This window comes from Zeus faber (genome assembly GCF_960531495.2).
Source record: "Zeus faber genome assembly, chromosome: 4".
In the NCBI taxonomy this organism is placed as follows: Eukaryota; Metazoa; Chordata; class Actinopteri; order Zeiformes; family Zeidae; genus Zeus; species Zeus faber.
The window spans coordinates 25206124-25266475 of record NC_137191.1 but is presented as its reverse complement, the minus strand read 5'-3'; the positions used below and the strand labels follow the sequence as shown (position 1 = coordinate 25266475).

The 60352-nt window shown below is 44.5% G+C and overlaps 3 protein-coding genes across 3 annotated transcripts; all 3 read left to right on the top strand.

Annotated features, from left to right (window-relative positions):
- Positions 1–6719: 6719 nt before the first annotated feature.
- On the top strand, positions 6720–13833 carry LOC307229303 (serine hydrolase-like protein). The gene is made up of 12 exons (XM_079999274.1): positions 6720–6903; positions 7165–7308; positions 7425–7538; positions 8104–8145; positions 8253–8272; positions 8364–8438; positions 8678–8781; positions 8886–8965; positions 9065–9099; positions 10629–10705; positions 12699–12786; positions 13407–13833. Exons 1-12 carry the CDS (start codon positions 6852–6854, stop codon positions 13551–13553), a joined length of 978 nt encoding a protein of 325 aa, XP_079855400.1. The 5' UTR covers positions 6720–6851; the 3' UTR covers positions 13554–13833.
- A 2215-nt stretch (positions 13834–16048) lies between these two features.
- On the top strand, positions 16049–24825 carry LOC307229304 (serine hydrolase-like protein). The gene is made up of 12 exons (XM_079999275.1): positions 16049–16299; positions 18929–19099; positions 20001–20114; positions 20329–20370; positions 20643–20662; positions 20845–20919; positions 21757–21866; positions 21942–22021; positions 22113–22147; positions 22252–22328; positions 22675–22762; positions 24326–24825. Exons 2-12 carry the CDS (start codon positions 18943–18945, stop codon positions 24437–24439), a joined length of 912 nt encoding a protein of 303 aa, XP_079855401.1. The 5' UTR covers positions 16049–16299; positions 18929–18942; the 3' UTR covers positions 24440–24825.
- Positions 24826–30198: 5373 nt separating this feature from the next.
- On the top strand, positions 30199–41132 carry septin3 (septin 3). The gene is made up of 10 exons (XM_079998599.1): positions 30199–30284; positions 32790–33158; positions 33396–33524; positions 35350–35431; positions 35543–35680; positions 36368–36485; positions 36915–37010; positions 37101–37197; positions 38710–38761; positions 40677–41132. Exons 2-10 carry the CDS (start codon positions 32792–32794, stop codon positions 40801–40803), a joined length of 1206 nt encoding a protein of 401 aa, XP_079854725.1. The 5' UTR covers positions 30199–30284; positions 32790–32791; the 3' UTR covers positions 40804–41132.
- The last annotated feature ends 19220 nt before the right edge of the window (positions 41133–60352 follow it).

The window sequence follows — 60352 nt, the reverse complement described above, 5'->3', positions numbered from 1 at the left end:
GCTCGTTCCACCAACGTGGAACTACAAATGAGAATAGCCTGGATTGCCGTGGCTGTATGGCCGGCAGAGCCAGGCGACGCTCATTTGACGAGCGCAGCATCCGGGGGGCAACATGTGCTCTTACAAGAGCATTTAAGTAGGCGGGAGCATTCCCAGCAATCACTCTGTAGGCCAGCATCAGAGACTTGAACTTGATGCGGGCGGCTACAGGTAACCAGTGGAGCTCGATGAGCAGCGGGGTGACATGTGCCCTCTTTGGCTGGTTGAACACCAGTCGCGCCGCCGCGACTGGTGTTCTGTTCTACTGTTTTTGTTGTTCAAGTTCAAGTTCAATTGTTCAATATAGAATTGATTGTAATATAGTTAATGGTTTTAATTCTGTTTCTCTGTGTTTCTTGTGCTGCGGCTGGTGGTCGCCTCCAGTCACAGGTGTGGTTGGGATGCTGGGAGTTCACTCACTTTTGGTAGTGATATGGTTTGGGATGGCACCTTTTATAAGTGTAGTGTTTTATTTGAAGTGTCTTTCCCCAGGTTTGACAAAACAGTTTATGTCCCACGTTGAAAGGAGTTGTCCAAAATGTTGTGCCATCAAGACTCGCCTGACATGCCTTGAGGGTGTAATTTCTTTAACAAAGAAAAATCCATTTTCTTCTTTGACCACCTGGGAGGGAAACCCCAAAGTGAGATCAAGCACAGGTAGCGAGCGGGAAAACCCTCCAAAGATCAGATACTTTAAAATCACTGTATGGTGGCAAAAAGCCTTTTGTTGTACTACAACAACGTTTTTATGGTCGAAGGCAACAGGAGGGCGAATCACTAGTGCGGCTTTCACACGTGCACTATCTGATTATCCGGACATAGTTAACCCTTTCACCCACCTAGCAAAAAAAACACATGTTTAATGTTGCAAATGCGGTCTCCCCGTTACAGAAGTGCAGGATTGATTATTTACAAGTAAAGTATTTACACAAAAGCATTCCGTTTTGACTTAATTAAGTCCAATAGCAACATCAGGGAGACGTGTTTCTCCACTGTCCCGACGCACGTTGTTGTTGGTTTTTTTTTGTTTGTTTCTAAACAGGTCGGGACAGTCCCTTAACTCAGTTGTGTTTTGAAAAGGGTTACGTACAAGTAGGCAACAACCGAAAATAAACAACAACAAAAAAAAAAACTCCGCTTCAATTCTCTGAGTGAGGTTCACAATTTTCATTTTCTATTCAAGTAAGAAATTAAGGAAACAAATGAATCAAAATCTTTATGAGATTATATTATATATTGCTATATTATAATCACTCGATTTGCATATAGAGCGGCAGGAAAGTGCGGATTCTCTCCTTTACGGTGATCCTAATGCAGTACCAACATCAGACATGGTCCTGAGGGACCAGCTTGTGGAACACCGTGAGGGATGGACTGCTGCGGCGCCATTTGAAGGAGGTGGTGAGAGCTTCCGCCCCCCACCATGTCATTGATAGGCATTCAAGAGGAGGCTATCCGATGGGGAGAAGATCTGTGAGGATTTTCACTCATCCCAGTGCAATGCTACTCGGGTTAACATAGTATTCATGGCGCATTTTGACCCGGATCAGCATAAACTCAAAAATTGTAAATGGCTAAACCTCACTGCTGCCAATAGGTTGTCCATCCATACTCAAGATATGTTGAGGTGGGCACAGTGAGGGGAGGGCTTGGCAAACTTTGAGTGCTTACGCAGAGATCTGTCCTTGCAGGTCCAAAAGGATAAACTCACCAACGTTTTTTTTTGGAACCAAAAAACAGTGCTCATCATATTTTTGCAGACTTATTGATGTCTACAGCACTAGTCACACTCGAAGATGGACTGGCCTTTATCTCAGTTACTAATGTGAACCGCAAGTTAGCCTATATCCAACCACAAGCTACATTAGGGTTGTTGCCTTGAATTAATGTAGTGGAGATCAATAATCCTACAATATTATTTTGTGAGGAAACTGATGCTCAAGGTTTAGAAAAGTAATGTGCTCCCAGCCCTCATCTGGAGGTTCTCAGGGTTAGATTTAAAATCAGTTGACTTATATAACTTGAACCAGCAGGGGCAATTGGAAGCGAAACATTTGCTTATAATATACAGAGATGTATTTTCTGAAGGCGAGAATTACCTTTGTTATACAACACTCATTGAACATCATATTCCACATTTAAATGATGTTCCAACCAAGCAACAATACTGTCGCACCCCACCGTCTCAATTTCTGATAGTCAAAGTGCATATCAAACAGCTACTACAGGCACAGGTTATACAAGAGAGTTGCAGCCCCTATGCTGCACACCTGGTCCTGGTTCAGAAAAAGGACGGCTCCCTGCGGATGTGCGTAGACTTTAGGCAACTCAATGCAAAAACACGAAAGGATGCCTAGCCACTGCCCAGGATTAAGGCGTCACTAGACACTCTTACAGGGGGTAAATGGTTTTCTACCTTAGAACTGCCAAGTGGATATGTAACCATATATCTAAATCTATGTTAACACATAAACATATACAGTATGCACACACATAATGAAGAACACAACCTCATATAGCCCCAGTCACATATCTTTATTTCAGCACGCAGTGTTAATTCTCACACACACGTGTAGGTGCTTGCGTTCAGCCTTGGACTCCTGCCGGTGGCTTTCATTGCTTTCATTTTCGCTGCGCTGCAACTGCAGAGCGGGAACAACACCCTATTGTCTGCACAAAAATGCGACGTCAAACTGACTATATAAGATTTCTGCCGCCCTCAAATAAACTGTTGGTCTCAGGGAGCTGCTCTTGAGCACATCTCTGATCACACCCTTGTACAAGCTAAAACCAACATCTGTCTGCCTCTTTATTTAAAACCACTGACTGACAAACTGCAGATTAAAGCGACACTTTAATTTCTGTAACAGATACAATCAGGTTCCTGTAGCTGGCAGACAAACATAAAATGGCATCATTTGGCATGTTTAAATTCAAATAAATGGCCTTTGGCCTCTGCATTGATGCCAGTACATTTCAAAGGCTAATGGAAAGGATTTTTGGAGATCAAAGTTTTCACTCGTTGCTTCTGTACTTGCATGATATAATCATTTCTTCAATATCTGTTTAACAGCATTTGCAGAGACTGGAGCTGGTGTTGCAGCATCTGCCGAAAGATAACTTGAAGGCCAAGATGAACAAGTACTGCTTCTTCCAAAAGCAAGTCCAGTACCTGGGCCATGTGGCGTCTGCAAATGGGGTGGCTACTGACCCAGATAAGATGCTGCACTGGCCCAGTTGAAATGGCCAGAGAATGTGAAGAAACTGAAATCGTTCCTTGGCTGTGTCAGCTATTATAGGCGGCTTCTTCCTGGGTTTTGCCAAATTGCCTCCCTGTTAAACTCAGTGCTGCAAATCTGACTTATAAAGACAAGAAAGCCAAAACTTCAATCGAACTCCGCTGGACAGGGGTATGTGGCACAGCTTTCCTGAGACTCAAAAAAAATCTCACCACAGCCCCAGTATTGGCCTATTCACATTTTAACAGACATTTTATTTTGGACGTAGAAGTAAGCCAGTCATGATGGGTTGAGAGCAGCCCTTGTACAAGACTAGGAGGGTATAATGTGCCTCTTTGCTCGCTAAAGCCTACAGAAAACTGAAAGGAACATGTAGAAGTACAGTTCTATGAAGGTGGAATTCTAAACCCTTAAGTGGGCTGTTGCAGAAAAGTTCAGAGAGTACTTGTTGGGCAAAAATGCACAGTGTAAACTGGCAACAATCTCCTCGGTCATCTCCAAACAGCCAAATTTGGAGCAGTTGAACAAAGGTGGGCATCGGAATTGGCAAATTTTGACCTAGAAATGAGAACCATATTAGGCTGAGCAAATGCAGATGCAGATTTGTCTCGGCAAAATGGGAGCCTGGAGCAGATGGTAGCTCTTGCTTTGACATCTATCCTCTCAGAGGAACTTAGGTGTACGGTACAAAACAAACCAACACTCAGTACTGACCTCTGAAACCTATCCCAGGCCATAACAGTGTCTCCTTGGGAAGCTGGAATAAATCCTGCTGTTTTGCAGGTGGAGGACCTGCTGATATGGGAGGTATTTATTATTAATTTTTTGGCGGGACAGACAACAGCGACCACATCAAGAGGAGAGGAAGAAAATATCTCCCATGGTCCTGAGGTTATTGACTTAAGAGCATAGATTTATCCAAAAAGAAGTTATTCTTTATCGACATGTGGAGTCACCGGAAGGGGGACCAGCTTAGAATTTGCTTTTTGCTACCACAAAGGCTGCAAAGGAATGTGCTCCACAGCCTCCACGACAACCATGGCTATCAAGATTGATGGTACCACCATTTCTAGTGCGGTGGATGGTGGTGGCCTCCAGTCATGGGTGTGGTCTGGGTACTGGGACTTCACTCACTTTTATTGGTTATGGTTTTGGGTGGTGTTTTTATTTTGAAGTGTGCTTTGGTTTGGTGTATTTCTCACGGGTAGAATACTCCCAGTGGATGGTTGGCTTTCCGGCCGTGGTACGACTGTCTGTCCCCTCCTCCTTTCTTTCTCTTTTTATAATGTTTAGTAAATGTTTTATTAAGTAGCTAGTTATTGAAGATAGTGCACACTGACTGTTGTGGCCTATTTATTGAAGCCCCTGTGTCTAAATGTATCTATGCTACAGTTGTAGATGAACTCTGCAGTATAATGGCGATAAAGTTGGATTGACTTGAATGCCATCAGCATTGTCACTAAGCTGAAGCCTCACAACTTATCCAATGGTTTCATATGAAATTAAGAATGTTACGAATGAAAAGTTATACTGCTTAATGTTTTTTCAAGAGAAAAACTTCTAGAGGAAAAAAATCTATAAAAAAAAAAAAATCCCAATTTGCAGTTTGAAATATGTTGAGGATGATGAATCATACAATTGGAAAAATAATAAACGACCATGTGTCACCCCTGATCAGGGACATGTGATTTTTTTATTTGTTTTTTTTGTGTCAAATTTTAAAATATTCCCTGGAGCTATATTATAATGACTTTCGCCCGATATAATGACTTAGCATAGTATACTAACGCAGTCAGGGTGACTGAATGGGAGGTAAATCCCGCTCTTGTCGCGGCTTTGATTGGACAACGACGTGTCTCCGATATCGGCTCATCCAATCAAATCTGGAGGCTGAACCAGCTGACTTTGCTGTTTGCAGTAGCCGGAAGACATTTTCGCAGCGTGAGCGCCAAAACCATATGTCAATATTTAATGTTAACTTTGGTTTCTAAGCACCATTACACTCATTCTTCTACGCGCTGCTACTTGCTGTTGTTTCATCGATCAACAGCCAAATTTGGAGCAGTTGAACAAAGGTGGGCCTCGGAATTGGCAAATTTTGACCTAGAAATGAGATACATGTTAGGCTAAGCAAATGCAGATGCTTTGTCTCTGCAAAATGGGAGCCTGGAGCAGATGGTAGCTCTTACTTGGACATCTATCCTCTCAGAGGAACTTAGGTGTACGGTACAAAACCAACACTCAGTACTGACCTCTCAAATCTGTATCCCAGGCTATAACAGTGTCTCCTTGGGAAGCTGGAATAAATCCTGCTGTTTTGCAGGTGGAGGACCTGCTGATATGGTGGATATTTATTATTATATTTTGGGGGGGACGGACAGCAACAACCACATAAGGAGGAGAGGAAGAAAATATCTCCCATGGTCCTGAGGTTATTGACTTAAGAGCATAGATTTATCCAAAAAGAAGTTATTCTTTATCGACATGTGGAGTCACCGGAAGGGGGACCAGCTTAGAATTTGCTTTTTGCTACCACAAAGGCTGCAAAGGAATGTGCTCCACAGCCTCCACGACAACCATGGCTATCAAGATTGATGGTACCACCATTTCTAGTGCGGTGGATGGTGGTGGCCTCCAGTCATGGGTGTGGTCTGGGTACTGGGACTTCACTCACTTTTATTGGTTATGGTTTGGGGTGGTGTTTTTATTTTGAAGTGTGCTTTGGTTTGGTGTATTTCTCACGGGTAGAATACTCCCAGTGGATGGTTGGCTTTCCGGCCGTGGTACGACTGTCTGTCCCCTCCTCCTTTCTTTCTCTTTTTATAATGTTTAGTAAATGTTTTATTAAGTAGCTAGTTATTGAAGATAGTGCACACTGACTGTTGTGGCCTATGTATTGAAGCCCCTGTGTCTAAATGTATCTATGCTACAGTTGTAGATGAACTCTGCAGTATAATGGCGATAAAGTTGGATTGACTTGAATGCCATCAGCATTGTCACTAAGCTGAAGCCTCACAACTTATCCAATGGTTTCATATGAAATTAAGAATGTTACGAATGAAAAGTTATACTGCTTAATGTTTTTTCAAGAGAAAAACTCATAAAAAAAATATCCCAATTTGGAGCTTGAAATATGTTGAGGATGATGAATCATACAATTGGAAAAATAATAAACGCCCATGTGTCACCCCTGATCAGGGACATGTGATTTTTTTGTTGTTTTTTTTTTGTGTCAAATTTTCAAATATTCCCTGGAGCTATATTATAATGACTTTAGCCCGATATAATGACAGCATAGTTTAATAACGCAGTCAGGGTGACTGAATGGGAGGTAAATCCCGCTCTCTTCACGGCTTTGATTGGACAACGACGTGTCTCCGATATCGGCTCATCCAATCAAATCTGGAGGCTGACTTTGCTGTTCGCAGTACCCGGAAGACATTTTGGCAGCGTGACCGCTAATGTCTAATTCAATACTTATTGTTAACTTTGGTTTCTAAGCACCATTGCACTCGTTCTTCTACGCGCGGCTGTTGTTTTATCATCGATCCCGTTTGGTTATTTTCAACAATAATGCAAACTGCGAGTAGCATCAGGCACTTTGTGGCATCAACTAAACAAGCAGGTATTATTGTGTGTGTGAGAGAGATATCTACATACATATATATGTGTGTGTGTGTGTGTATGAGAATATTATTTATAACATCAATGTTATTGTTTCTATTTTCATTTTAGATCATATTCTTCACTTGCTTTCCATATTGAACATGTAAACATGTGTTTCCCATGCCTATAAAGCCCCTTTGAATTTAAATGAATTGCATTCTTGAGTGAATTGTTGAACCAGTAAGTCCAGCAGTTTTAGGATGCCCTGCTGTCTGTCCAGTTTCAGAGCTCATTGTGCCAGTGCCATGGGGACAGATGAAAGGAAAGGTCTGGGGTCCTGACCATGGGCACCCTGTGCTGTGCCTGCACGGCTGGTCTGACAACTGCGGCACATTTAACACCCTCATCCCACTGCTACCTAAAGGTACTATAATGGCAACCGGTTTAAAAGAGAAAAAATATATTAAAACCCGGCGACACTGATTCTTAATCCCATTGAACGTTCACATTCTCTGTTACTTTGCTTTTTTTTTTTTACAGAATGTAAATATGTTGCAATGGACATGGTGGGTCATGGTCTGTCGTCTCATCGGCCTCCCGGAGTCTTCTACACTTTTCCTGCTTATGTGGCCGACATGCGGCGGGTCGTTGATGGTGTGTGGATTCCAGAGGAACCAGGGGGAACATCATCATCCCTAGTTTAGCTGTAATGTCACTGTGGCATTATACTATATATCAGACCTCCAAGACTCTAATGAGCACAGTGTTTCTGTGCTAATACTTCTTGGGACAGAGGTGCCAACTACTCACCTTACAGTGCATTTTCTTCTTAATGGTATTTTAACATTTTTAAACATATGGTTTCCAGTACTCTTTTTACCTCTGGTTGCAGCTTAAGGGTTGCAATTGTCAAATAAGCAGATAGATGAAATTGCAGTTGTCTCAGCAGCTCACATCAAAACATTAGGCAAAACAATAATAATGCAATACAGTTAAACAAAATTGATTAAAAATAAAATATATGAAAGAATTGGAAAATATGGAAAGAAGCTAATAGTTAACTGTGCACAATTAGATATGGCAGTATACACTCAATCTTGTGATGAACAACAGATATAACTAAAGAAGAAAAAAATGAAACACCAAAAGAAAATTTGTACAAGCAAATGTGTTGTGAGAATTTTATTCTCTATGATGATTTGTTAAATTTCTCTCATAGCTCTCCAGTGGAAAAAATTCTCTATTATTGGCCACAGTATGGGTGAGTAAAACAACCTCTAATGTTCTGACAAAATACAATAATTGGACACGTTTGATATAAAATAATTTGACATTTGAACATGACATTTAAAACTTTTTTATTTACAGGAGGCAACATTGCTGGAACGGTATTTAACATCAATATTCCCAGGTTCTACCTCTTCTGCATTGATACTGAACAGAAATTTCACTAATGGTGTCCTAATGGGTTTATTACAGTTCAGTGCACTGTATCCTGAAATGGTGGACGCAGTAGTTCTGCTCGACTCCTACGGGTTCTTACCTACAGATTTGGTACTAGAATATTACTCACAATGTATATTACTGTATATTAATCCCTGGTGGTTAAGGGAAAGTCTTGGATGTCTTGTTTGTGTTCTTAACATCATTTATCTTCATTGGTAAATGCACAAACAACATCAATGGTAAATGGTCAGTCACACTATTTTCTCTGATTCTTCTGTGCCTTATTTGTCATAATTATATGGTGTCTGGAGTGAGTTGTTTCCTTTACCCTTGTCTTTTACTTCTAGAAGGAAATACCGAACGTGGTCAGACAGGGGATAGAAGAAATGCTCCAGTATGAAAAGAAAGAGAGGAAGGAGAGAGTTTACACTTATGAGACGGCACTTGAGAGGTAAAAAAAAAAAAAAAAGATCCCAATCGACATTCTTTGATTCACATCTGTTTGTATGGCAGAGAATCCACTCTGTGAAAAAAAATCTTGTTGGTTTCTTTCAGGTTGTTGGTGGCGAACCCTGCTCTCTCTGAACAATCGGCGCATAATCTTTTAGAGCGAGGACTTGTTCAAGTTGACGGAGGTATGACGCTTTTCATGTCTACTTGTGTCCATCAGAGCTAAATCAAGTAATCTGAGTCCAATAATCTGCACTGGAACCTAAACATATTTCCTCTTGCAGGAGTTAGGTTCTCTCGGGATTTTCGAATCAACCTAGTGAGTCCACCTCTCCGCCCCGTCTTTTTTGTTTTGCCGTGTGTGTTTTTATGTGAATTTTATATCTGGGTAAATGACAAATAAGGATTTTTAAAGAACAAATGAGGTACATCAGGGTGCTTACCTTGTCCTTGAAGTGCTTTAATTTCGTCCTCAGAAATGTAAGTACTGAAATGCCTCGAAAATTGGTGAAGTAATCGAATCAAACTTTGAATCCCATCGAACTTTGTGGTGAAGTGCTTTAAAAGTCATTGGAAAAACACGATCATTGAAAACCTGTGCTATTCCAGGTTGTTATTCAAATCGTAAAGTTATAAAACATTTCCAGGATCGCTTAAATGTACATTTTACCCAGCATTATTTGAAATAGAGGTATGCATGTATGCATGCATGTACTGTATGTCTGTCCACCGCCGAAAGCGCCTACAATGGGCATGTGAGCATCAGAACTGGACAATGGAAGAAGGTGGCCTGGTCTGATAAATCACGTGTTCTTCATATCATGTGGAATGCTGGGGTTAGGGCCTTATCTGATCAAACATCTGTGGGATGTGCTGGACAACAAGCCCGATCCATGGGGGCCCCACCTCACAACATACAGGACTTAAAGGATCTGCTGCTAACGTCTTGGTGCCAGATACCACAGGTCACCTTCAGAGGTCTTGTGGAGTCCATGCCTTGATGGGTCAGAGCTGCTTTGGCAGAATGAGGGGGAGCTACACAATATTAGTGGTTTTAATGTTGTGGCTGATCTGTGTGTATACCTACTCACTCACTGAGCACTTTATTAGAAACACTATACTAACACTGGGTAACTGCCGCTCTCTGAATGTTTTTAGTTTTTTCACACCATTCTGAGTAAAATTAAGTGTAGTGGTGTGAGGCGAGGCAGGCAGAGGCAGAAACTGCGCGGTTTGGTGTGTATTTTATTGGTGAGTTCAAACAAACTGGCATGTGGGCCAAATGGGAAAATTAAAGCCTCGCTAGCAAACAAGGGAAGAGTCCACAGTGGTTAGTCGATACATTCATATCGACTGCGGGGTACAATTGGTGTGGCGTCTCCGCCACGCAGCAGTCTCCCTACTGCTGGGAAAAGCAGACAAAATTACTTCCTGGTCTGGGATCAGACGAATCAGCGGAGATCCTCCCTTAATTTGCCCGATCCCCAGCAGCTGAGCGGCCCTGGGATGAGGGCCTGCACCGCCCCTCTGCAGCGGCGACTTGACCACAACCTCTTGGTCTGCCACATATAGAGACTGTTGTGTGTCAAAATCCCAGGTGATCAGCAGTTACAGAAATACTAAACCAGCCCTTTTGGCACCAACAATCATGCCACGGTCAAATACACTGAGATATACATTTTTACCCCATTCTGAACATTAACTGAATCTACTGACCCGTATCTGCATGATTTTTTGCATTGGACTGTTGCCACACGATTGGCTGATTTAGATAATCACATGAATAAGTAGGTGTTCCTCATAAAGGTGTGTGCATATTATACTTATTTATTTTCTTAATGTTTTCAGAAAGGCATAGTACGCAGCAGTTTGGAACTGCTCCTGGAGCTGCAGTCCATGATCCAGGCTCACATTCTAGTTGTCCTGTAAGACATTTTTTTACGTAAATGACAACTATACAGATACCACATCTGTTTAAAATAAATAAATATATATATATATATATATATATATATATATATATATATACATATATATACACACACACACACACACACACACTACTCACAAAAAGTTAGGGATATTTGGCTTTCGGGTGAAATTTATGGAAAGTGTTAAAAGTTGACGCTACAGTGATATTATATCATGAAAGTAGGGCATTTAAGTAGAAGCATACAATGGTGATTTCCTCATCTCAAACAATTTATTGAAGCAAAAGCCAACAACAGTGGTGGGTTTACCACAACAAGAAATTTCAATGTCTCAATAACTTGTCATGTGGCCTTGAGCATCAATTACAGCTTGACAACGACGTCTAATGCTGTTCACAAGTCGACTTATTGTCTGCTGAGGCATGGCCCCCCACTCTTCTTGAAGGGCGGCCCTCACGTCATTGAGGTTCTGGGATACAGAGTTACGAGCCTCTACACGGCGACGCAGCTGATTCCATAGGTTTTCTATGGGATTCAGGTCTGGAGAAAGTGCAGGCCACTCCATTTGAGGTGCCCCAGTCTCCAGCAGCCGTTCCCTAATGATGCGACCTCGATGAGCTGGAGCATTGTCGTCCATGAAGATGAGATGAGGCCTGTGTTGTTCATCCAGGGGCACAATGACTGGATTAATGATGTTATTCAGGTAGTATGGGCTTGTCACTGTACCATTCACAAAGTGTAGGGCAGTTCTGTATTGACTAGACACACCTGCCCACACTGTAACACCACCACCACCACCACCAAAGGCTCGTCTGGTGACAACAGAGGCTGATGCATGGCTCTCTCCTTGACATGTCCAACATCGTAGCGGCCATAATTTCTGCTCAACGTGAATCTACTTTCAGCACTGAGAACAGCACTGAGGCCACTGGTCCCTCTTCCAGCGTAAATGCTCCCTGGCCCGTGCAAGACGATGATGCCTGTGCCTGGTGGTGTGGTCAGGTACCCTTGCAGGTTGTCTAGCACGCAGACCACGCTGATGTAAACGGTTTTGAATGGTCTGACGTGACACTTGGGTGCCTCTCACCTCCCTTAAATGTGCCTGGAGTTGAGTGGCATCATCATCCGGTTCCACAGGGCAGTGTTCACAATGCAGCGCTTATCAGTGTGGGATGTGGCCAAAGGACGTCCACTTCTATGCCTTTCTGTGACTCTTCCAGTCTCTCTGTATCTCAGTTGCAATCTGCTGATGACACCCTGTGACACTCTAAGCTCATTGGCCACTTCCCTCTGAGAACATCCTGTTTGAAGCCTCGCAACGGCGAGGTACTGTTGATCAGTTGTTAGGTGTCGTCTTGGTCTCGTGATGTCAAAATGTGAACAGCATGATGAAGAGGACTGTTGAAATACCATTTCTTATTGAACCAGGAAATATATTGGTCGATTCATGGATCAAACACCTGTTGTGAATTTTGCTGTTGAGCTCCTTGTTAGAGAACAGCAAGTTGTGCAAAAAGTACTGAAACCTTGAACAGTTTGACATGTGCATTCAAAAGTTTAGAGAAGGTCAAATTAAGTTCACCTGTAAAGGTTATAGTGCATTTTAGGTTCATCCTGAAATTTCACCCGAAAGCCGAATATCCCTAACTTTTTGTGAGGTGTGTGTGTGTGTGTGTGTGTGTATATATATGTGTATGTGTATATATATATATATATATATATGTATATATATATATATATATATATATATGTGTGTATATATATATATATGTGTATATATATATATATATATATGTGTGTGTATATATATATATATATATATATATATGTGTGTGTGTATATATATGTGTGTATATATGTATATATATATATATATATATATATATATATATATATACTTGTGTGTTTCTTATCGATCGATTACCATTCCAAGCTATAACCTTTCAAACGGAGGGCATTGCAAGTCTGGCCTTTTTTATGTTCACAGAGCTGAGGATGGATTTGTAAAACGCTTCATGGAACCAGATCAACAGAAGTTCGTATCAACTATCCTCCAGGGCTATCGGGATCTCAATGTAAGCTCTCTGTGCGTGTGTATGTTGTTTGACAGGCTATTATGTGTATCCACTAAGCCTTTATTTAGTTCACGAAATGTCCCTATATTGTCAGTTTCAAATTCATGTAAGACCATCCAGGCAACTGCACGCGTCTCAGCCGAACACCACGTAGACAGCTTTTTAGTGTTTTAAAGGAAAGTTTTTAACCTCTTTAAAGAAGAGTTGTCCAAAAATGTTTTTTTTTGTGGGGTTAAACATTACAGAACCAACGCAGAGAAATGGCAACTGTTATACCTTTTAGTAGGGGAAGCAAAGATGGTGATCTACATTACGAGAAGAAACAAATTGAGAGGAAAGGAAAGTATTTTTGTAAAAGTATTTATGGCGCTAGTCAGGGTGAGTCTGATTTTAACTTTCACAAACTGATGAAGAGTCTGGATGTTTTTATCAAACTGTGGTGTTTTAATGACGTCATCTGTTTGCTGGTGGGGGACGACTTGCACTTAGTCACTTTTTAACGTTTAGGGCTCTTTTATTGAAAAAATTGTTGTTTTTTTAATGTCTTCAACTGTGAACTGGAGAAAATGTTGAAATAAAGATGTTTTAAAAATCTCTCTCTCGCTCTCTCTCTCTCTCAGGCTCTAGTGGCTCAAGTAGAAGGGGATCACCACGTCCATCTGAATCATCCCGAGGCCGTCGCGCCCTTGATATGTGACTTCCTGAGGGACAAAGTTTCCTTGCGGTTGCCAGGCTCTGCCGAGAGCACGGAGACATCCAAGTTATAACCCATACGCTCATACATGCATTCCTGTGTCGACGCTGTACCGTTCTAAGTGGTGGAGGGTTTTATTCACTATACAAGCAATAGCGGCAACAAACTTGACTCGCCTGCAAAAGCAGTTGAATTCAGTTCATTTTGTAAGAGCCCTCTAAAGGCATTAACCAGCAGATCACGTAAAATTTTAGTAATCAAATAATTATCACATAAAAATTGTATGCATGTGCCATTTACAGCGTTGATATGGATAATACATACATTTTAATCAATAACAAAATCACTTTGTACCTTTGTGCCTTATTTTCATTTGTTACCCACCTTCCTTAAAAACAAACCTTTTGACTAGAAGCTTTGCACGTACTACTAATAATTCAAATTCTTTGACAATCAGCAGTGCCTCTAATGTTATTTACCAGTGCTTAATGTGATTAGAATTTGTCCTTGATTTATTCAAAAGATTTTTACAGACATTGTGTTGTACATTACATACATTGATTGGAACTTGTGCATGGGGAAGACTTATGCGTGGTAATGGCTCCCTAACCGAGAGTAGTTTCTGTCCATGGGCTGGACTGCTTTGTGGGTACAAGCTGTGGGCGAAAGGAAAGCATGTTGGGGTTGGAGGGTTGGGGTTTAGATCTTAGCACCAGGAGAATTAGTTAAAATAGTTGAAATCATAATAGTCTGAAGTCCTTGAGGGGATGATGTTACTCATTACTGTCACTCATGATATCCTAATCTGCACAGTATGGGAAAGCCAGCAGAGACCCATAGGGGGAAAGATAAAAGGTGTGATTAAAGATGTGCAGCTGGATCCCAATTACCACTGACAACAGAGATCGCAGAGCTCAGAGATGCTGTTTCATATTTAAGGACATGGTGTAAAAAGCTTGAACTATGACATATGTGGAGGTGGTTTGGGAGGGTAGGCCTGGGATTTCTTCCTGCAGGTCAGTGATCAATAAGGGACCACGTCACTAGAAGAGCTGAGTTGTAGCATTAACCCTCTGCAGGCCTTGCAGAAGAAGTGGGAACGGCTTCACCAGCCTGACCTTGGCAAAAGGTGGCACAGTGCATTACACTGCTGCCTCACAGCAAAAAGGTCCTGGGTTCGATTCCCACCTGAGGCGCTGTTGGCACCTTGCTCTGGTGGTTTATCTACCGATTGGGGGCCTTTCTGTGTGGGGTTTGCATGTTTTCCCCGTGCTGACATGGGGTTTCCTCCATGGAACATCAGTAAGGACCCCCACCAAAAACATGCAGAACATCATCTGACCCACAATGGATGTTTGGAGTTGGTTGCGTCGCTGTATGCTGCCCACTGCTCCTGGCTGCCCCCCAGAGGAAGGACAAGCTGGGATGTGTTAAATGCAGAGAACAAGTTTCACCAGCCACCATTGAAGCGTGTGTGCATGTTGGTTGCCGTCATCGTATGGGTGCATGTGTTGTGGCGTGCGTGTGTGCCATGTGATTATTAATAAAGAATCTTCTAATGAATAACTAACCATCGTAAATTTAAGGCAGTGCTACAATGTCCAGTTTTGGGTATAGAAAGTTGGTGGAAAAGTGTTTGAGACAGACTTTTCACAAAGGGATCAATGACGCTCTTTTTATGTTGCACATGACACTGGTGAGATTTCAGCCTATGATGAAGGTATAACTAGTTATGATACTACTATGCAATATGATTAGTGCATCAAATACCAAACTCTAAGAAAAGCATAGTGACAGTTTGTTTCCTAAGGGGGAGAGTGACTTTTTTTTTTTTTAACCACTCACGTATGGGACTACAAATCAAAATCTGTTTCAGAAAAATAATTAACAGAAGCCCTCCCTTTACGCACCGTGATTGGTCAGAATAACTTCCGAGTTAACCAATCAGATATGTACCTGGCAGAACCCGGAAAAGTTCGCTCAAGGTTATTTTTTAGGTGTCTCGGATCCAAGGTCCTGCTCTGAAAGAATGCCTGTCGCTCACACCAGAAGCCATGGTGGGCGTTCCTGTTCAACTCATTTTTTACATTTGTTAATAAAATATTATATAACATTAACCTAACACCCACAACTCCTGTTCCACTCTCTCTCTTGCAGTCGTAATACGAATGATTAAAAACATTTACACAGTAGCCTTAGAAAAAGCGATATATATTTATACACACATGTACTATATATAGTTTAATATGTATATTTACATTATACCTCAGATTAACTTTTCATAAAATACTCCCATGCGTTTTGACCATGTGACTTGTGCTATGACGCAATACTGTATATCGGATGGAAGTACAAGCAGTCTCAACAGAGACCAAACTTGGACTTTCACATTTTTTTTACTTCAGTGCATCATGAAATTAAGCTCACCAGGGATCCCAACTACGTCCAAAATCTTCTTCCCGCATCGTTTTTCATAAATGACATCTCTGTCAACCAACACATCTTAAAGTCCAGCACAGGGAAACCGGCTCCTGCGACAATAAGCTTCTCCTCCCTTTTGGGAACAAACGTTTGGTGGGAAAGCAAAAAGTTCGGTAGGCACCGAAGTCAAGGGTTGGTTTGTTTTTCGTTCTTTCTTTTTTAGCGGACGGACCAACGGAAACGCATTATCACGGTTTCGCGTTGAGCTCATGAGCACAAAGTTGAAAGCCATTCAACTTTCTCCCGTCGCCATGGCTCCTCGCTTGTCGTTGCCGCCTCCCATCGGAATAACTTCCGGCCGCTTTGCCGCAGCGTGTTGCTTCTGGTGTGAGCGTACGGTAAGATCGTCTTTCGCGCTGGGCGATTTTATTTTATTTTTTAAATTATATTAATTTCTTTAGTAACTACAAAATACAGGAAGTCATTGTACTTTTTGGTCTTTACTTGTTGATGTTGATTGTTGTTAAATCATTAATAACTGTTTTGTTAGACCATTATGATTATTTTGACCACGTTAATATATTATCTCTGAGGTCCCCAAAACATGTTTTTAAAGTTGTTTTTTTCTGAGGGGGGGAAAAAAACAAACAAACAAACAGCGTCGTCCACCACGTCTGAAAACGGGCTGTTACAGTGGCAGGAGCCACCCTCCCGAGGCCCCTAGTTTTGTAAGCCAATGGGGTTTGAGCATTGCTTCCGGGTTTTGTTGTATTTACTCTACTGTACTTACTACTGTGACGTTCACTGATTTCACCTAATCAGTCCATCTACATCTGTTTTTGAACACATTTGAGGCAAGAAATAAGCAATCCAGTTGCTGAATATTTTCCCCATTAGATCTACAAGGCGTCATTTAAAAGTTTCTTCCGACTTTCACCGTGGTGACTGGACTGCGGTCAAAAAAGCCTCCACTTCAAAAAGAACATTCAAACTCGCCGCCACGTTTTGCGGTAGGAGTATGTTCTAGGCATTACGGTAAGAGCGTAAAATAACTGATTTCAAAACAACGCCCGAGATTTCATATTTATTCAGTAGTCAGTCAATAATGGATGAATGAATGAATAAATGAAAATGCATTAATAACTAAAGAAAGCAAATTAATAATTATTCAATAATAAATCAAATTAATAATAGCAGAAAAATAATAACTACCGCCTGCAAATTGTATGGCTGTATTCAGATAGGAATTTACCAGCAATCACCATCAGAATGTCCTGATATTGTCTGAGTGAGATTCTGAGGTGGTCTGCTATCATTCTGAAGTGGATATTATTCAGTGGAAACAGGTGGTTTCCTTTTAATAGCATCTGAAATCAGGGAGAATGCAGCTCGCATATGACATTCTCGAGGGCTTTAATTTTGAATATCATCAGAATTTCCTCATATTGTATGAGTGACACACTGAGTTGGTCTACTATAATTCTCAGGTGGAATTGGTCTGTGGAAACAGAAAGTTTCCTGTTAATTCTAATCTTAAATCAGAGGGAACAACGCTCATCATTTTATACTTAAGAGGGCTTTAATTTTGAAAGTCAACATCAGAACCAATTCTTTCGTGGGTGATTTGATAACTAACAAGCATACAAGTTATTTTGTTGACAAACAAGCTCCTTTTTTCAAGAATGGCTGGAAACTGGACAGATTCAGAAATAAGGGAGCTCCTCTCAGTCCACGCAGAGGGTGAAATTGAAACTTTTAATGCGTATCTCTGATTCAAGTAGAGCGTGGAAAAACACTAGTTGTTTTCGCAAAGTTGTTGAACATTAAAAACATGACAAGAACATTGGCACCGGACAAAAACAGCTCCTCGCCCTCCAAGTTCCTGACAATAATAAGAGACGTCTTCCGTCCAGACTAGCCCCATCGGCTTCTGCTTCTTCTTCTTCTTCTGTTGAGTCTTGTGGCAGTTTGCATACATAAGTGTTGCATTACCACCACCTGCTGGACTGTCCCTTGTATCTATTCCGGCATTGCCAATGCATGTGTAAAAAGGTGCAAGGCGGAAATGTTCCTAAATGTAACTGCATGTGTGAATAGCGAAAATGACCAGCGGTGCCTGAAAGGTTATCCCAGTAATTTACTGGGAACTATGTGTGAAACAGGCTTGACATACTGATGTGGTCTGCTATCATTCTGAGATGGAATTGTACTTTGGGAACAGGAAGTTTCCTTTTTGTAGTAATCTGAAATCAAAGGTAACATAGCTCATATCTGACCTTTTTAGAGGGTTTTAATTTTGAAAATCAACATCAGAATATATACACATACCGCAAAACAACGTGGGGGCTAGTTTGATCGTGTTTTTGGAAGGGGAGGCTGGCTTGACTGCAGTGTGACAGGAGCAGCGTGGAGATTGGAGCACCGTGGGATACAGCGGGGCTTTGGGCTTTTTTGTTTCATTCAATTACGGAAAGTGGAAAAATAAAATAAATACATGTATGGGGTTGTTTGGAGAAACGTGGAGCGGATCACGAGTTGCAGCCCACAGTACAGTCAGCTTAACGTGGACACACACACACACACATAAAGAAACACACAGCAGAATGAATTTTTAAATACTTACATTTCCCTCGTCTGCTATTTTGTCACGGACAGTTGGTATTAATTCCTCTTTCTTTTAAAAGATTTGTGCTGGTCCCTGCAGCCAACGGAGCACTTCCCATGCATAGCTCTTAGCTTTGATGCTGGCAGGGCTGGTGGTGCTCCAGCCATGGGTGGAGTTACTCAGGTGGGGGGTGGTTCTAATTCTACTGAAGTGACGTAAATTAGGGCAGCAAAGCTGAACGTCTCGTTTAAGGACATGTTTTCTGAAATGGACAGCTCACAAAAAACTGAGTGGGTTGTCTTATTTCACAGTTTGTGTGTTCGTAGGCCCGTCAGAGACCCAACTGTATGTGCACAAGCACTGGACAGGTGAGTTTTTCATGATAGGTCCCCTTTTAAAGTGTACATTTTTCTGTACCACAGGGCTATACAGTAGGATGGACTGTGATGCCCCAGAGCTCATTGTGCCTGTGGCCTGGGGAGAGCTGAGAGGCAGGGTCTGGGGTCCTGACCAGGGCTTTCCTGTGCTATGCCTGCACGGCTGGGCTGACAACTGTGGTACATTCAACACCCTCATCCCTCTGCTACCTAAAGGTAATGTATAAGCAAATGCATGCCCCTAGCACAACCCACTGATACGGACAATTGTATCAGAAGTGTTGATTACTAAGAACCTTATTGTGTGTGTGTGTGTGTGTGTGTGTGTGTGTGTGTGTGTGTGTGTGTGTGTGTGTGTGTGTGTGTGTGTGTGTGTGTGTGTGTGTGTGTGTGTGTGTGTGTGTGTGTGTGTGTGTATTCATACACATATATGTGTGTGTGTGTGTATGTATATACACATGTTCAATGTTTCAATAGATTACGTGCCAATCATTAAGTATTCAGACCTTTTACTTATCCTGTGCTTAGGAGAAAATATTTGGCTATTTTATTTTTACTTTTAAGCTGTTTTAATGGTAGTTTGTCTGCACAGAAATGCACATATCCCCTCCCCTACCTGTTCTACTGACATCCAGTGCCCTGATATAAAACGGCATAAAGTTGTACTGTAGTCTACTGCAGATGAGTACTCATACTTTTTTTTTTACATTAAAGTAAAGAGACTGTCGGAGAATAAAACAATTAGATATTTCCTTTGAAATGTAGTGGAGTAAAAGTTTAAAGTCTCCGAAACAGAATTTACTTAAATGCAAGTACGGGTATTTGGAAAAATGTACTTAAGTACAGTACAAAAGTGCTTGTAACCAAGTACTTGTACTTTATTACTTCCCTGCACTGGGGTGAAGTGTATATTGTTGTAAATGTAATGGATCAGATCTAATCAGGTCCTTTGGCTGACTTCTCAAGTTTAGGAATGGATAGTGAAAACTTGGTCTCATATGGCTGCATCTCCAGCCACTAGACTCTACTTAGAGAGGAATAACATACAAAATGAACACGAGTGCTTGGTTAGTGCCATCCATCCTTCCTTTTTGTCTCTCCCTGGTCCTCCGATCAGAGTGCAGGTATGTGGCCGTAGACTTGGCGGGTCACGGTATGTCGTCTCATCGGCCCGCGGGAGTCTTCTACTCCTACCCCGCCTATGTTGCTGATATTCTGCGGGTCGTGGACGGTGTGTAAAGGACTCTGACGTGATCGAAATATGAATCATTTGCTGTGTGTTTTTTTTTTTTTTTTTTTTTTTTTTTTTTAATTTGTTTTGTTTTGTTTTCCTCCCCACTGTTATTTGCCACTGTCTTTAAATAACCAAGCAATCTGTTATCAATTACCATTTGGTAACTGGTTATTGTTTTTGTAAATCTGCAATCCGCAAATCTCTCCCGCAGCTCTCCAGTGGGAGCGATTCTCCATTATTGGCCACAGCATGGGTGAGCAGCAGACTAGATTTCAACCTTGAATTTTATTTGAATTCATATCCACCAATGTATCAAATGACCATGGCTTGAAAACAGGCAGTACTTGAAAACAGGCAGTTACTTTGTGAACTCTGGTGGATTAAACACCAAAATTCTTTGACAAACCATAGCACAAAAAAACAAAAAATAATCACAGTTTTTAATTTTTTTTATCATGCCTTCACTTCAACACCTCTCATCCCCTGTTTATTTGTTTTGTTGTCTTTTCTTTTTTTTTTTTGAAGGAGGTGCCATCGCTACAATGGTATGTGTTCGAATTGTGACATGTCCTCTCTTTTCATTACTATTCATCCAGAAGAGTGTGTGTGTGTGTGTGTGTGTGTGTGTGTGTGTGTGTGTGTGTGTGTGTGTGTGTGTGTGTGTGTGTGTGTGTGTGTGTGTGTGTGTGTGTGTGTGTGTGTGTGTGTGTGTGTGTGTGTTCTGCAGTTCAGCACGTTGTTTCCAGAGATGGTCGATGCCTTAGTGCTGCTGGACTCCTACGGATTCGAACCAAAAGACCTGGTATTAGAACGCTGCTTGTATTCACCTTTAGGCCTCGTCCACTTGTATATGGACATTTCTGTAAACGCATTTATTCCCCTTCTGTCCTATCTGCCTATTCTTCCCCCCCCAAAATAAATATCCATATACATGCGGACGAGGGCTTATATTTGTTTTCCGGGAAGTCCTTGAAAATGGAAAAAAGAGTGCTTAAAAATAACTTAAAAATAAAATAATAATAAATATAACAATAATAAAATAAAGTCACTGGGTGTGTTTTCAAATATGGACCAACTTAAACACTTTTGCAGAGAATTTTTTTTTTTTTTATCCAAGAATCCGTCTCATTAATGGGAGACCCAAGGGGTGGAAAAAAAAACATTGCTGTGTTTTGTTCCACCTCCGGCAGGGGTACCTCAAAATTGTTGGGGTCCCTCCTGGTAGCCTATTATAGATAAACCGTTATTTCATTTACAAGATGATAGCGCCGTTCAAGAATGTAGAATAGTGAGTGTTGTGATCCTAGTTGGAGTGCTCCCTATCTATGGTGTAGACACGTGTGGAAGTTTGGACTCAATCATAATCTAACAATTAAAAGAGAAAATAATTGTATCAAATGGGGTCCGTGGCCCAATGCATGCAATTGATCATTGTTGATATGAAAAATGTAGGGAAATGTGTATATTATTGAAGAAGATCTGGTTTTAAGGCTCCAGTTTAAAACCTTTTATCTTGAATTACTGAGTTACACATCCAGTGTAGCAGAAAAGTATTTTCATATTGTTGCATTGTACCTGAACGACATGGTTGTGGTTCTGGCTTTGTTGTGGTTTCCTTCAGCTTCCTCTTTTTCCTCAGGAACAAATCCCCGACCTGATGAGGGAGGCCACGACCGAGGTGCTCAGGTTTGAAAAGAAGAAAGAGGCGAAGAAGGAGAGGGTTTACACCTACGAGAAGGCATTAGAGCGGTAAAATAATGTGAATTCTCACCAAGGTTATGACGCTGTTGATGAGCAAACTGATGCGCGACTCGTTTCTTTCAGGTTGTTGGAAGCCAACCCGGCTCTCTCCACTCAGTCGGCACGGATCCTCCTGGAGCGAGGCCTGACTCCAGTGGAAGGAGGTGTGACGCTGCATTCCCCATGCTCCTCGTCCATAGTTTTCGGTTCTGGCTAAATGTTGTTTGTTTTGTTTGTTTGTTTTTTTTTTTGCAGGAGTTGTATTCTCACGGGACTTCCAGGTCAATTTTGTACGTAGGTCTCGTTTTTCCCTCCTCCCCTCACCACTTTACAGTGCAATACACGTGCGCTGAGTAATTATGGTTCTTGATGTTTATTCTTCATGTTTTTTCAGAAAAACAATGTGCCTGTCAGTTTGGAGCAGAGTCTGGACCTGCAGTCCCGGATACAGGCCCGTGTTCTGGTAGTCCTGTAAGACGTGCCCTTATTGTTATTTATATATTGAAATCAAAAAACAACAAATCCCAAGTTGCTACAAAATTAAAAGGTTTACCAAAAAAAAAAAAAGTATCAAAAGGCCTGTAGCACAATGCCAAACTATTGCATTGGGTCCAAAATAAACATTTACTGTACATTTGGCTCACCAACTAAAAACTTGTGCCTTAGATTTTATAAAATGAATGTTGTTTTTTTTGCGTGACGAGCCCCAAAGTTCAGTGTGTATCCATATCAAATGGAAAATTCTGTACTATGCTATACCATACATCATATTCCATTATACTAAACAAGTTAAAAAAAATGCTTTGCCTTGTTCCAGTGCAGAGGAGGGGTTCAAGAAGAAATACCCAGATTCAGATCCACAGAAGTTTCCCTTAGTTCTGGTCCAGGGCTACAGGAACCAAAACGTAAGCATGCAACCATAATGGGGGAAAAAAGGCTTTTTGCAGCATCACATACAGTGTAGGATTGTTTAAGGTAGCATAAGATTGATCAGCAGCCATTGTAATAATGTGTTAATTTTTACATGTGCACTGTTCTATGGTTCTTACTTTTTGCATTTTCAGTGTTCCGAACCAACAAAACTCAGACTACGACTGTGTAAACAGAATAAAAAATTCACCGCAGATTGTATTTGAAAATACTTGATGATTTGGTGCTACCCAGCACCTTTGTACCAGCTCGGTAGCACCAAAACAAGCGGCGGGAATATTCATAGCCGTGAACCTCATCATTGACCTACATACTGGCAACTCAGTAATATGGTGCTGACTGAGAAAAGGAATGAGATGATGATTCTGATGAACTAAAGTTAGTGCTCTCTTTTGACAATTAAGTAATAATTATCTAAACATAGAGTAGATAGATAAATACATATTTTATTCATTCGACTTGCAATGTCGCAGCAGCTCACACCAAAAACAAAAGGCAGTATTAATAACAAACAATAGAATACTAATATAAAAATGAAAAGTGCAAATATCTGAGGGAAATTGAAATAAAAGAATAAACCTGAAAATGTTGAACATTTTAAGAAATAGAGACCTGAACAATTAACTGTTGTACAATTAAATAAAGATATGTCAAGATAATGGTGAATTTTCATATCTTTCAATTAAGCGGTATATACCTGGGGAATGTGAGTGTTAAAACAGAATACCGACAATGAACCTAAAAAAACAAAAATTAACAGTAAAATAAAGAGAATGGATTAAACTTCTAGTGCACTAGAACATGGTTTTCGAGCTGCAAACTGGAATTTGGTTGTTCTCTAATGAAACATACCAATCCTGGTCATGAGATTCACGCTTCTAATCAGTATTGCAGACAGTGAGTGTCTCAGCGCCCTCTAGTGGTTGAAATCGGCACAAAGCGAGCTGGTAGACTTGATTTTTCTTTCTCTACATCAGGGGTTCCCAATCTTTTTCTCACCCAAGGACCCCTTATATGAGAGAAATAAACCGAGGATCCCCTCACATATGTCCCCCCCCCCCTTTTTTTTTTTTTTTGGACAGTGAGCCCATTTCTCACTACTATTAGTAATCAAGGGAAATGTACTATAGAGACATGCGCATGCACGGTGGCAAAGAGGTGCACATGGTGGGATTTCTTTATCCAAAACAAGAGATAATTATATACGTGTATATATATTGCATAAAAATATTACATTTCTATAAATGAAAATATGTACTCCTTCAAAGGAACCAAATAAAAAAAATGTGGAATTGTTTTTCTGTTCGTTGACATTTAAGAGTCTAAATAAGTGAGGTGTGTGTGTGTGTGTGTGTGTGTGTGTGTGTGTGTGTGTGTGTGTGTGTGTGTGTGTGTGTGTGTGTGTGTGTGTGTGTGTGTGTGTGTGTGTGTGTGTGTGTGTGTGTGTGTGTGTGTGTGTGTGTGTGTGTCCCCCCGCCCTTCTCTCTGTTTGTCAATCTGTGTTTCTCTCTCTCTCTCTCTCTCTCTCGCTCTCTCAGGGCATAGTGGTGACTGTACCGGGCGATCACCACATCCACTTGAATCGGCCCGAGACCGTCGCTCCATTCATTTCTGACTTCCTGCGGAACAAAGCCTCTGCAGAGACAACATAGTTGACGCACGCACGCACGCACGCACACACACACACACACAAGTATTAAACTAAAATTCCCTTCAAACTCGGCCGGCCGCAAAGGACCCACACATCCAAGCCAAGTTATAATGGACACATGGCCACCTCCACATGGATGCTATCTGCAACGCTTGGGTTCACATTACACTGTTCTTTGTCCTCTCGCTGTTGTGCTTATTGGTGTAGTCACACATTTTCAATCTGCGTAAGTGAAAATCGAGCACTCACCGAAATCCCTTGGGTTTTTCTGTGAACATATATGAAGGTAATGATTAAATTTCAGGTGGTCCTCTTACCGTCTGCAGAAACGCTGAAACAATGGCTACTGTGTTCTTCAAAGTATCTTTTTCCCACACCAACGCAAATCACTACTGTAACTTTTCATTGCATCATTGGTATGAGCCGGTCGGTTCATTTGATTTCAAAGGTGTTGTTTTGTGACAAATCATCAATTTCTATTGAAAATCAGTACTGTGTCCTGTTTTAATTTCATTTCGATATCTACTTCAGAACTTGATTACTGCTTGATAATTCATGGTGTGTACGTGTATTGCGTTGGCGAATTGAATGGGTTTGCGATATGAGGAAATAAATCCTTAAATTATTCCTTGCTGAGAGCTTAACAAGTAGAACTTTTGCAGTAAGTAGGCCATCGTTTCTGTAGTCACACATTGTCTTAGAGAGAGTGAGGGAGAGAGGGAAAGGGGGAAAAAAAATCTTTTCACTTTGCAGGGAGGAGGGAATCCTTTCTGCACGGCAGCTGTATTCAGTCGGGCGTTCTATGAGGGGTGCTGCTCACATAAAAATATGGCCCCTGTCTCTCAACGCCACAAACTGTGTGATGGCCCCCGTGTTAAATGGGCTGGAATTGATTTTACGCAGCCAGATGCAAGGCGGCGAACATCCAGAGACATCTGAAGGGCTTGCTCTCCCTGCTACCCTCCCCCTCTTCCTCCTAAAAAATAAATAAATAAATAAATAAATATTATAGTTATATAAGTTTCCCTCCCACTCCCTCCATCCTCACTCCCATCAGTGGGGATGTTGTCATGGCAACCCCCAACCCCTCCTCGAAAACGTCAGAACCAAGAGCTGGATGATCCCGCATGCAGCCTCTGCCTCTTGTGGCTTTCGCAGAGCACCTGTGTTTCTATTATCCCAAAGTCAGCAGCTAGCGGAGGCAGCGAAAGCTGCAGCCTTGCGATAGGTCCGTAGATAATCTAATCATCCATCTGACTGCCATTATCTAACGTCTCCGCTCCCACCAATCCAGCTGCTTCTACAGGTATGTACCAGATCAGCAGCCCTCTATTGATTGTACTACTATGTGCTATTTTTAGCATCACCGCCACTATTGTGTGTACATATGCATGGGAGATTTTCAATAGTGTATTTCAGTTCGCCCAAAAAAATTGTTGTTTGCAGAAGTCTGTAATTATTATGATTTTCTGCCTGTATATCCTGATACTTTCTGTATCAATTAAAGTATAGTATGGAGTAGTATGCCTGCAAAATCATGAATAACCTTTGAATACCAGCTGCCAGTTGATCCAATTCAGTCTTCTTTGTCTAATGCATGATTCGGTAAAGCTTAAATTATTGTAGTATTTCAACACAGCCTCCAGCAAATATACTGAGCAATCAAATTCTCTCTGCTAAAAGTCTATACCTCCTGTCCCTTCACCCCTCATCCCCTCAGAATCAGCATGTCTATGTTGTTCCTGGACTGGTTCGTCCCCCTCTACCTGCTGGTGTCTGTACTGGTGCTGGCCGGCTTTGGCGCCTGCCTCTACTTCCTCGAGCCGGGGCTGCAGGACGCCCACAAGTGGAGCAGCAAGACGGTCCGTCACCACCCGCTAGTGGCCAGCGTCAACTGCAGGGATGACGATAGCAATGCCCTGATATGACCACGAGGACAGGCCATCTGCATGGGAGCGCTGCCAGGACATTTGTGGGTTGGAGGCCAGCACCTTAAGAGGGGGAGAGAGAGAGAAAGAAAGAAGGAAAGATGGTGTTTGGCAGGAGCAGTCGGCCTGGTTCTCCCGTTCAAGCTCATCTTTGATGCCTTTCAGACTGTATTTGCTGTAGAGATCAGGGAGAAGGCGACCAAGACCAGGCGGCCTTTTTAAAGGATTTTTTTTAAAGGAACCAGAGAGAGAGCAAATGTGAGCGTCCCAGTGAGGTGCATGGTAGCCGTGTTACCCTTTAGAAAATGTGAATGGCCAGTTTGTTATGAGAAGATATGCGATTGATGTAAATTCCATGCCATCGTCACTCGTGTACCAACCTTTTCATACGTTTTTGTAACTTGACAATTTCTGGACATCCATCATGACGTTGACTCATGTAGTGCATTGAATGTGATGTATGGACACAAGTGCAATGCATTAAGAGAGATATCAGCATAGGGATTGTCAGTGCACACTGGCAATAACACATGTTCTCTGTGTTATTGTCTCGGGTTATTGTCAGGGTCTTTATAGAAGTAATATGTGCCAAATAAATGCCAAGAATGTTTAAGGTGCCGGAGTTATCCTAAATGGAGCAGGATTTCAGAATAATGCCCTGAACTGTGCACACTTTTACTTGTCGTTAATGTTTTACTGAAAAGCATGGTGAGGAAATTGTGGGTGGCGTCGCCCCTCCTTTTTTAATAGCCAAATGCTTCCTACGTTCATGTTGAAATAAAACTTTATGCTCAACTCTATTCTGTAGTCTTCCGCCTTTGATTTTTTGACAAAACGCATGAAGATGAGAACTCTAATGGATGGTTCATGAGGCAAACGGCAGACGTTATTCATAGATGGATAACATATTCACAGACGGATTCTCACAGCGACGGGATCCGATGGGGTGGGCGCGCCAAACAGAGAGGCCTTAGATGAGAGGAATGGAGGGAATGTCTTATTCTGGACCCAGCACTTCCTACTGTTTCTCTCCTGCTCTCGTGTTCTCTTTGTATTCCTTGCATGTTCCTGTCATCATCAACAACAGCTGCGAATTAGCAGGTCGGTGTTGTCTTTTGTCTTTTTGAGAAATGAATGTATCTTTTGAATAGTTAATATTGAGAATAAAATAAGGTAAACTTAGTGCAAGCTACAGCAATATGTCATTGTCTTTAATCTTTAATTTTAAAAAAGCATGTAGGGGATTTGTTAATATTGGTATCTGATTGAATTTTCATAATTTCTCCATCCTTAATCTGATCCCCAGGCTTTGCTTTAAGTCATCCTCTTCCCAACAACATGAATGTGTTTAACCAGCCCCTGCCTTTGATTCCTCAAACATGTGCGTCCCCGAAACCGAAGAAACATTTATCGCTTCCTGTGCCGCTTCCCGTTTCCCTCTCTTCTCCTGTTATCAAAAAGAAGGTCATCCAAATCCCGTCCTTTGATGATCAGCACAGAAGGACAGAAGGACACAAGGAGGGACAGTTTTACTCAAACCGTGACAGGTATATGCAGCACTGTCTTTATAAATCGTTCATTTATCTGTTTTGCTTTGGTGAGGGATATTTTTTTACCTCTTCCTCTCATGGTGTTTTAATTCCCTTATAGCTCCAGATCCCCGATTCAGGCTTGTGGAGCGTCCATCTCAGTTTCAATCAAGGCTCCCAATCAGCTTTGTTTGGAGGAGTCTTGTCAGCGTTGGCATGTAAACCATGGCAACAGATCGGCAACGCTGCCCAGGGCCAAGCCCCAAACACACGACTCTCCGACTCTCCCAGCGAAGCCCGGCCTGTGCCTCCCTGGTCCTGTTCCAAAGCCAAATTCTTCTTCTTCCCTTCACCCTCTGAAGCCAAAGTCCAGCAGCTCACTAAATGACCCAGTCCCGCAGTCAGGTTTATTATCGTTATCGCCCTCCGTTCAAGAGCAGAAGCCGAGCGCCACTCCGACTCTGACCGTCCCCATCATCAGACTGAGTCCGTCTCCAACGCTCCTGTGTCAAATCATGCCGTTGTGTACTCAAGGGGCCACGCAGACATCCCCCGTAGCCAAAGAAAGAAGAGCTAAACTGATAACGATCTCTCATGCCACCGACCCATCTGGGCCCGGCCAACGCCAGCCCCCGACAGAGCCCAAGCACGACGCTCTCGACCAAGATACTTTGGTGAACTTCACCAACTTCGAGGGCCGTAGAGCTTCGTCCAGGAAGGCATCGGTCAGAGAATCTGGGAATCAAACTCCTTGTCATCTCGAGCTCCACAGGGCAGGTGTCACATCTAAGAGTTCTCTGCCAGCGCTGTTGCAAGGCAGGCCAGGATTAAAGAAAACCAGGAATAATACAAATGAATCTCCTGTGAGAACAGAAAACTCCCCAATCCCCAAACCAAAAATGGCAGAACAACAAAGCTCCTGGTCGGAAGGGATTTGGTCTGTTAATGTTAATGGTAAGAGAGAATCGACTAAGTCTGTGAATAATGAGCCTTCTCCTCAATCAAACCTTAAATTCCAAAATAAATATGTCCCTTTTCCAGAGAATAAGCATTACTCTTCCACTAAAAGCATTCATTCTAGTCACCTCTCTGAACACATGCAGCCCAGCAACGATGCATCACTTCTCATATCACATCCTACAAACCAATCAACACTTTTCACTCCTACGGAGGCCGGGGGAAGGGGTTTTCATGTGTTCAATAAAACGTGGAAGGAACCAACCTTTAAAATAGACACTAAGCTTGAGAACTCCCAAATGGAACAGTCTACTTTTAAAAATGCCGTTTCTTCATCAAAACCCACCGAAGACGCCGGCTCATCTAGACCCTTCGATGTCTTCCAGAAACGTGGGTTTTGGTCGAGAACCCGGTCTCAAAATACACAGATGGATGCACCGCTTCTAGGGACCCTGTCCGGCTGCAATTCTCTAGATAAGGGCTCTCGAATAAAAGACCCTGACCTTAAATCTGACACACCCCAAAGTGAGTTAAATAGATCAAAGGAGCGCATTGTGGCACCTCAAACGGCATTTTTAATGCCCTCCCTGTCTGTTTCCGCCAAAAACACCTCAAAACCAAATTCTGTTGGCTCAGAATTGCAAAAGATAGCACAGAAACAATCCACTCAGTTAGACCGCTGGCAACCGCCTGCACAAAACGCAAACAACAAAGGAGTAAATCCCGGCCACCCGGATCAATCGGATTTTCCAAGACCATCTGACCGCGGGGGGCCAACATCGCTACCAGAATATTCCTCCAAAAAGTGCGGTGTAAGCTGGTCATCGTCAACACAGTGTCACCAATTCAACACAACGGGCTCTGGCACAGGCCCCAAACAGCTCTTTGAACCCACAACCGCATCCCAACTGCAGGGAACCGGCTGCCAAAGACCAAACCAGACCACAATGACGGACCCTCCACCGGGCAGGGCATACATCTGCGAGGACCCCGAGGACCCCTACTACGTCACCATGTACTGCCCAGGTGCAGTCTACGTGACCATGGGTGAGTACTGAGATGGACACACTTAAAGGGTCGGAAGGGACCACTACCAACGACATCCACCAATACAAATCTTCTACTGTTTTCTTTATTATAAATTGGTTTTTTTTTTAATCGATTCTGAAAGTGCAGGGAAACAGATATGAAGGGGGAAGGGGAAGAGGGACTGAAATGTGTGGTGGTGTTGGTGGTTGTGGGGCTTAAAGTGGGATCTGAGACATCTCCTTATCAGTGGAGTAGCAGACATGCTGGTAGGGAGATAAAGCGAGGTTCGTCGATGTGGTGTACCAAAATGACTTGGCCATCAGGCACTACACAGACAAACAAGGAACACATGCACAAAGTGAATCCAGAGGAGCCCACAAGACCAATGACAGAGAGATAACATGTGAGTAGTGGATTCATATATAAGTCGAAGTTGTTGTGTTACGTCCTTAATGCTATTTATTGAACTTACTCATTTTCAATAATATTTATTGAAAGCCCTGGATCAGCAGCATGGGAGGGCTAATAGGCCGGAGAAATCTAATGCCAAGCTTTTAACATCAGCAGTAACATTGTAAATTGAATCATATTCTAGACAGGAAGCCGGTGCAAAGATGCAGGATCCGAGCGATTTGCATTGAAATAATAGCCTTGCTGGAACATTTTGACCAAGCTGTGATCAGTAAACAGTGGTCCCGGAGATCCCAGACGATCAGAGATCTCACCGCCTACCAGTCGTCTGGGGATTTCTAAATGCAACCGAGTTGCTAGAACGGCGGCGAGAACGCCCCTTGCATTTTAGCGGACATGACGCTCCCCCCCACCCATTCTCTTCCGTTGTGAAACAAGCGGGAGATATAGCGACTCACTTTGTAACACGGAGATAGCTTTTTGAAACATTGGAAATGGACCTCAGACCTTTTGATGAATATGTTTCGCCGCAAACACCACAAACATCGACAAAGGCGTTTTCTTCGGTGACTGCGGCTGAGCCGTCCTGTAACGCCCGCGTCGCTGGAGTTGGGCTTCGCGACAATCACTTTATTTTCAATTCGCGTTATTTTCCTGACTCGACCACAGCGTGTCCCCCCCCCCCCCCCCCCCCCCAAAAAAAAAAACAGCCTGACTGCCGTTCAAAGCACAAAACGTGGCGCTTTGGGGAAGTTCTATTGCGCGTGCGCACCGCATCCCCCCCCCCCCCGCCCTCTCTCCTCTCCTGTCGCCTTGGCAACGGAGAAAAAAAAGGGGGGGGGTGTGTGTGGGGGGTGTTTACGAGGTACCCAGACCAGTCACGTGACCCGCGGCTCCCGCATCTTCCCCGACCTCCGTCCCTGCTCCCGGAGCCTCGTTAGCGGTGTGTTACTCGTAGCGGTGGGGAAAATAGCCCTTCTTCGCCTTAAATCGTTGGTAAGTCCGTGTGCTCGGTGGATGTCCGTCTCCGGCTTTGGCTCTGAGTGAGGCTGAGCATCATGCTAGCCGGCTAGCGGGGGAGGTGGGGGGGGGGGGGGGGGCTAACGCGGAGCTGCGGCTACCCCGCCGGCAAGCGTCCCCCAGCATGGATGGAGATGGACAATGGGCCCGGTGCTCTGGAGGCTGCTGCTCGGATGTCACAAGTGACGACAGAGCGACTCCTGCTCCCCACACATGCATTTACAATTTGCTACCTTGAGTGGGAATAACGAACTGGCACAGTGTCCTATTTTGGGCAGGGTGTGATACAGGGAATTGTTGATACAGGGCTTTATTGTTAATTTTTCGGTTGAGGGTATATAATTTTTCTATTTTTTGAGCTATGTTGCATATTGCCGCCCCCCCCCCCAAAAAAAAATAGTTCATATTTAGGTTTATTGTATATTGCCAAATCGTTCAGGTTTGTTGCATATAGCAAGTTTTTCCACATTTTTGTTTTGTATTTGCTTTAGGTTCATTCTATATTGCCATTTTTTTATGTTTCAATGTTATTACTTCATAATTATTTGATATTGTTTTGATGTGCGCTGTTGTAACACCACAATTTCCTTCCAGGGACAGATAAAGTATCTATCATTCTATCTGTCTCTCTGTCTACATGTATCTATCTATCTCCATGTATAAGTCTGTCTGTGTAGTCTGTCTGTAGTCTGTATCTATCTATATGTATGTATGTATGTATGTATGTATGTATGTATGTATGTATGTATCTATGTATCTATCTATCTATGTATCTATCTATCTATCTATCTATCTATCTATCTATCTATCTATCTATCTATCTATCTATCTATCTATCTATCGGTCTGTCTGTCTGTCTGTCTGTCTGTCTGTCTAGATGGGGGGTCAATAGAGAATTGTTTTTGCTGGTTAAAAAACAGGATGCTGCTTTCTTTGTGACCAGAGGATCATGAACTGTGCCTCCATCAAAGCGTCCATCAGACTGATTTGGCAAGACTGGCATGAACATTTCTGCAATAATCTGCTATGGAGGTCTAATTCTACAAATCTGCTGATGTAGACTTTGTGTGTATGTGCGTATATTGGCATGCATACTGGACTGGAGACAGGCAGAGCAGAGGTGATTGGCCAGTGAGTCGAGCTTACATCCATTCAAGTGATGTAACCCCCGCCTCGCTGACCTGTGTGATCTGTGTCAAGACGTGCCGGCTTGCCAAGCAGCCTGTTCCACGAGAATGCCCGCAAGGATTTAGGTTATGCACATCAGGGCCCAAGATTGTGCCTGTTACTATTACCATCTGCCCTCACAACTTGGCCTCGTGCAACAGCCTAGTTCTTGAAGCAGGAAAACAAGGAAATGGAGCAGTCAAACTAAAAAAAAAGCCAACTGTCGGTGGTTTGGCTATTTTAACCCACTATTGTGCATTAGTGATAATGTAATTACTGATGCGTTTGAAACATCCCTTTGTTCCGGCAGACATGTCAGACGTCGTTCCCCCGGAAGTGAGACCCAAGCCAGCCGTCCCTGCCAAGCCACCTCATGTGGGGGCTCCCTCTCCATCCAGCCCCTTCCCGCCCCAAGCCCCGGGACTGGTGGGTGGCGGCAATTCTGCTCCTGCTCCCCCGAGTGGCATCCCAGTTCCGATAGGGAGCCATGGCTTGGGCCACGGCTTGGGCCACGGCGTGGGTGTCAGCGGGGGACACGGGCATGGCGGCTCCCACGGCGGCTCCCACGGCAGCAGCGGAGGCTCTACGCTGCTGGGGTACATTGGCATTGACACCATCATTGAGCAGATGCGGAAGAAGACCATGAAGACTGGCTTTGACTTCAACATCATGGTGGTTGGTGAGTCGAAGAAGTCTTTCTGTGAAGTAGTCTCTGTGAAGGTGGAATGTTTGTATCAAGCTGTGAAGAAGTGAACGTTTCAAAGTCAGACATATGGTGAATTATTTAGCCTCCTGAGTTTTCATCTTTCATCTTTCTTTCTATCCTCCGTGTTTGGTTCCTCCTTAATCTCCTATGCACTTAACCTCTGCCGACTTCTCTCTTTCTCTCTCCCTTTCTGTGTTCTTCTCTGCCCAGGCCACAGTGGGCTGGGGAAATCCACCCTGGTCAACACACTGTTCAAGTCCCAGGTGAGCCGCAGGAGCGCCGGATGGGCCCGTGATGAGAAGATCCCCAAGACCGTGGAGATCAAATCCGTCTCCCACTGTGAGTCTGGGAAGACAGTCGCTGGTTTTCAGCTGGAACTTATTTCTATGGTCATTTCAGTTTCTAAAACATGTAGTGCCTCAAATGAAGACATATATATGTGTGTGTGTGTGTGTGTATGTATGTATGTATGTATGTGTGTGTGTGTGTGTGTGTGTGTGTGTGTGTGTATATGTATATGTATGTGTATGTGTACGTATTTACTGTATATATATGTATATATGTGTTTGTGTATATATATGTACAAAGTATGTATGTATATATACTGTATATATATGTATATACAGTATGTGTGTGTATGTATATGGATGTGTATGTGTGTATATGTATGTATATATATATATGTATGTGTGTGTGTGTGTGTGTGTGTGTGTGTGTGTGTGTGTGTGTGTGTGTGTGTGTGTGTGTGTGTGTGTGTGTGTGTGTGTGTGTGTGTGTGTGTGTGAATGTCTGTCTGTGTGTGTATATGTGAGCTGGATATAAGAAATGTCCGTCAGGACTTGTTCACATGCCACAGGCCCAGGCTTTCATTTTGCCCGTGTGATTTAATCACCATAAAAAACATTATAATTACATTCTGTAAGATGTCACTTAACCTATGGAACAAAGAGCCCTACGAGGAGGATGAGTCCATTTAACACATCACAGCATGAACCCAAGTTCTGCATGTGTTGCATTTGACGTCCTGCTATGTAGAGAATGTTTCTTATACTGTCACTGCTTGACTAATCATTTCAAAACCCTTCTTTGTGGGACCTTGCACGAGTGACTCTACTTTAGCCTTGTATTCTTGATGATGTTAACAGTGCTAGGACAAACTCTGGTGTAATTTAAAGCCCATGCTTCCACTGTGGTTGTTGGTGCCTGTGGCTGAAAATGACCTGACCTTGCAATAACCTTGTCCAAGAGCTTAAAAAACTGGCTGAGCAGTAGCACGGCAACAAGTGCCATTTTACCAGTTAAATCTGCCTCATTAAACACATTTAAAAACCTTCGGCTAAACCTACGGCTTACAAATGAATCCAAATAGGAGCAATTGGAATAGGAGTTTCTCATAATAGAAGTTTATGAGCAATCATACACGGGCCTATTTAGATTTATTTGTAAGCCCCCGACAAGCACATAAAACAGGTTAATGTGGCTCATGTATTGACCTTCACGAAAGATCCATGTCACCTTGTGTTTGTCGGATTTCCTCTGCGTTTGTCGGATTTCCTCTGCAGTTTTGGTCAATTAACCATAAAAGCCAAAGTCGATGGGCGGCTGTAATTTAGTGGAATTCCGCCGATTGTCCCCTCTGTTTATATTATAATTATAATAAACTGGAGTAATCGCCAGTGTAGCATGTTGTTGGAAGTCAACCCGTGGCCAAATTGTGACTCGTATACTCAAATTTTACGAGATTTCCTTCACAGGTGAGTCATTTAAAAGCTGAATTGGTTGTTAGATCCAAATGGCCCAGATGCCCATTTCTTCCCTGCCTTACCCTGGATTCTTCCTTTGTAAGTCTCACACGACTTCAGGTTTGATTATTTATAGTTATTAGTTGAGACAGTGACGACTACCCTCGTTACTTGGCGAGCAATAAACGCTCTGCTCATTAGGATTTAAGCCGTAGTCCTATCTATAGACTGTCTTTGTTCTGGTAAAAAGAGATTGCCGGAGGAAACACTATTTTATGTTAAAAACTATAAAAAACTCTGACGATGATTTTGTCCGTGATGATGTGGGAAAGCCTTTTTTAAATTATTTTTTGAAGTAAATGATCACACACCTTTTGGGGATATGGAAAAGTGAGGTTTATTTAAATGTTCTGTTGTTCCAGTCATCGAAGAGGGTGGCGTGAAAATGAAGCTGACGGTTGTGGACACTCCCGGCTTCGGGGATCTGATCAACAACGAAAACTGGTGCGTTTAGACCGAGGTGTCACTTGTTCAGATTTTGTTTGGGGAAGAAAGAAAAAGACCCATTCGTTTTTTTTGTCTGGCATGATCATTCATTTTATTTTGTTTTTCCAGCTGGGAGCCCATCGGCAAGTACATCAATGAGCAGTACGAGAAGTTCCTGAAGGAGGAGGTGAACATCACCAGAAAGAAGCGCATCCCTGACACCAGGGTGCACTGCTGCATCTACTTCATCTCCCCCACAGGACACTCGTGAGTTCAGGAGTGGTCACTGGAGGTCATGCTGTGGTCTGATCTGTTGGACTTCACCCTCAAAATGTCCCTCACATGACTTGTGGTTCACATTTCAGGTTCAAAATATTAACACCGAACTCTCAAAGTTTACATTTTACCGCAGTTGGAGGATACTATAGCACTCTTGAAATGAACTCTTTGCTACACTTATGCCAGTTTCAGGATGTCATAATTTTTTTTAATCTCCTCTTTCTTTCTATCGCTTCTTCTTTTTTTGTGTCCCCCGGCACAAATGAGAGGATTTAAATAAAGAGTATGAATGACTGGTATGTCTTTTCAATAATTCTGGTGACATCAAACATAAAAAAAAGAATCACCCTCCACCAATGGAAAACAGGGCTTCAAAACCCTCTGTGATATTAATCCTGTTTTAGTGGTTTTTCATTTTGATTTTTTTTTTTTTTTTGCAGAATACGGTCTTTCCGTAATTGCCACAAGCCCTCAAGATGATATTTCGACAAATGAAACCACGCCAAGGAAATGCATTGGCTACCGTCTTGCGACTCATTTTCCTGATATCCACTCGGCCCTAATCTGGGGTTCTCTTGAAGAGCTGAATCCGTTCCACTTATGCACCAAGTCTAGTGTTTCTGTTCCCTCATCGGTCTTCTCTCTCCTTCTTTTCTCTCCCACTCAACCCCAAAGTCTGCGGCAGCTGGACGTGGAGTTCATGAAGCACCTGAGTCACTCAGTCAACATCATCCCGGTCATCGCCAAGGCCGACACCATGACCATTGACGAGAGGCAGGACTTTAAGCAGAGGGTGAGGGCGTTTCACCTTTAACAGTCAATTGGAATAGTTACTAGTGTCTAATAAATAAGTACTAGGACCTAATTCATTTTGAGTAGTAAAACTAAAATAGTTACTAGTAACTGTTGGAATAGCAACTAGTAACTTAAGGATAAGTACTCGTAACTTTTAAAAAGTGACTAGTTTGTCTTATCGATGTCTTATGTCTTATTAATGTTAAAATGGCTTGCCATGCTGAATTGAATTCATCGAAGAACCCTTTGATTGCGTATGGTTGCCTCAACTAATATTTCACGCTAAAATGTGTTCTGGTCACGATCCAATAATGACACATATGGAGCAGTGAATGCGTGATCAACGTTACTGCTAAATAATATTATAAGGGGGTTGAATATTTGATTGATACACTTCGTTCCCTGCATTTTCCTCTGGGTCCTGCAGGTGAGAAAGGAGCTGGAGATGAGTGGGATCGAGTTCTATCCCCAGAAAGAGTTTGACGAGGACATGGAGGACAAGAGCGACAACGACAAGATCCGGGTGAGGCTTTGGGACACATGAAGCTCCATAATGACTAATGTAATAACTTGTGTAATCACTAATTAAGCCAATCCGTGTCTCTCGCTGCAGGAGGCGATGCCCTTCGCTGTGGTGGGCAGCGACAAAGAATACCAGGTGAACGGCAAACGTGTGCTGGGCAGAAAGACGGCGTGGGGTGTGGTGGAAGGTGGGTTCAAGTTTGGAGACTTCTGGTGTCGCTCTTTTGTCTTCCGGGCCCTACTTTCAGACCTGCCAACCTGCACGCATTTTGTGTACCAGCCACGCAATTCTCGGGTCAAAATACGCAGGTAGGAAATGCCAGCTGAAACCATGCAAAAAATATATTTTTGTATTTTAATTACGGAGAAAAATCAATCGATACTAAACAATGACCAGCCGATCAGTGTCAGATATATCCGATTCGGTGCCAGACAAATTTACATGCCCGATACAGTGCTCATATACTCATACTCATAAAAACTCGATACCCAAGTAGTTAGTAAGTAAGTAGTTGCGTATTTGACGCTCAAAAAAGAGAGCGAAAGAAAGAAAATGATGGCTGTTTGGAGATACTTCAATGTAAACTAATAAGATTAGATAAATGATTTACCTATCCCCTGACAATATTCCAAAATTGTGCAGAGTGCATCTCTTTCGCTTTCATCACAGCGGAATCCGTTTGTGATGAAAATGTAGACTCCTTTTTGTAGACTTTTGATGAGCCACTCAGTAAAACGAGTCGTTTGATTTTGATGGAGTTGGTTTAATGCGCGGTGAGCGGAGGAGGACTTCCAGTCAATGAGAGTGAGAAGAGTCGGCCATTATTTATTATTATTTATTTATGTATCTAATTATTTATTTATTTGCAATGATTGTAATTTGTATGGAAAGGCAAGTACCATATGCATATAATAGAAAGGTATATTTGCACTTAAAAGTGAAACAGACTTTCATTTGAAGTTGGAACTGGACATTTCCATGTTAGTTGTATGTTTTGTCCTACTAACACTCAGTGAGAGTGACTGGTTGAATTATACTGAAACTTGCTGACAGTCCCATATTCTGTTTTATTGGAACTCATTGACCGTTCCATGTTGTATTTTATTTTATTGGAACTCAGGGACAGTTTCATGTTCTGTTATGTTTCATAGTGAATACCGAACAATAATAAACACACAGTGTCAAAATCAGCAATCTCACTATTGTGGTAAATGAAAATTGCAGCGGTAGTCCGTAAGTGCAGCTGTCCTATCACGTGAGTGTGATCAGATCATCATGATATCACACGGATATACCCAGTGAGACCAAATGAGAAAATTTGTCTGATCAAGTTCAAAATGATCGTATGACAATGTTAAAGATATTTAATAGTCTCATTTGAGTAGTACTCAAAATATTCTCCCAAGGGTGGCAGGTCTGGACTTTTATGTTTCAGAGGGAATTTGAAGGGAGGTTTTCACTTTTAACAACACTGACTGACACCATACGCTCTCCTGTACAGATTGAACTTCCTATTTTGCCAGTTATTGATGACGACACGAGCACGTATTTTACCCTTTTTTTCTCTGCAGTTTTGCTTCACTCTTCTAAATCTGCATGTTGTTTGATAAAACCGCTCACCTAAACACAAAATCTCTGATTTGAACGATTATCTTTGTATTAGTGGCCAAGTCCTTAACCACATTTTATTCTGTTTCAGTTGAAAACCCCAACCACTGTGAGTTCGCCCAGCTGAGAGATTTCCTGATCAGGTATAATAATAATAATAACAATAGTAATAATAATAATTCTAAAAATAGCTGCAGGCAACAATACACGGGGTCCAGGGCGGTCGGCTCTTCGTTTAATTTCTGTGGACGAGTGTGCTTTGGCTCATCTCTATTAAATTTTGTCAGAGATTATGCAGCAACTTTTGTAGGTGTTTTTCCAGTTTTCCCAGAGTTTTTTTGTAGTGATTTCTTAGGAGTTTTGTCTAGAGTTTTCAGAGTTTTGTTCAGAGGTTTCAGAAAGTATTTTAGTTTCCTTTTCTTAAAGAGGGGAGTGGCTGACCTGTAAAATATCCCGTTTTGATTATCGTTTCTTTGCTTCCTTGAAATTTGGGTTTCATTGAAGCATCTGGAAGGGAACCAAAAAACACAAAAATAGTTAAAATATTTCAAAACACATACACAATACATATATGTTCCTTGTATTTTGTAATTGCTAATGGTTATCATTACCAGTAATTATCATTCAGGAAGATTGTATACATTGATATCCTGGAATGTATAAATTCTTACAGTGATTGGATATTGTGTTTTCATTTCATAGAACTTACTCTTTTGCGTGTCAGTTGTCATCAGAAGTGTATATATTTTTGACGTTTGATCCGCCTTGCTTTGTTTAATCCAGTTGACTTCTGGTAATACTTAAACTTCATTTTTTTCTAATATAATAAAGGTTAATAGTGATAAAATAATACCTGTCACTTTGTAAGAGTGTGTCCCAACAATGTCCGTAGCTGTACACACTTAACTTAACAAGTTAAATTAACTTTGGCATGACTAAACTTAACATTGGCGAACTGACATACAAACAGAAATGGCACCGAAAAGGGAGAGTCATCGTGTCTGTGGGTTCGTCGGTTCTGACATGTCATCCATACACCAGTGACGTCAATTTTTCATGAACAAAAACAATAGGGGTCTCCGCCCTCTTCGGGGGCTGGATCCCTAATAATGATAATAATAATAATTATAATAATAAATATAGCTGCAGGCAGCAATGCACGGGGTCCAATTTAGTAGCGTTAGTCACAAATTGCAGTTTTCAGAGTTCCCGTGAAACGCAGCATCACTTCCTATCGAGCCGCATTACAATTTTCTGAGTTCCCATGGAACGCAGCATTACTTCCTACCAACACGAGTTAGAATTTTCTGAGTTCCCATGGAACGCAGCACCAGCTCCCTCTAATCTCAGAAGCTGATATATGACGGTCACAGCCTCTATGTATTCATCCAGAATGTGATTGGCAGTTTTGAACATCTCCTAGTCCGTGCAGCCCAGGCACTCACGCAGATCCTCCAGCTTCGCCGTTCCACTTCTTGGTTCTCCTCGCAACAGGTTTAGATAATTTGACTTTCTGCTTGTATGAGGGGATGAGGTGGATCAGGATGTGGTGTGTGTTTCCCAGTGCAACACGGGGAATAGTGTGATATGAGTTGTGGACAGTGGACAGTGGTGTAGTAGTAACTAATGTACTACTACACAATGTAAACTGGAAACCCCCCCACTTTACTCAAATGTGTTATGGATGGTGTTCTTGATTCTTATTCATTCATGTCTGTGGGTTCGGACGGTTTCTGAGCGCCCTTTGAGGCACTTTTACTGGTGATAATGGCAGGAGAATAATAGCAAAAGTAATAGGGTTCCCGCACTTCGGGCTTGACCCCCAATAATGATAGAAATATCAGAAAACAACTATAATAATGATAATAATATAAAATAATAGCAACAATAATAATGATTAAAAAAATATCAAAAAATAACTATAATATTGATAACAATAATTATAATAATAATAATAATAATACTGTTTCTGCTAAACTTAAATACAGAAATAAGTTCCAGGTGCCATCGAGCAAACAAAGACTTGAGTTCTTTTCTTTCCATCTCTCTTTTTTCCAGGTCTCACCTGCAGGACTTGAAAGAAGTGACCCACAACATCCACTACGAAACCTACCGCGCCAAGAGACTCAACGACAACGGAGGCCTGCACCCCATCTCCAATGACACCCAAGAAAGCAACCTGTGATGATCCTGAGAGCAGTGAAGTACCCAAAAACAGACGAATACATCTCGTGACATCTCGGCATCACTGCATGCTCTGAGAACGTTTAAACACTGTAGCTGCGTATGTCATCCATTTTCATAATGTCATTTCATCTTCTTCCCCGACTTCTACCCTTGTCCTCCCCAGGTCATCCCCACCCCCAAACCCTAAATCCTTCCAGCATGGGTCACTTTGGAAAACTCATACTCTCTGATCTCCCGTGCCATTTCAACCATTTCTGTACACTGCCCAAGTCAAGTGCCACAGATAGTATTGTTTTGTTTTTTCCCATGAGGAGAACATATAAGTGTGCCACTAAATCAGCTTTAATATTGTTGAGCGAGGTTCACACCTGAATTCTTACTTCTACATAATTTAATCTGATTGCTTAAAGTAGGTCGCCATGTAGCAGTATATTTTCAAATATAGTAGCAAAAGGATAGATTCGCCATTTTGCAACCCAAGCCATATTAATATCTTGGACTGCAGAGTAATACGTTTCTCCATAGTAAAGCACTGAGTGAGATTGTGCTGTGAATAGATGAATTATGGTGAGCAACATTTTAATAAGGCCTGGGTGAACCAATTCTGTAAAGTAAGACGTGATGCTTTTATACGCCCTTCCATGATTTGATTTTTCTTTGTGCATACTTCAGTTTTGAGATATTAAGAAGACATACCGAAAATATTGAGATTTTCGAACTTCACCGGTGTCCTACCTTCTCAGCATACCGTTCTTCACATTGTGAGCTACTCTGTCAACTAATTGAATAATCCCCTACCCCCTTAACTTTTTAAGATAAGATAGAGTCCACTCTAATTTGAACATTGTAGACTTATCTTACATTGACATTCCCTTACAATGACATCATTGCATAGTCAACAACCATCAGCTCTTAAAAGCAGCTGAACTAGAATTAAGTATGAGACTAAATACATTTTGACTCATATTGTCTCCTTGCCTTTACCCCCACCCCCCAAAAAAATACAATTTCAGACGTGCAGTGTTTTGTGCAATGCAGAACAACTCAGAAATGGATTTAGAATCCAGTAATTTTGTGCCAATACCAGTTCCACTTCTCACCACAGGGTGGCAGTGGTGCGTCATATTAGAAGTAAATCATCAAAAACACTTTTGCACATGTTCCCTCTTCTTTCTAATTGGTGATTTTGGGTTTTTTTCGTCCATCTACTTGACTGTAAGTTTTCTAATTGAGTTTTACAAGATGTGGATTCTTCCACTATTATCAGTAATAATCATACAGGGAATTACCTTTGTCCACGACGGGCTTACAGAGTCTTATGTGACTATATATGGTTTTTCACATAGTATGCCCAACTGATCATTCCAAAAAAAAAAAAAAGTAGTCATTCCAAAACAACTAATGTTTCAGACGTTCATCTGTTTACCGAGTTTACTTCTGGAAAATAAAATTACATGATTATCAAAAGAGCACAAACTTTTAATTCTAAGCCCGCAAAATGTTTTATACAATCATGTGTATGTGTGTGAGTTTGATATGATGACATTTGATGTTTGGAATGAATTCTCTTGTAATTGCTGCGTGGGTTTGAGGGCGCTCATTGAATTTCAAAGCCGGATTTTAAACAACATTACGAAATATGCTCTCGCTATTTCATATCCAGTGTTTTAAAGTGTGCATGCCCGTGGCTCTGTAACTGTTTCTACTCTAAACCAACAGGCAATTTATTGACATATCGCTGCATCAACTGATCAAGTGATCAACTATTTCTGTATGTGGGATATATTTTACAGTAAATGTCTAAATCGGCAAATAATTCCTATAACTAAGTTCTTTAGTTCTTCTCGCTCATCGCGTAAGATGTCAGTAGTACTTCATCATGACCCCCCCCCCAGTTATTCCAAGACATTGAGATAATATTTCTGTGTTATAATATGTTATTTATATATTCATGTATTGTTTATTGTAAGTTATTCTTAATTTAATAAAAGCATATTTCCATCTTTTTGTTGAATTAATATCATTGTTGAACTTTTTTGAGTCGACACCCTTTTAGAGTACAAATTTACATTTGTACTCTATTCATAAGCCCCAAGAAGACATTACAGAAAGACAGGCTGGGTCCCAGAGCCCCTTAAAATTACCACCAATGTTACTACCCGCTGTCCCAATTATATCATAAGACCCGAGAAGTGGCCTCAACCAGCCAGCCTCCAAAGCAGCTTTGGTGGACGGTACAATAGTATTTCCTGGTAGGATATTTTGAAGATTAAATCTTGATGTCAGTGGATTGAAGCCAAATTTCATCACAATTGAAATCGCAAATTAGTTTGTCGGACAAATTTGGGATGAGTAATTTAAAGTTTAGCCTGCAATGACCTGTAAGACAGAAGTAAAATTAAATCATGATAAAAAAAAGCCCTCCTTTATAGGTATACTCCAAGATCAGTCACCTATCAATATGTGTCATCAGAAGGCCAGACAGTAGCACATTACAATAGTCTGAGGCGGCATGTTACATATGTGTGAACTATGGTCTCCACATCACTCATGGATAAATATCTAAACAATGTTTCTGAGTTCAACAATGAAATTATCAAAGTTCAAAGCGGCATCTCTACCCAGGTGCCTATGTCTCGCAGACCCGATAACCAACATCTCAGTTTGATCAGAGTTCAAATGAAAAACATGACATCTACAGTTTATTTATTAGGGTTACTTAGTATTTCTTACAGCATTTATAGTTTGTCAGCATAATAATGAAAACGAATGCCATAGTTAAGTATAATAAACCCCTTTGCACTAATAACTTTAAATAATGGGGGAGAGTACAGAACCCTGAGGTACACCATAGTTAGCATTACAATACTCAGACGTCACACTGCCATGAATAACATGGTGTGTCAACTATGGTGCACCAGCAGAGTAACAAAAGCTGTGCTTAAGTCCAGCATTTTTTGCTGAAAGTGCTGTGAATTACCCAGATTTAAGATTCCGTGTAAAAGATCAGCATTATTTCCTGCAGGCTGTGCAGGAATTTTGCTGATTTGCAGAATGTACAGGTGAAAGCAAGTCCACACGCTGCAGGAAGAATGAGGAGAATAAGGTCCGGTGGGAAGAGGTCACCAGCTGTGATTTTGGGATACAGTAATTGGACACAGTGTGGAATACAAGGAGTGCAAAAACAGAATGACTTCATAACAAAATTATTGCACTCTGTTGCTGCCCAGGGCAGTAGCATATTTTACTGATGTCGGGAGTCACAACTGCCTCGGACCCAAATTTCTACTGCTAAATGTATTACATTTGTGCAGTTGACTTCATGGAAGTCTTTAACAGAACATATTCTCTGAATTCTTGTAAAGACAACAAAGAGGGCTGCAGTAGGTATTGTTGTTTTAGCTGCTGGCAATCTACACTATTAATCCCCAGGGGGAAATTCTGGAAGTTACTTCTGGAAGTTATTGCACAACAAGGATTTCTCAACAAATTGTAAGCATGTCCTGCTGCTGTCATGTCCAAGTGCTTTAAACCTCCAAAATTTTAGTCTCTACTATATTGTCGAAAAACGTTTGATAAGGCAATAACTGGGACTTTTTCCTTTACAGTCCTGCTAACCACACTCTCCTGACTGCCTAACACTGAGTATTATATTTTGGTTTTTTTACAGATACATGAGGCAATTCCACTTTGTTGCAGCAACTAAAAAGCTAAACTATCATCCTGGTTGTATTATCCCCTGATTTACAGGGCCCTTTTCCTCCACATTTTAAGGATCATGCCATTTAGCCAAAATAATTACATTAATTCTTTGGAATAAATATTAGGCTCTTCTCATGAGATGTGGGAATGACTCAAACAGAACAGAACAGGGGTCAATGAGCAAACAGCAAAGTGTCTGCAATACCATTGGACTGCAACTCTTCCTGCAGCTATTCTTTTTGGAATCTGCATTATTCTTTAAGAGCCCAGCAAGGGGTAACATACTGGAAAGACATGCATATGATGTGTGCATGGAAGCATCTTTTCAGGGCAGCTGTCCTATTTGATGATGATGATGATGATATTCATCTACTGTCAATGGGAATGGATTAAATCGCCTATTTTTAGCGGATTTACCCACGTGTAAATAAGGTTTATTAGAGGTGGGTAGCTGCAGGATATTCTTGTTCATCACAGCAGAAATGGCCCAACTCCCGGTAAAGTCACTTGTAATATCCGGCCTTGAATTCTGCAACTCTGTTGGGGTTAGACTATCTGCCTCTGACATCAAATTTCCACATTCAATGCTGTATGCATTGTGGCTACATGCCTGTGGATGCTGTGCTTTCAATCAATCTAAATTCTTTAATGTCTCCATCCTTCACAGGATTAGCTCGTGTGCGGCATTAAAATTGAGAGACGTGAGAAAAAAACAGGCCAAGGTAGGGATGTGGCGTGTCAGACTGTCAACATGCAGGCCCTCCGCTGCCCCCACCCAAACCCTGGTGGCCCGCCCCCAGCGCCAAGGGGCATCCACAGTAACCCACCAGACACAGAGGGCACAGAGAGCCAAACCCTCCTTTTCCCAAGCAACTACCTCAAACTTCTCCTGGAGCATGCTGAAGCATTTCCATGCCAGCTTAGAGATATAATCCCTCCAGCTACTCCCGGCCCAACCCCGGGGTCTCCTCCCCATTGGCCTCCAAAGGGAGGCTTGCAGGGGGCATCATTACCAGATGCCTAAACAACCTCAACTGATATCTCTCAATGTGAAGGCGCAACTGTTAACTCTGAGGTCCTCCTGGATCAAAGAGCTCCTCACCATATCTCTGACAATGTGCCCAGAAACCCTGTGAAGGAACCTCATATCAGACACCAGTACAGTGCATGCATTACTGCAGAGGCTGCACCTGACTATCTGCACCCATCATCTCACAACCTCACGATACCTACCCCGAACCTCTATTCCATACCTATCCCCATCCAGCAAGGTAAAAGGCACCTTTTTATGGACAAGAGACCATGGCATCACATTTGGATTGAGGCCATGCTGACTCTCACTTTAACCGTATCATACTAGGCCAGAAGCCGTTACAGTGCAGGCTGGAGATCACAGCGGATTTGGCGAAGAGGACAACAGCAACAACACTGAGGCGGACCCCATCAAACGGGATAGACTCCAGTCTTGTGCTAAGCCTTGATATCCTGTCCACGAAAATCACAAACAGAATATAAGAAAAGGCAACTCGGGCAAGGATGTCAGAGCTAAGCACCGACAGCAAATCGATTTGACTTAATGCTGAGGATACAAACACAACACTCACTCCAATTGTATAAGGAACAAATAGTGTGCAACCAGACCCAGTGCCAGTGTAAAGTAACTGGCCAGGTATTTGTATATCGCCTGTGTGTCTGTGTCAGGGAACCAGGGAAAAGCCACTTGGTAACCCTTGCATTCACCAGGACAAAGTATTCCCACCCCTGCCCAGCGCCTATCCCCATGTGTGACTCCGGAGTACGAAAGTCCAACCCCAGTCAAGGCCTTTGGTTCCAGAACTGTGCACAGAGGCAAGACCGACTTTATCCAGTTGGTACCTCTCAACCTGCCAACCCAACTCAAACTCCTCTCCCACCAGAGAGGTGTGACATTCCACACACCCAACGCAAGTTTACATTTCCGGGGTCCCACACACCTAGGCCTACTCTGCCTTTGCCTGCCGTGCAGCAGACATCGCACCTGATACTCATGATTGGACTTGCTGGTAATGGCCTCACAAGATAACGGCCACACACCTGACTGAAGGACAACAATGGCCGAAGTAGATTGCTCACTGTGGCGTACAAAGTGGCATGGTCAAGCACAGGCTGCGGATGACAGCACGGTTCCCTTTTCCCGCGGCCACCAAGCTGCCTCGAATCCGTTTAATCAGCGCCCGCATGGCACTGATTGGTCCAACTCGAGGCAGGGAGTTTTCATAATGTTTTGTTTGTCTTACAGAGGAGATCGGCGCATAGGATCGTGAGCAGCTCAGGACTGGACATCATCTGATCCAGGCAAGCAGATTTGGCAGTAAAAGCTGCCCAAAAGTGCCTAGAGTTCCTGAGGAGAAACAGGAAGCATTCCTGCCAAAACTATCACCAACTTCTACAGATGCACCATTGAGAGCACCCTTTCTGGCTGCATCATTGCTTGGTATGGCAGCTGCTCATCAGCTGCCATCTCCCCTCCATGCAAGGCATCTACCACACAATGCCTCAGGAAAGCACCGAAAATCATAAAAGACTACAGCTACCCAGGCTATGGACTGTTCACATTGCTGCCGTCTGGTAGATAAAGCATTCAAGCATGTACCACCAGACTCAAACAGTTTTTATCCCCAGGACATCAGACTTCTTAACCAGCAATACTAAGCTACTGACCATATTGATGACACTTGAACAAGTCTACATATGCTCTGTACATTCATTGTAAATTACCCAGCCTAACGTACATATTCATCGGCATACCTCCACTTTATAATATTTAAATTCTTATTGTCCAGCCATACTCTCTCTCTGTCTACAACATCACGATATGCTATAATCCCCATTTTTGCATTCCCTGGAACTGTTGCCAGTGTTTTATTATCATTATTTTTATTATGTTTATAATTTTTTGCTATTCTTGCAAGATTTTTGATAGCTCTTGCCATATTTATTTTACTAGTTTTGCCCTCATTTGCTAACTCTTTTACCAATTAAATATTTTCTTTCAAGGCCTTTCACTGTTCAGAATGGCCCTGTGTTACACTGTACATTTGATAATAAAACTCTTAATTGACTATAATCTGACTATAATTTGTCTTATGAACCACATGTTATGATCAGTAATGGCAGACCCAAACAAAGGCACGGATAATGGAATTAGATAATATAAAAGGGGTTTATTGCAGGGGTAAACGGGATTGAGGATAGAAGGCAAGGCAGAAGGTGGAGAGGCGATGGTGGATCGCAGAGATGAGCTGAGCTGAGCAGGACAGGCGGACAAGGGAGTGAGTGTGGCTGGTGAAGGATAAGCCCAGGGGGTTAGGTAAGAAAGCAGGCGAGGCAGACAAGCAAGCAGGCAAATGGACCGGAGGGTAGTTATCCTGGAAGCACAAGGAAGCACGGTAAGTACAAGTATGCTAACAACACGAGGAATAACTCTAAATATGCTATTGCAGAGCTGCTGAGAGTGAGAGACTACCACAGTAGTTGAAACAACGATCTGGTGATGAGTGGATGGAGAACTGGAGTAGATTTACTGTGGAGTCGATTGAAGGCAGATGTGCAGACTGGGCAGGTGAGGTGAACGATCCGCAATCAGGAGGGAGCTGGAGAATGCCAAGGGAGGAAGCCACGCCTAAACCACAGACATGCAAATACCCCCCCAAAAAACGAGTGCTGGATCTGGAATGGTGCTAGTGCCAGTTTGCAGTTGGTCCAACTTGCGGAAATTCTAAGAAACAGTTTTGCTTTATCACGGGAAAACGGGCCCGAGAGCCACGTCATTATGCATTATGTTCAGTAGAAGAACGTTGGGGTACCTTGATTAGTTTGTGGAGCTGGGCGCTTTGTGACATCATCATCCAATTTGTTTATGTCCAGGTTTCGTCTCGGCGGGGGCATTCGCACCCGGTGGGGTGTGCCGTATATGGATGCATGATCAATTGTATTTTCATTGTCATCGCAATATGAACATGCACGATAAACACATAGCACAAGACTGCCTGAAACCGGATGAATAAGAAAAATCATTGTATTAGATAAATGTTTTTTATTTTTATTTATTCTTTTTTTAAATTCGCCCGAGAAAGCAACGCCATCCGCGTTCGATTAATCAATGGACTCATTCTGGACGTGGACACACGGTGGACACACCACCGATTAAAAGCACTCCAGCCCATCACACTCCTTACCCCGACATGCTTCTAGTCTGTCCGGGAATTTTGATATTAGCCGAGAACACATACACTCGCCAATCCTACTACAAACAACACCCCACCAGACCAGTGTCTGCAGGGCAGGAGGGGTGAAAGTGATTCGGGTTTGACTTGCTTGGAGGTCTCGTACCCCCATAACCCGCAATTTTAACTGCAATTGCCGACAGCACACATTGAGCACTGGGGTTTTCCAGGGTGGCGGGTCGCTGGTGGCTCGGTGTGAGGTGTCCTGGCAACCTGTGCCTGGTGGCTTATGGTGTGCTGTGACCTGGCAGGGCTGTGGAGAGTGCTGCCAGGGGCCTTCCAGGCCCCCCTTGGGGGCTGCTTGCTGTCGTGGGTGTGGGTTGGGGTGCAGGGGGTGGCTGTCAGCCTTTGCTCCTGCTGTGCGGCTTCTCTGCGGCGAGTGGTGGGTCCATATATCTGGCAGCCGGCTGGCGTCGGCAGGGCCTGCGGTTCGTGCCTGGCGCCCGTGGCCTGGGTTCCGTGCATCTGGCTGCGTCTTGTGCCTGCACTTGGGGGTGGGTTGTATCTGTGCGCCCTGGTGGTGCGGGGTATTCTTGTGCTCCCTAGGACTGGGTTGGTGTGGTTTAAGCATCCACACCTGTCTTGGATCTAGTAATTGGGCCCAGGATCAAGGGTTGCTGTACGCCTGTTGCTCGTCAGAGTAATCAACGAGCACAGGTCAAATCACCCATCCCAAAACACAGACACACACAGGAGGAACCCTTGTCATGACATGTTTCCATCTGCTCCAGGCTTGTTCTATCTTGCCCACACTCTACAATAAACTGTCTTGGGTATAGGTAATTGGACCAATAAACTGCTATGCTTCATAAACATCGCCTGTGTCTCTGTGTCAGGGAACCTGGGAAAAGCCACTTGGTAGCCCTCGCATTCACCAGGACAAAGCATCACCGCTGGTTTTCCGCTTTGGTGTGCAGCCAAAGCTTTTACCACAGCTTGAGTGCAGCTTGTTTTGTTTCACAGACATGAATGATATATAATATATTTGACTGTTCTGTCGAGTTAGCCATCTTCATGCTGGTGCGGATGGACTGGCAGAAACAGAGCAATAAGAAGAAAGGAGGTAAAGTCTTTGTTAACTTCAAAGGGTGTACATATAACTGTGAAGTTAAGCATCTGTGTCGCGAAGTCTTATGGACAACCCAGTTGATGCAGGAAATCCCAGGACACACCACAACACAGAGGCAGCGAGCGTCAATTAAGAAGTTATTTTATTACAATTCATCCATTAAAATAACTCCACCAATTGCACTGGATAAGGGGGCCTAAAGCCGATGACAACCACACAGCAGTCTAGGTCTAAATTACCGCGAGTATATGCACGGGACTTACGAGACGGCAACTGTATAAAAATGCATTCACGGCAAGCTGCATAAAAATGTGCATCCACGGCAAACGTATAAAAATGCATCCTCGGCAAACGTATAAAAATGCATTCACGGCAAACGAATAAAAATGCATTCACGGCAAACTGTATAAAAATGCATTCACGGCAAACCTTCGTTAGATTTATGACTGAACTACCACAAATCTCTCAAACCAGCACACCAGCCGTACGTGTAAATTATGGACTGCACTAACCTTACTGGTGGCCTGCCTAAGGCCTACCCCCAAATCTAACACTTTGGCAGGTTACCACAAGGTACAAAATACTAAGGGCACAAACAGACAGAAAGATAAGTCGTCCGTTCGGTCGGGGTCCCTCCCGACCGAAATTAAGGACATAAGCAAGGCAAAGTGGGATCCGCCGATGGTCACCGCAGACCTGGCAGAACGTGCACCAGTTGCGGGGCTCCTAAGTTGAGTCGATCCCAAGCAGCCAGGACTTTTACTTTGACAGCAGGCGGGGCGTTGGCATGGGAGTGGCCCGGAGTCCCACGTAGGGCTGACGTCACTCTGGGGATTCCAGGAGGGGATCGATCGCTGTAGCTGACAGAACAAACAGACAAAGTATGAGCCTTCCCGTTTCATTGGTGGGGCGGCCCTCTCACACAAAAGCGCTACTGGATTCCAGAAGTCACCGTTCCTTTAGGAAGTGTTTGAGATCGCAGAACATATGTCTTTCGTCGACTCGTCTTCTCCGTCAACACACTGCAGAGAACCGGGCCGGAACAGTCAGACGTCGCGTCCGTGTCAGCACCGAGTAGCCGATCCCAGCGACTCGCAGGGAACTCGTCCTCCCCTGGCAGCTCGCTGTGAACTCCCGCTTGAGTTCCAATCGGCATCTTTTATTTACCGTCCGTTTATGAAGTAACCAATCGGTTGTCGTCCGCTGTCCTTGCCCATTGGCAACAGCTGTGTCTTGTTGTCATCAGCTGGGTCGTGCTGATTAGCGCCTAACCATATGGAAAACTACCCACCAGCAAAAACATTGATCCCACTGTCCCAAATAGTCCATGAAGCACACCCTCATATTACAGGTCAATATGCATAAATAAGCATACTATTATTAACAGTTAACCAATAAAATTACAGAGGGCCCACACGACATAATTCCCCCCCACTTAAATGGTGGTTGTCCCAACCCAACTGCTACTCACTCATATCTTTGGGGAGGTACCCCGTGATTGGACCGTTGCGAGCGCCTGACCAGAGGCACAACTTCCCCCAGTATCTCCTCATCTTGTTGGAGATTTCCTTGAGTCTCGGGGGCCGGAATCTGTCTGTCTGGGCCTGGGGCTAGAGGAGGCTCTGGACGTGGTGAAGGGGGCAGCACTCCCATCCCTGGCCATCGGGGTGGCGGGTCTGTTCCCTCCCTTGGTGGTCCAGCTGCGAGTCTCAACAGGGGCGGAGGAGGACCCTGGAGACCAGTCGGGCAGGGACGCAGATTGTTCCGGTGCATGGTGCGGACAGGCCCTTCCTTCCCCTCAGGCCGGATGCGATAGACTGGCTGCTCAGGACGCAACTGAGAAAGAACCACAAAAGGAGAGGGGACCCACCTAGGCTCCAGCTTGCCCCTAGCCCGACGGCGGAAATTTCGGACTAGGACCCGCTCCCCTGGCAGTAATTCAGTGGCCCGGGCCCTCCGGTTGTAGCGTGCCTGGTCCCAGGCCTGCCTCTGATGGGTGCGTGCTTGCACCCGGTGATAGGCGGCAGTCAAGGCTCGGTGGTGATGTGGGACCCATCCATCTAGGGTGGTGCGCTGCTGGGGAGGCCGAACATCCACACACAGATCCACAGGGAGCCTGGCGTGCCTACCAAATATCACGAAATGGGGAGTTAGCCCAGTGGCACTATGAATAGTGCTATTATATAGCTGTACCAGCGCAGGCATCTTGGCTGACCACTGGGACTGCTCCTCCATATGCAAGCAGGGACAGCAAAGTCTGGTTGAACCGCTCGACAGCCCCATTACCCTGTAGATGGTATGCGGTTGTCCGGCTCTTAACACACCCATACAGGGCACAGAGCTGCTGCATCAGTTCGGACTCGAATGCTCCCCCTCTGTCTGACAAAATCCGCTCCGGGCAGCCGAACGTCTGGATGAATGCGGCCCACAGGGCCTTCACAGTAGTGCCAGCGGATTGGTCTCGGGTGGGTACTGCTACCGCATAACGGGAGAAAAGGTCAGTAATAACCAGGATGTAGGGTTACATGTCGCCTGGTCTGCCTAATGACAAATAGTCCAACCCCACAACTTCAAACGGGGAAGTAGTTTGTATGGATTGAAGGGGAGCTCTCACTTCTGGGCCAGCCTTGCTTACTGCATACGCCACACAGTCTTAAGTCCAGTTGCTGCTGTCGGTGGCCATCCCGGCCCAGAAGAAGCGTCGCCTCAGGAGGCTCAGGGTCCGCTCTGCGCTAGCATGCCCTGCAGCCCGATGATATTGGGCCCATATGTCTGGGGCTGCACTGCCTGGAACAATGATTAGTTGGGCCTCTGCACCGGTATCTGGCTCGTTCCCCATCTTTACCAGGACCCCATCCCGGACCTCGATCGCCTCCCAGTCTACCAGCAGCCTCTGTAAGGGTCGGGAAAGGGTGGTGCGTACTCCATCCGTCGGGCAAGCACGCCGGTTCTTCCAATCATGCAGTTGCTGCAAGTCGGGATCTGCACGCTGCACGTCCCTCCATCGACTAGCGGGTGCAGCAGGGGGCACAGCCTCTTCAGTGTGGGGTGGCGGTGATGCAGATTCACCTCCCTGGGGTTGTAGGTCCAGACCAGCCTCGACTGCAGACACCATGGCTTCCCCCGGCAGGCGGGACAGAGCGTCTGCATTCCCGTTTCTATTGCCTAGGCGGTATTTTACAACATAGCGGTAGTTGGAAAGCTGTGCCACCCACCTCTGCTCGGTAGCCCCGAGGGTCGCCGTTGCCAGGTGCACCAAGGGGTTGTTGTCGGTGACCACCTCAATCTCTGCCCCCCAGAGATAGTCTTTGAACTTCTCAGTGACTGCCCACTTGAGCCCCAGCAGCTCCAGCTTAAATGAGCTGTAGTTCTGGTCATTCCGTTCCGCTGGGTGCAAACTGCGGCTTGCGTAGGCAATCACCCTTTCTTTTCCGTCTTGGGTTTGAGATAGCACAGCTCCCAGACCCTCTAGACTGGCGTCGACATACACCCGGAAGGGCAGGTTGAAGTCAGCGTATGCCAGGATCGGGTCATCCAGTAAGGCAATCTTGAGCCTTTCAAATGCCGTCTGGCAGCCCTCCGTCCACTGGACTGTGGCAGACTTTACTCCAGCGGTGCCCTCGAGGAGGCGATGGAGGGGGCTGGCTATTTTAGAAAATCCTGATATAAATCTCCGATAATAGCCTGCAAAGCCCAGGAAGGAGCGCACTTGCTTCACAGTGCGGGGGACAGGCCACTCTGCTACTGCCACCGTCTTCTCGGGGTCTGTAGCGACACCACGTTGACGACTACATGGCCCAGGTAGCGGACCTCCCGCCAGAAGAGGTGACACTTCTGGGGTTGAAGCTTGAGTCCGTGGGCTTGCAGGCGCTTGAAGACCTGCTCCAGGTGTTCCAGGTGGCTGTCAAAGTCAGATGAAAACACTATGACATCATCCAGGTAAACTAATAGAAAATCATTCACCTGGTTGCCAAGACAGCGTTGCATCAGGCGCTGGAATGTGGCTGGGGCATTGCACAGCCCAAAGGGCATCCCCTCGAACTGGTACAAGCCGAGGAGCGTGGTGAACGCGGTTTTCTCTTGGTCCCGAGGATCCACTTCGACCTGCCAATACCCACACGCCAGATAAGAGGTGGAATACCAGGCCACTTTTTTCAGTGTGGTGAGGGACTCCTCGATTCGTGGCAGGGGGTAGGCGTCCTTATGCGTCAGGGTGTTCAATTTCCGATAATCGACGCAAAAGCACCAGGAATCATCCTTCTTATGCACCAGCACGATCGGGGCGGCCCAGGGGCTTGAACTCTCCTTCACCACCCCTTTCTCTAGCATGCCTTGCAAGAGTGCACGCAGCTCGGGGTACATCCGTGGTGGAACAGGGTGGTATCGCTCACGCACTGGTGCTGCAGTGCCCGTAGGGATCTGGTGCAGGACCGCACTGGTCCGCCCAAAATCATCTTCATGGGCTGGGAAGACAGGGGCCCATTTACGTAACAAGGCAGTCAGCTGCTTCTGCTGGGAGGAAGACAAGTCTTCCCCTTGCAACGCCAAGGCTGGATGACTGCCCGTCTCCTCGGCTTTAACTGGCTGTACAGCCACTTCCACCACCGCTGGCTCCGGGCTGGTTAGCACCATCTCATGCTGGCCTTGCACCTCTTCGGCTGCTACCTGGACCACGGCGGCCAAGGGTCGGCCCTGTGGGAGCGGGACTGGATAGGGGTTTGGGTTGCACAGTCGGACGGCGTCTCTTCCTTGTCGCATCCAGCCAAGGGTTCTGGCCACTCGCCACTCGTGATCCGCTTCGTCCAGATCCTCCACCATCACTACGCAGTCGGGGTGACCACTGCCTTGGGTGACCTTGGTCCACAGCAAACACCTCTATCTCAGGGGGGAGGATGACTGGTGGCTGCGGTTCCAGCTTGGTGACTCCTTGGAAATGGAATCCTGGTCCCGGCACCAAGGTCCGTCTGCAGGTGGCGAATGCCTGAGCCCAAGCTGCCCCTGCGGTTTGGCTGTTGGTCGACCGGAATGCCGTCTCCCCGGGGTGATTTCCCTGGAACACCTGCTGCCAGTCAGAAATGATGTTCATTCCCAGTATCCCGCAGTCAGCCCCCATGCAGCAGTCCTTCACAATCACCACCCCCTTATCCACTAGCTGAACCCCACCTACTTCAAAATTGAGGATTGTATAGCCGACATACGGTATGGTCAGGCCGTTGGCTGCCCTCAGGGTGAGCCAAGGGATTTCTTCCGCATTATGGATTTTGCCTGCTCCAAAGTACTTTTGGAAAAAGGAGTAGCTAAACAGTGTGACTTGAGACCCAGTATCTAAAATACAGGGGATCTTCTTACCTTGTACCCTAATCTCTACTTGGGGGCATTCTCCTACCATCGAGGGCCTCTGAGCAGCAGTCTGGGTCCCGTTTTCCCCGGTGGCTTGCCCCACAGCAACCGAGGGTGCTAAAAACCCGGGTTAGACGGGCACTGCCTCCGGGGGCAGCGTCGCTGAATGTGGCCTGACTCACCACAATCACGACAGATGGGCCGGCCTTCTGCATCCCATCGGTACAACTGTGACTCCCCTTGGGCTCTCCAGACTGGTCGAGGTCTGGAGGTGGTGGGGGCAGTGTCCTGGACCCGACGCTCCCTTACGGGCGGGTCTACCTGGTGATCTCGAAGCTGCAGATTCCGGAGGTCTTGTACCAGGATCTTACCAAGAGCGGACAGCTGCTCTTTTAGATCTTGCTGTAATTCCAACTTAAAGGTCTCCTTCCACTGCTGCCAGGAGGAGTCAACTGCAGGGGGGGCGGCGGCCGATCTTTGTGCATCCACCCGGCATGCTTGTAGCTCCATTTGGTCCCGCTCCTGCTCGAGTACCTTGGCTTCGGTGTACGTGGCTGTAAACGACATATCTGGTCTGCGTCGCAGCTGACGCTGGAGCTCCTGTTGAATGGGGCTGGGCCGTAGGCCCATTGCAAACTGTGCACGAAGCATCTCGTCATCTCCATCCGCTGGGCCTGGGTCAGCCGCTCGCCAACGATGGTGTAATCCTCACAGCCGGAGAGTGAAAGCTCCCACCCCCTCATAAGTCCCTTGTCGGCACTGGAAGAATTGCGCCCGGAGCTGTGCCACCGACGTGGCTCCCCCATATAAGCCCTTCAGCAGGGTGAAGATTCTCTCGTCGGTGACTTTGTTGGCGGGTGCAGCCAGTTGTACTTCCTGCTTTGCTTCACCCTCTAAAGCACTCAGGACAAAATCCACCCTCTGTTGGCCATGTAGCCCCTGTGCCCGGAGATAGGCCTCCATCTGTGTCTTCCGTTCCCCAAAGGCAATGGCTCCTCCTTTGCTGCTAAACTTGGGGATCCAGGCCCCCCCCATGAACCATGGCATCATCACTGTGTGGCCTCCTGGTCTAGGCTCTGGCTTGGGTCCATCACCTGGCCTAGCGCCCTCCATGTTGTGGGTGTTACTGGGATCCTGCCGACAACGCCAAGAAAAGCGGGTGTCGCAAAGTCTTATGGACAACCCAGTTGATGCAGGAAATCCCGGGACAAACCACAACACAGAGGCAGCGAGCGTCAATTAAGAAGTTATTTTATTACAATTCATCCATTAAAATAACTCCACCAATTGCACTGGATAAGGGGGCCTAAAGCCGATGACAACCACACAGCAGTCTAGGTCTAAATTACCGCGAGTATATGCACGGGACTTACGAGACGGCAACTGTATAAAAAGGCATTCACGGCAAGCTGCATTAAAATGTGCATCCACGGCAAACGTATAAAAATGCATCCACGGCAAACGTATAAAAATGCATCCACGGCAAACGTATAAAAATGCATTCACGGCAAACGTATAAAAATGCATTCACGGCAAACTGTATAAAAATGCATTCACGGCAAACCTTCGTTAGATTTGTGACTGAACTACCACAAATCTCTCAAACCAGCACACCAGCTGTACGCGTAAATTATCATTTACATTTAGCAGACGCTTTTATCCAAAGCGACTTACAATTGTTCAAACACCGACGGACGCAGCCATCAGGAGCAATTAGGGGTTAAGTGTCTTGCTCAAGGACACTACAGCATGCTAGCAGGAGGAGCCTGGGATCGAACCAGCAACCTTTAGATCACTAGACCACCAGCCCTACCGCCTGAGCTACCATCCCCATAGTTTATGGACTGCACTAACCTTACTGGTGGCCTGCCTAAGGCCTACCCCCAAATCTAACACTTTGGCAGGTTACCACAAGGTACAAGATACTAAGGGCACAAACAGACAGAAAGATAAGTCGTCCGTTCGGTCGGGGTCCCTCCCGACCGAAATTAAGGACATAAGCAAGGCAAAGTGGGATCCGCCGATGGTCACCGCAGACCTGGCAGAACGTGCACCAGTTGCGGGGCTCCTAAGTTGAGTCGATCCCAAGCAGCCAGGACTTTTACTTTGACAGCAGGCGGGGCGTTGGCATGGGAGTGGCCCGGAGTCCCACGTAGGGCTGACGTCACTCTGGGGATTCCAGGAGGGGATCGATCGCTGTAGCTGACAGAACAAACAGACAAAGTATGAGCCTTCCCGTTTCATTGGTGGGGCGGCCCACTCACACAAAAGCGCTACTGGATTCCAGAAGTCACCGTTCCTTTAGGAAGTGTTTGAGATCGCAGAACATATGTCTTTCGTCGACTCGTCTTCTCCGTCAACACACTGCAGAGAACCGGGCCGGAACAGTCCGACGTCGCGTCTGTGTCAGCACCGAGTAGCCGATCCCAGCGACTCGCAGGGAACTCGTCCTCCCCTGGCGGCTCGCTGTGAACTCCCGCTTGAGTTCCAATCGGCATCTTTTATTTACCGTCCGTTTATGAAGTAACCAATCGGTTGTCGTCCGCTGTCCTTGCCCATTGGCAACAGCTGTGTCTTGTTGTCATCAGCTGGGTCGTGCTGATTAGCGCCTAACCATATGGAAAACTACCCACCAGCAAAAACATTGATCCCACTGTCCCAAATAGTCCATGAAGCACACCCTCATATTACAGGTCAATATGCATAAATAAGCATACTATTATTAACAGTTAACCAATAAAATTACAGAGGGCCCACACGACATCTGTACTTCTAATATTAAACTAGATGTTTGCTAGATGCTAGAGTATGACTATGCTAGATGTTGGATGAAGGCCTTCTTATTTCACATTCCATTTTTGTTGTTGTTTACATTGAGCTATTCGGCTGAACCTGTTTTTCCAAAGGGTTTGATAACACATCCCCAGCGAGGTCAACAGGATGGTCCCCCTCATCCACCACTGCATCCAAAAATTAAGTTGCACTTCATTATATCTTTTCAGAACATTACTTTCAAAATAAGAGTCCTCATAGTCAATTCACTATTGTACTGTGTCAGGGCTGTGTAATCAGTTCCCTCCTGTACATCCTGATCACGTATGACTGTGTGGCCACATCCTCCAACATCCTCCTCCAACATCATCCTCAAGTTTGCAGAGGACACGACCATCCTAGGTCTCATCTCCAACAATGATGAGACCGCCTCCCAAGAGGAGATCAGCGTCATGGCAACATGGTGCCAGGACAACAACATTTCTCTCAACATCTGCAAGACTAAGGAAATGTATAAGGACTTCAGGAAGCAGCAGGGAAGGGATCATGCCCCCATACACATCGATGGAGTTCATATGGAGAGTCTTCTGCTTCAAGTTCCTCTATGTGTTCATCAGAGAGGATCTCACCTGGTCCAGGCAGTGTGTATAGTTCCTGAGGAGACACAAGAAGCATGTCTGCCAAAAGTATCACTAACTTCTATAGATGCACCATTGAGAGCACCCTCTCTCACGATGCCCTAGGAAAGCACCGAAAATCATAAAAGACTACAGCTACCCAGGCTATCGACTGTTCAGATTGCTGCTCTGTTAGATGAAGCATTCAAGCATGGGCCACTGGACTCCAAAACTATTTTTATCTCCAGGATATCAGGCTTCTTAACCAGCAATACTAAGCTACTGATCGTGTTGATGACACATGAACAAGTCTACATATGCTCTGGTCACTTGTACATTCATTCAAAAAAGGAGTAGGCTCCCCTCAGGAGGACGGCCAGGGAGCTGCCCAGGCAAACAGGGCAGGTTGGGGGAGGCCTTCTGAATGGGGCCGGGTCCGGGAGCCGAACCGCTTGGGGGGGCGACCTGGCCTCAGGGCAGATGAGCGCGGCAGCTCTGGATGGCGACCAGGGGGCCAGGTCCCGGAGCCGGACCACTGGGGGGGATCGATGCGGCCTCAGGGCAGATGAGCGAGGCAGCCCTGGAGGGCGACCAGGGGGCTGTGTCCGGGAGCCGGACCCCTTGAAGAGTTGACCCTGCCTCAGGGCAGATGAGCGAGGCAGCTCCGGAGGGTGACCAGGGGGCCGGGTCCAGGAGCCGGACCACTGGGGGAGTCCACGTGGCCTCAGGGCAGATGAGCGAGGCAGCTCCGAAGGGCGACCAGGGGGCCGGGTCCGGGAGCTGGACTGCTCAGGGAGTTGACCCGGCCTCAGGGCTGAAACGGGCTGGATCTGAGGAGAGGTAGCTGACGACTCAGGGACTGGGACGGGCTGGACCTCGGGAGAGGCAGCCGACGATTTAGGGACTGGGCAGGCTGGACCTCGGGATCGGCAGCCGACGGCTCAGGGCCTGAGACAGGCTGGACCTCGGGAGAGGCAGCTGACTGGCAGCTCGGGGACTGGAATGACTCCAGAGAAAGGGGAGGCGGAGACGTGGGGGCATGTAATTTCCACCGGTTGAATGCTAACATCTAAACAGGGGATGCTATGCTAACATTAAACAGGGGATGGTAGCTCAGGTGGTAGAGCTGGTGGTCTAGTGATCTAAAGGTTGCTGGTTCGATCCCAGGCTCCTCCTGCTAGCATGCTGTAGTGTCCTTGAGCAAGACACTTAACCCCTAATTGCTCCTGATGGCTGAGTCCGTCGGTGTTTGAACAATTGTAAGTCACTTTGGATAAAAGCGTCTACTAAATGAAATGTAATGTAACACGGTAGTTAAACAAGATCTGGCGATTAGTGGATGGAGAACTGGAGTAGATTTACTGTGGAGTCGATTGAAGGCAGATGCGCAGGCTGGGCAGGTGAGGTGAACAAGCCACAATCAGGAGGGAGCCGGAGACTGCCAAGGGAGAAAGGCACGCCCAAACCACAGACACACACAAATACCCCAAAAACTGAGTGCTGGTTCTGAACTGGTGCTAGTGCTAGTTTGCTGTTGGTTCAACTTGCAGAAATTCTAAAAAGTATCACTAACTTCTATAGATGCACCATTGAGGCACCGGTTCTAAGAACCGGTTTTGCATTTTCACGGGGAAAACCAGCCCGAGAGCCACGTCATTATGCATTATGTGGCTGTAGACATCTACATACATCCCCGCCTATTGTCTTCCCTATTGTTATTATTTAGATTCTCATTATTATTATTATTATTATTATTCTCTGTGGCATTTTTTGGGCTATAAG

What these genes read in the sequence shown, in the direction of transcription:
- LOC307229303 (XM_079999274.1), top strand. Translation starts at nt 6,852, where the DNA reads ATGCAAACTGCGAGTAGCATCAGGCACTTTGTGGCATCAACTAAACAA. An exon ending in CATGCGGCGGGTCGTTGATG is followed by an intron (nt 7,539 to 8,103) that starts GTGTGTGGATTC and finishes TTTCTCTCATAG; the next exon opens with CTCTCCAGTGGAAAAAATTC. An exon ending in AGGGCTATCGGGATCTCAAT is followed by an intron (nt 12,787 to 13,406) that starts GTAAGCTCTCTG and finishes TCTCTCTCTCAG; the next exon opens with GCTCTAGTGGCTCAAGTAGA.
- LOC307229304 (XM_079999275.1), top strand. Translation starts at nt 18,943, where the DNA reads ATGGACTGTGATGCCCCAGAGCTCATTGTGCCTGTGGCCTGGGGAGAG. An exon ending in CATTATTGGCCACAGCATGG is followed by an intron (nt 20,371 to 20,642) that starts GTGAGCAGCAGA and finishes TTTTTTTTGAAG; the next exon opens with GAGGTGCCATCGCTACAATG. An exon ending in GGGACTTCCAGGTCAATTTT is followed by an intron (nt 22,148 to 22,251) that starts GTACGTAGGTCT and finishes ATGTTTTTTCAG; the next exon opens with AAAAACAATGTGCCTGTCAG.
- septin3 (XM_079998599.1), top strand. Translation starts at nt 32,792, where the DNA reads ATGTCAGACGTCGTTCCCCCGGAAGTGAGACCCAAGCCAGCCGTCCCT. An exon ending in CTTCAACATCATGGTGGTTG is followed by an intron (nt 33,159 to 33,395) that starts GTGAGTCGAAGA and finishes TTCTCTGCCCAG; the next exon opens with GCCACAGTGGGCTGGGGAAA. An exon ending in GCGACAACGACAAGATCCGG is followed by an intron (nt 37,011 to 37,100) that starts GTGAGGCTTTGG and finishes CTCTCGCTGCAG; the next exon opens with GAGGCGATGCCCTTCGCTGT.